Source organism: Lepidochelys kempii, chromosome 6, assembly GCF_965140265.1.
Source record: "Lepidochelys kempii isolate rLepKem1 chromosome 6, rLepKem1.hap2, whole genome shotgun sequence".
Classification (NCBI taxonomy): Eukaryota; Metazoa; Chordata; order Testudines; family Cheloniidae; genus Lepidochelys; species Lepidochelys kempii.
Genome location: NC_133261.1, coordinates 132,078,884 through 132,150,692, shown reverse-complemented (window position 1 = coordinate 132,150,692; position 71,809 = coordinate 132,078,884). Strand labels below are relative to the sequence as shown.

The window sequence follows — 71,809 nt, the reverse complement described above, 5'->3', positions numbered from 1 at the left end:
ATCTGGGCCCAGGCACTAACAGAGGGACAAGATGGAGACTGACTCAAGCAGTCATGGAAGTTGGGGCTACAGGAATGGGTCATAAGGAGAGATTTGAATGATACTGTGACAGTGACTGTCAAAAAAATATAAAGAGAAGGGTAACCACCTTTCTGTATACAGTGCTATAAAATCCCTCCTGGCCAGAGGCAACATCCTGTTACCTGTAAAGGGTTAAGAAGCTCAGCTAACCTGGCTGGCACCTGACCCAAAGGACCAATAAGGATACAAGATACTTTCAAATCTTGGGGGGGAGTGCGAAGGGGGAAGCGTTTTGTTTGTGCTCTTTGTTTACCCGTTGGTTCTCTCTTGGGACTGAGAGAGGTCAGACAGAAATCCGTCTTCTCCAACCCATCCTGATCCAAGTCTCCAATATTGCAACCAGTATAGGTAAGCCAGGCAAGGCGGATTAGTTTAACTTTTGTTTTATGTGAATTTTCCCTGTGCTAAGAGGGAGGTTTATTCCTGTTTTCTGTAACTTCAAGGTTTTGCCCAGAAGGGGATCCTCTGTGTTTTTTAATCTGATTACCCTGTAAAGAATTTTCCATCCTGATTTTACAGAGGTGGTTCTTTTACCTTTTCTTTAATTAAAATTATTCTTTTAAGAACCTGATTGATTTTTCATTGTTCTTAAGATCCAAGGGTTGGGGTCTGTGTTCACCTGTACAAATTGGTGAGGATCATCATCAAGCCTTCCCCAGGAAAGGGGGTGTAGGGCTTGGGGGGATATTTTGGGGGAAGACGTCTCCAAGTGGGCTCTTTCCCTGTTCTTTGTTTAAAACGCTTGGTGGTGGCAGCATAGGGTTCAAGGACAAGGCAAAGTTTGTACCTTGGGGAAGTTTTTAACCTAAGCTGGTAATAAGCAGCTTAGGGGGTCTTTCATGTGGGGCCCCACATCTGTACCCTAGAGTTCAGAGTGGGGAAGGGACCCTGACAGTGATTTTAATCAATCAATAATTCATATTGGACACAGAGAAGAGGGAACGGTAGGAGATTCCTGGGTCTTTAAATTCAGATGCAAGTTGGACATCCAGCAAGGACAACTAATATGCAAAGAGCTGAAGATCCCAGAAGGAGCGAGATGCTTTCTTGGAAATGCAATGTAAAATGGATAGAGGAATAAAACCAGGAACCCAAACCTGTTTACGTAAAGGCAACAAATACAACAGCGGATGATGGAGAGAGATTGTAATATCCCCATCTGCAGAGTCAGCTGGGTTGACACCTTTCTGTGTGAGGGAGGTAATAATGAGCCAGGCACATCTAAGTAACCTGAAGTGTGTAACTGTGCTGAGGGTCAGGTAAGCAGGGAAGACGGCTACTCGCAGACCAGAGGCTGGATCTCTCACATGCTGCCTCATCCGGGGTCCCAAGTAGAACAGGCCACACTGAGGGAGAAGGAAACACCTCCTAGAAGTGTCCAATTTCCCTTCTTTTCCTTGCAGTTTGTCTCCACGCTGCTGGCAGCCATGGTCAGCGATGGATGCAGCCGATCCGGCGTCAATAACCATTTCGCTACAAAGGTGGAGAGGTGCAGACAGCGTTCAGCACCATTTCTCTAATCTCGCTTGGGGGGGTTGGGACCTGCTTGGAAGAGCTTTTCCTGAGTAGGTTTGAGATCAGTGGCCAGTTAGCACTACCACGTTGCTCCTCTGATCCTGAAACACACTTCATACGACTCCTACCGTTACTCACTGCATTCACCCCAGGTGGAAGCCCTCTGGTTACTCATGTGAGGAGTAGTGTAGACATGGAATGCTTTTGGATGCACATGCATCCTCTTTCATTCAGGAAAGAAGATGCAAGCCACGGGGGCTCACCAGCTATAGCACTAACTGATGCAAGAGTCAAAGGAGTCCGTTATAAAAACCTGTTCATCTGTACAAAGTGAGTCACCCCCACCCACACAAACACCGCCAAATGCAGGGTCCCAGTGATGAGAGGCTGGAGAGCTAATCACAAGGCTGTCAGGAAGGAGCTGTGATTCACATGGAGAGGTGGGGATATCTAGTTCATTAAAGTACATTCTACAGTTAACGAAGAGAAGGCAGAAAGCAAAACCTCGTTCTAATCTGCTCCCCACAGTGGAAGGTTTCTACAGTGAGAGATAGATTGTGCATTAATACCCTTAATTCGATCCGAAACCCATTACGGTGCCAGCCCCACTACAAAGCCTGACATTTCTCAACAAGCAGATGACATCTCCCATTACAAAAATCAAATATAAACCATCATCTAGCATTTCTAAACCCATCAGGTAACAACAGCGCATGAACCCAGCGCAAAATAAAACCAAGCCAGTCTCAACCGCTTCACCCGACTAAGCAGCCCTGGCTATATGCACCCCCTGGTGAATCCTGAGAAGCCCCCGCTTCTGCCATGGCCATCGTTCGGGCTGACGCAGTGGGGACTGAATCAAGGAACTCTGGAGCTAAAACATGAGTCTCCACAGCTTGAACTCCAGAGCCACGCTCTCCAGCTGGTCCTGCGACATAAAGCAACAGTGGCTTGGACACAGAGATGGACCCACACCACACCCTGACTGATGGGGTACATTTCGCTACTGCCTCCTTACACCAGGGCCTAATCCAGCTCCCACTGACTGCAAGGGCCCAAGTGAAGACAGTGTCTCTGTAGCAAGGCGGAGCACTCACCGGCATGGCGCCTCCTGCTTGTTGGTCTGGGAATTAGCTCTTCCAGCTTCAAAGCACCTCCTGCTGGCTAGCGTCTCCCTTGCTGCCGCCTGCTTCTCCCTTTTCTCCACCACACTTTAGTTCAGGCCCCACGTCCCTCCCGGCCCGTGGTGCCCCTTTGCTCGGGCACTGCCCCCTGGCGGTACCCCACACTCAGGGGTCCTCCCCTCACTAGGGAACCCCAATTCCCTGAAGCCCACCTTGCCTCGGTGACCAACTGCCAGTCTTCATCTAGCCCCTTTTCTCAGGGGCAAACTGCAGTCTGCCATGGCCGCTCATCGTTGGCAAGGGGGTTTGGACCCGCTGCCTTTTCCTGGCCTGGCTGCACCGCTGCAGCCTCAGTACCCCCATAGGCCCTTTTAGCCTGAGGATTCGCCTGGCCAGAGTTCCCCATCACTGCTCTGTTTGAGATACCCTTCTCTAGCCAAGTCCTTCCCACTCCACCCCTGAAGTGAGACACCCCTGCCTAGCTCCCAGCCCTTTTATCAGGGCCAGTTGGACCCTAATTGGGTGTGGCTACACCTGTGGCTGCCAACCCAATCAGCCCCCCTCGGCTGCTTTGAGCCCCAGCCCTCTCCAAGGGCCGGCTTTTAACCCTTTCCGAGCCAGAGTGGGGTGACTGCCCCGCTACAGGCTCCACACCAAGATCACGGCAGACACAAGACCACAGCCTCACAGGGATGCTCTCTGCTTGGAAAGGGCTTTCCTAAGCTCTGATCCTGCAATGAGCTCCCTATGGAGAGGTCTCTGAACCCACATGGAGCCCCACTGATCTTACTGGGGTTTGGTGTAGGCATAGGACTTTCATTGCAGGGTCGGGGCCTCAGGCCCTACACAGGCAAAGTCCCAATGAAGCCAAGAAGAGTTTGCCCAAAAGAGGACTTCAGGAGGGCTCCATTATTATTTGTTTCTCCCTTTCATTCAACACAAGCAAAGAACCTTTATTCCTCCACTGGCCCCAGAATGCAGAACCTCAGGGTTTGGTTTTTTTAAACCTCTGGTGTATTAGTTACCCATACCACACATTAATGAATGATCCATCCTGGACCAGAGCAGTGCAAGGCAGGAGCCCTATTAAGTTTGGCAACAAAAGAGACCCTTTAAAGCCATAACAATTGTTACATCTAAACTATTATCCTTTAACATTGTTCGTGTGGTATTATCCAAAGGCCACAGCCAGGCTGGCCCCATTGTGCAAGGTGCTGCTTAATTGCCCCATTGATCACACAGGAGTTGATTTTTTTGAAGTGAAAATCCCAGTAAAAGAAATAACTGAAATCAAAAGTACGTACATAAACAACTGACTGCAAAGTCCCATCCCGCAAGTGACCCACCTCACACAGTGTCATGATAAGCAGAACACGCAGAGGACAACATTGGGAAGGATACGAAACACCAGCTGACCATAATTATGATGGATGGATGGAGTTTGTGGGTGTGCATGCATGCACATCAATATACGTACACACACACACAACCATAAAGACGGGCAAAAGCAGGGCTGGATATTTAGCCCTGATCCTGCATCACAGCCATGCAGGTGAACCCTTGAAGACCATTGGCCAATGTCAAAAGACAGGATACTGGGCTAGATGGACCTTTGTTCTGACCCAGTCTGGCTGGTCTTATGTTCGTGGGACTCTGCGTGGGCACAAGATCATCTCAGAGTCATAGAACTCCACGCCAGAAGGAACCACCGGATCATCTGATCTGGTCTCCTGTGTGTCACAGGCCAGCTGCACCACCCAGCACCTGCACATTCAACCCAGCAACTGAAATTAGATCAAGATCTCTCAGCTTTCCAGAGATCTAACTGTTATGTGCCACAGGCACAAGAAACCTCAAGAGCAGGGGGCTGTTTGCTTCTTGATTGCCATTTAATCTGGGACAGGTGCTGTAGGATGAATAATTCTAACCCTGACTCATCTCTGCTCTTGTTGAGCCATTTTTCCTCCTTTGGAGGACATGCAGAGGGACATCAGTGGCAGAGTTCTGCAAGGAAAGTGCTCTGGTCTTTGTCAGCACAGTAGAAGGCTGGTGTTTTACCAAGGTGCAGCTTGCAAACAATTCTTCGCACGTTGCTTTATTTCCCAGCCTAGTGAAGCAACGTGAAGGAGAAGCAGGTTTTCAATAAAGACAGCGCTTTGCATCTAAAAAAGAGAAAGCTACCAAAAGCCCGAAGGACTGACACACAGGCAAGCTGTTCCATGCATTGAACAGCAGTGGCTCCAGAACTGGTCCCCCGGGATCCTGCGCCAACTGCTTCCTAGGCTGCGTACACGCCATTAATCATTACTAATTGCTTTACTACCACCACTTGCTAACCCCCCTTCTGTTGTTTTCTTATTGATCTCCTGGGAGAGGGAGGCTTTGTATATTGTAGGGGACTACTGAGAGCAATTTGCAAAAAGACCTGTCAGAGCAAAGGGAACCAGTGAGGGAGCAGAGCGGTTAATACGCGTCTGCCGACAGGTGTCAGTGTGGCTTTGCCTTCTGTTCTGCTCCGTGTCACTACTTCTTCTTCTAGGCTGGGCACATTTTGGGAATGCCTCACTCCTCAGAGGAATGCAGAATTAATGCCCATACTCTCCCCTAACCTCCCCCTCCCTAACTGAACATCCTCTCCCCTCCTCCACTGCTGGAATTTTGTACTGCACACTAATGCCTGAGAGGCCATTTTTGCTCTAACTTAGCCCTGGCTGTCAAAAGGCCATCACAGCAGAGAGCTACAGAGCATGGTGCAAATCCTACCTGTCCCGGGGTGCTCCACTCACGCTTCTCTGGCGCCTCCTCCTGGTCAAGCTGGGGATTAGTTCTCAAGGTCAACACCCCCCCTTCCATGGTTTGCAGGTCGTCCCCTCATCTCTCTCTCAGGTCTGTAGCTCCTCACTCATCCAGGAGCTGTAGTGTCCTCTTCTTGACTCAGCCCTCCGCCCAGGTCACTCAGCATCCCCCATTTCGGGGTACAGTCCTCAGTTCTCTCTCACTACCACAGGCGGTCTTCCTGTTCACTGCCCCGCTGGTCTATGCCATGCCCTTGGTGGCTGGTTGGGGAACCCAGGCCTGCCCTCTTCTTCAGGTTCCAGTCCAGGGACCCTGAAACCCAGCAGTTCTGCGATTTCCCCTCCCAGCACTCACTGCACTGACCCTGAACTGCTTCCTACCACTCCTGGTTCCCTGCCTCACTCTGGGTGTACTAGCTCCAAACCCTCCTCCCTCTTCCCAGGGAGTGACTGTCATATCCCAGCAGCAGCCTCTGTCTGGTGCCAGCTTCCTGGTGTTAAAGGCCCTGCCCATTCCTGCCCAGCTGAACCTGCTTGCAGTCCATTCCCTGCTCCCTGGCCCCCATACCAGGTGCAGCCTGTGGAGTTAATAGGCCTACCTGGCCACCTTAACCCTTTCCAGTCCAGGGTGGGGTGGACACCCCATCGCACTACCCCAGAAGTAGATTGCCCCATGCTCATGCATGTGACTGACCCCGTGACCCATAGGGGAGACCGGGACATGCTGACAGGAGAGCAAAGGGACGGAGGGCATGGGGGAGGGGAGAAGGGAAGGAACTGGTCAATTCCCCACCCTAACCACAGGACGCTCCTGCTCGGAAATAACCCCCTGCCCAGAGCAGGACCAATCCCAACTAAATCATCCCAGCCAAGGCTTTGTCAAGCCTGACCTTAAAAACTTCTAAGGAAGGGGATTCCACCACCTCCCTAGGTAACCCATTCCACTGTTTCACCACCCTCCTAGTGAAAAAGTTTTTCCTAATATCCAACCTAAATCTCCCCCACTGCAACTTGAAATAGAAAAGGGTAGGCAGGCTGTGGCCACCAGAGAGAAGAGGATCGGGAGGAATTCCACTCAGCTAGAAGTTTCCAATTGATACAATTGAAGTTTCCAGCTTGTCTAAGGGAATGGAGAGATGTAAGGGACACGCCTGTGGAAGGCGGCATGGCCCAACCTGTAGAAAAAGAAGCCTTGCCCACAAAGAGTTCTCCAAGCTCCCAAGGCAGACAGACAATCCCTGCATGGGTTCAATACTCAGAAGAATCAAAAGACCATTCTGCAATGGACAGCAGACAACAGGACAGTGTGCTGTCTTCCCAGAACGAAGACACAAGACATCACTCTAAAATTGTATAGGCTTCTGAGATCGATGGGCAAGAATTCAATGGTAATGGTTCATATCCACACTACCGACACTGTACCGTGGGATGTCTTGCAGATAGTAGATGACTTCAGGGAACTCAGAAGCATGCTGAAGAAGCATAATGTCCGAGCGATCCTCTCTGAGATTCCTTGTGCCCCAAAAGTGAACGAATACATAAGGCAGAAGACTCCAGAAGTGAATCACTGGTTAGGTAAGTGGCGGAGGGTTTTGGTTTTGTGGAACATTGGTCCACCTTTTGTGAAGAGAGGGCGGCTGCAAAGTTTGGATGGCTTCCACTGCAGTAGAAAGGGAACCAATCTCTTCAGGGAAAGAATGGCTAAAATAGTCAGAAGGGCATTGAACTAATAAAAGGGAGGGTAAAAAGAGAGAAGATCTGAGCACTATGCACAAAAATCAAGCTGCTGAGAACAGAATTAATCAAGGAACCAGAGGACATGAAGAGAAGTAATTCTTGAATTTCCTCTACACCAGTGCTAGCAACCTGGATAACAAACAAGAGGAAATGGAATTGCTCATTTATGAGTATAAATTGGTTCTAGTTGTTATTATTGAAACCTGGTGGAATTATTCATACAATTGGTATGTTACAGTCAATGGTTATAAACTATTTAGGAAGAATGGAGTGGGCTAGACGGCAGGGGGAGGGGCATTCTATGTAAAAAACAGCATTACCTGTTTCTGAGTCAGTAACTCAGAAGAAAATGATCTGGAATGCTTATGGATCACTGTCCTAATAGATAAAGCACAAGATGGGATATTCATTGGTGTCTACTACAGACCACCAAATCACTGAGGGAATAGGATGAGCAGCTCCTTACATACCTATTTATAATGGTAGGCAAGAAATCTAGATGATCATGGGGGACTGCAGTTTGGAAGATGCTGGAGGCCTCATGCTGCCAACATCCTTGGAATTTCTAATTATTATAGATAACAATTTCCTAACTCAGAAAGTGTGGCAATCAACATGAGGGAATTCTCTATTAAACTCATCTTGGCAGTTAAAGAGGAACTGGTCACAGAATTAAAAATTAATGGTAGCTTAGGTACAAGGGAACATAACTTGATCCCATTTGTAATATGTAAACAGCATAAGATCCAGTCCAGTCTTCTTAGTGTATGTGCAACATGCCTTAGACCAAATGTGGTCTGCTGGTTGGATCATTAGCTTCCCTGGCTCGGGCTGGGTACTCACAGGGAGTGTGACATGAATGCTGATCCATGCCCACCTCCAGTCCAGATTTTATATATCACACACACACACACTTGGTGCTTTAAAAGTGCCAATTTCACAAAGCTGAAAGCAATTAAGAGCCAGATCAGCTGGGAGGAAGAATTTTATTAGAAAAATTTAAATGATGACTTGGAGTTATTGAAGAACATTTTACTAGCTCTCCAAAGATGTGTAATGTATATAAAGTGACAGGGTTTCTATGTAACTTTGGAGCTGTGATTTACCTGTATCTACACACACACCAACCCCCTCATGTCAACGCAGTGTAGCATTGTAGTATGCCAAGTAAAGATACCTGAGTGACAAAGTCTGGAGTCAAACTGAGTTCTGGGAAGCTGAGTGGAAAAGGTCTCAGAGGGAATCCCAACAATAAAGAATTAAAGAAGGAAAATGTAATGAATGCCAAACAACACGGGTTTATGGAAAATAGATTCTGCCAAACTATCTTGATATCTTTTTTTTTTTATGAGATATCAAGTTTGGTTGATAAAGGTAATAGCATTTATGTAATATACTTGGACTTCTATAATGCATTTGACTTAGTACTGCACAACATTTTGGTTGAAAAACTAGAAAAATATAAGATAAACAGGGCCCACAAAGAATGGATTGAAAGCTCACTAACTGATATGTCTCAAAATGTAAGTTTACATGGAAAAATCATCATTGAACGGGTGTGTTTCTAGTGGGGTCCCTCAGGAATTGGTTCTTGGCCCCATGCTATTTAAACATTTTTATCAGTGACCTGGAAGAAAACCTAAAATCATCACTGATAAAGTTTGCAGATGACACAAAAATTGGGACAGTGATAAATAATGAAGAGGACAGGACACTGATACAGACCATTATGGATAGCCTGGTAAATTGGGCAGAAAGCAAAAATATGAATTTTAACAGGGCTAAACATAAATGTATTCATCTAGGAATAAAGAATGTAGGCCATATTTCCAGGATGGGGGACTCTATCCTGGGAAGGAGTGACCCTGAAAGAGATTTGGAGGTTGTGGTAGATAATCAGCTGAACATGAACTGCTAGTGTGACTGTAGCGAGGAGGTGTAACCTCCCTCAGAGACAGACTAGGAGGGACCACAACCTGCCCCCTGGGTTGTAGGGCCAGGGAAGCCACACCCTCCCCACTGGAAGCTGAGGGGTGGGACAGGAAGTGGAAGTATAAAAGGCGAGCCCTGCAGCTCAGTTGGGCAGAAAGAGGTATAACACAATCCAATGGCTGAAACTTGAAGCTAGACAAATTCAGACTAGAAATAAGGCATAAGTTTTTAACAGTGAGAATAATTAACCATCAGAACAATTTACCAAGAGTTGTGGTGGATTTTCCATCACTGTTGATTTTTAAATCAAGACTGGATGTTTTTCTAAAAGTTCTATGTTGCAAAATATGCAGAGTTGGACAGCTAAGCCTGACTCTTATTAGACAGAAGGAAAAAGGGGAAGCGAGATAGGAAAGAGAGGAAGTAAGGTAGGGAAAGAAAGGGACATCCTGGGCGTGGGGGAAGAGACGAAGTCTCACATCCCAGAGAGTGTTCAGGATTCAGCCGAAGCTGGTGGAGGCATTGATGTCAGTCATCTGGCTCCCTCTCTCTGCCCCAGTTTATTCAGGACATCTTTCGGAATTAGGATAAAGAAGGTCTGGGTTCCAGGGAGACAATGGGGATAGCAGCCATGATGGTGAAAAGCTTGCACCAGTAGCCAATTTTAAAGGAGGACTTTAGGAGAAGGACCATAAAAGGCAGTGGTGGGTGAAATAGCCCATTCCTTCATCATTGTGTCCACCAATTAGGCCTAATTTCTAACACACCAATTTCAGTTCATTGATTCTCAGCAGGGGTGAAAGTAACTTAAAGGATTTACCGGTAGGCCAGAGTCCTGAGCAGGGGGCGTGGCCTCAACTGGAAGGGGCGTGGCCTCGACTGGAAGAGGTGGGCCTTTAAATCCCTGGGCCCTTTAAATCAAGATTTAAAGGGCCCGGGGCTCTGACTGCAGTAGCGGGGGCTGGGAACCCGAGCCCTTTAAATCACCACCAGAGCTACCAGCTGCAAAGGTGGCTGGGAGCCCTGGTGCTCAGGGGTGATTTAAAGGGCCTGGGGCTCTGGCAGCCACTAACACAGCAGAACCCTGGACCTTTTAAATCACCACCGGCGCCCCCAGCTGCTGCTGCTACCCCGGGGCTCCAGCAGTGGGGATCTGGCGGAGATTTAAAGGGCCCAGGGCTCCACTGAGGGAGTGGCGGCTGGGACCCCCGAGCCCTTAAAATCACCTCCCGAGCCCCGGAGCTCCCGGCCACCTCTGCTACCCAGGGGTTCCGGCAGCGGGGTTCTGGCGGCAATTTAAAGAGCCCAGGGCTCCAGCCACTGCTGGGAGCCCCAGGCCCTTTAAATCACCTGCCTGGGGAAGCTGGTCTGGTACGGTGCACCAACTCTTGCCGGTACGCTGTGCCGGCCCATACCGGATTACTTTCACCTCTGATTCTCAGTCTCACACTGTTCTTGTTTACCAGGCATGGTCGTAACACAGTCCTTGAATTATATCAGTAGGTCTCCCCTTTCGTACCTTTTCCCATCAACATGATAGGTTATTGTAACATTTTATAAACTTTTGCTCACTCCTTACAATGAAACTCACAGTCAGGGTAAATTTATAAGCCCAATTACCACAACAGGCTAAATACAATAAAGATTGTGAGGTGCCTAGTAACGACCTGAGATAGATAGAAAGCTATTACTATTTTATTTTTGTGTTGCAAAAGCACAAAGGGTCAGGGCCCAGTACAGACAGACAATAAGAAGGTCCCATTCCTGCCCTCTCCTTCTGACTGTAGGCTAACTCATCGAAACTAACACATGGCCAGTTTCTCTGCAGGTGGCAGTTCAGGAGGAAGTCAAATAAGCTATTGAGACCAATGCAAATGGGAACAGAATATTCTGTCTCAGGCAGAGCTGTAGAGAGGATTTTTGGGTGGATGGGGAAAAATCTGAAACTGAGCCCCCCTCCACCCCCACTACCCTGCTAAAAAATTATCAATGGGGGGAGGCCCTGAGGTGGGGATGGGAGCGTGACCCTGCCCTGCACTCATGCTGCAGTGGGGGCTTCTGTCCCACAAGGATGGGCCTGGCTCTCTGCTCCGGGTATTGTGACCTGATGCCTGGCCAACCTGATTGCCTTCTATGATGAGATAACTGGCTCTGTGGATATGGAGGAAGCAGTGGATGTGATATATTTTGACTTTAGCAAAGCTTTTTATACGGTCTCCCACAGTATTCTTGCCAGAAAGTTAAAGAAGTATGGGCTGGATGAATGGACTATAGGGTGGCTAGAAAGCTGGCTAGATCGTCGGGCTTAAAGGGTAGTGATCAACGGCTCAATGTCTAGTTGGCAGCCAGTATCAAGTGGAGTGCCCCAGAAGTTGGGTCTGGGGGTGGTTTTGTTCAACATCTTTATTAATGATCTGGATGATGGGATTAATTGCACCCGCAGCAAGTTCGCAGGTGACACTAAACTGAGGGGAGAGGTAGATACACTGGAGGGTAGGGATCGGGTCCAGAGTGACCTAAACAAATTGGAGGATTGAGCCAAAAGAAATCTGATGAGGTTCAACAAGGACGAGTGCAGAGTCCTGCACTTAGGACGGAAGAATCCCCTGCACTGTTGCAGGCTGGGGACCTACTGGCTAAGTGGCAGTTCTACAGAAAAGGACCTAGGGGTGACAGTGGACGAGAAGCCTGATATGAGTCAGCAGTGTGCCTTGTTGCCAAGAAGACCAACGGCATATTGGGCTGTATTAGTAGGGGCATTGCCAGCAGATCGAGGGACGTGATCGTTCCCCTCTATTCGACATTGGTGAGGCCTCATCTGGAGTACTGTGTCCAGTTTTGGGCCCCACACTACAAGAAGGATGTGGAAAAATTGGAAAGCGTCCAGTGGAGGGCAACAAAAATGATTAGGTGACTGGAACACATGACTTATGAGGAGAGGCTGAGGGAACTGGGATTGTTTAGTCTGCAGAAGAGAAGAATGAGGGGGGATTTGATAGCTGCTTTCAACTACCTGAAAGGGGGTTCCAACGGGGATGGAGCTAGGCTGTTCTGAGTGATGGCAGATGACAGAACGAGGAGTAATGGTCTCAAGTTGCAGTGGGGCAGATCTAGGCTGGATACTAGGAAAAACTTTTTCACTAGGAGGGTGGTGAAGCACTGGAATGGGTTATCTAGGGAGGTGGTGGAATCTCCATCCTTAGAGGTTTTTAAGGCCTGGCTCGACAAAGCCCTGGCTGGGATAATTTAGTTGGTGTTGGTCCTGCTTTGAGCAGGGGCTTGGACTAGGAGACCTCCTGAGGTCTCTTGCAACCCTAATATTCTATGGTGCGCTGGGTCACAGCACCAATTATGACAGGAGTGGCCAGGCCAAATGTGAATGAGTGGCATTACGACCGGGCACGCAGGACTGCAGCACCACTCAGGTTCGGCCTGGCAGCCCTCCATCAGAAGGATGCTGGTCAAACCTGAGTGGTGCTGTGACCCCACACACCAGACCGCAACATCCCTCAGTTTGGGGCCCTCTCAAATAGGGACAAATGGCCCCTTTTGTCTGCCCCTTCTGAGCAGCTCTGGTCCCAGGGAGCACGGCCCTGAGGACTTTTCTGCAGTGCAGGATCACAGGTGCCTGCAGCATAGCAGTGGATTCCCTAATCCTTCTGTGGCTGTGTAGAAAAACAGAATGAACAGGGGTGAGTAAACAAAGCTCTTCAGCTGATACTTCTGCCTTAAAAATCTGCACATTGATGGACATAAATAACAGGGCTCAAGAGATGGAGCTTCTACCAGGATGACAAATAAGCTAAGACAGTTGTAGCTATTATCTCCTTCAGACCAAGGGCAGGAGATATGCCTTTTTGGGGGGGACTATCAGATATTAAATTAATATTGTACTTGCTCTTTGCCAAGAGGTCCTGTAGCTTATAAAGAGTTACTGGTGTCATTGCCTGTGGGACCATTTTTCAGGCAAGTTGATTATTGTCAATAATCAACTTGCCTGAAAAATGGTCCCACAGGCAATGACACCAGTAACTCTTTATAAGTAATTTTGTGTGACGTAGATCACTATAAAAATTGCAGTGATCTCTGGACAAGGTTTCGTTTGGATTTAGCAGGGGGGGAAACCATGCATTGTTGGCAACATTCATCCCTCTAACTTAATTGAAATCTCAAATGGGCAGCGATGAATTTGGTCCAGTGTGACAGTTATATTGGCTCACATTCTTTCACCCAACTAATAAAAATGTTTTTTTTTAAGAAAATAGGAATAGAATCTATGTTCCCACAGCCTGGCAGGCAGTGAAACCCAATTGAGAAGGGCAGACATGGCCCCACAGTATGCCAACATTTTTATGGCTGATTTAGAACAACGCTTCCTCAGCTCTCGTCCCCTAAAGCCCCTACTCTACTTGCGCTATATTGATGACATCTTCATCATCTGGACCCATGGAAAAGAAGCCCTTGAGGAATTCCACCATGATTTCAACAATTTCCATCCCACCACCAACCTCAGCCTGGTCCAGTCCACACAAGAGATCCACTTCCTGGACACTACAGTGCTAATAAACAATGGCCACATAAACACCACCCTATACCGTAAACCTACTGACCGCTATTCCTACCTGCATGCCTCCAGCTTTCACCCTGACCACACCACACGATCCATCGTCTACAGCCAAGCTCTGCGATACAACCGCATTTGCTCCAACCCCTCAGACAGAGACAAACACCTACAAGATCTCTGTCAAGCTTTCTTACAACTACAATACCCACCTGCAGAAGTAAAGAAACAGATTGATAGAGCCAGAAGAGTTCCCAGAAGTTACCTACTACAGGACAGGCCTAACAAAGAAAATAACAGAACGCCACTAGCCGTCACCTTCAGCCCCCAACTAAAACCCCTCCAACGCATTATTAAGGATCTACAACCTATCCTAAAGGATGACCCAACACTCTCACAAGTCTTGGGAGACAGGCCAGTCCTTGCCTACAGACAGCCCCGCAACCTGAAGCAAATACTCACCAACAACCACATACCACACAACAGAACCACTAACCCAGGAACTTATCCTTGCAACAAAACCCGTTGCCAATTGTGCCCACATATCTATTCAGGGGACACCATCACAGGGCCTAATAACATCAGCCACACTATCAGAGGCTCGTTCACCTGCACATCCACCAATGTGATCTATGCCATCATGTGCCAGCAATGCCCCTCTGCCATGTACATTGGTCAAACTGGACAGTCTCTACGTAAAAGAATAAATGGACACAAATCAGATGTCAAGAATTATAACATTCATAAACCAGTCGGAGAACACTTCAATCTCTCTGGTCACGCAATCACAGACATGAAGGTCGCTATCTTAAAACAAAAAAACTTCAAATCCAGACTCCAGCGAGAAACTGCTGAATTGGAATTCATTTGCAAATTGGATACTATTAATTTAGGCTTAAATAGAGACTGGGAGTGGCTAAGTCATTATGCAAGGTAGCCTGTTTCCTCTTGTTTTTTCCTACCCCCCCCCCCAGATGTTCTGGTTTAACTTGGATTTAAACCTGGAGAATGGTCAGTTTAGATGAGCTATTACCAGCAGGAGAGTGAGTTTGTGTGTGTATGGGGGTGGGGGGGATGTGAGAGAACCTTGATCTATGCAGGAAATAGCCCGACTTGATTATGTAAAGAGTTGTCACTTTGGATGGGCTAGCACCAGCAGGAGAGTGAATTTGTGTGGGGGGGTGGAGGGTGAGAAAACCTGGATTTGTGCTGGAAATGTCCCACCTGTTGATCACTTTAGATAAGCTATTACCAGCAGGACAGTGGGGTGGGAGGAGGTATTGTTTCATGATTTCTGTGTGTATATAAAGTCTGCTGCAGTTTCCACGGTAAACATCTGATGAAGTGAGCTGTAGCTCACGAAAGCTCATGCTCAAATAAATTGGTTAGTCTCTAAGGTGCCACAAGTACTCCTTTTCTTTTTGCGAATACAGACTAACACGGCTGTTCCTCTGAAACCATACATATTTACTGGCTAGTTAGCCATCAGTTTCATTTCAGCTGCCCTTAAATGGAACAATACTGACATCCAGTGACAAGATAAAAACCTGCGGTTAACCTGTTCCCTACAACATTTCAGAAGATCTCTCCAGACCTTGTTGCTTGTAAAAGATATCAGCAAGATAATACAATGAATTCTCATTAGAAATGTAATATTTGATTACCTTAAAAGTTATATTTAGAGCACAGCAACATTTCTTTCTTAAGGGAAATACTGACAATTTTAAAGTCAAAACCCAATGAAGGAAAACAAATAATATATTTAAGATATTCAGCACTGACCACCTCACCCCTGGATTTCATGTAGGATTTCCACTTCAGTAGTGCCTTTCATCCAAGAATCTCTAGGCAGTTTGCAAATAAGGCCATAATCCTTGCCACAGTTCCCAGGCTAACTGCACCTCTGACCCCTCCTGCTCTCACCGAGCATGCCCCCACTCAGGTTTCAGGCCACCAGCTAATACCTCACTCCAAGTGGAATCACAATATTCTCCCACTCTCAGACTTGTCCTAAGGTTGCAGTCCCTTGTGATCTAAGAGATCTGGTTTTCGACCGGAGCGCCTGGTTGAAAAGGAACCCTGGCAGCCCTGGTCAGCCCCACTGACCAGGACATTTAAAGTCTGGTCGGCGGTGCAGCAGAGCTAAGGCTCATCCCGGCTCCCGGAAGCTGCTGGCATCTCCCTGGGGCCCCTAGGTGAAGAGGCTGCCATGGGAGCTCCGCGCGCTGCCCCACCCCAAGCACCAGCTCCGCAGCTCCCATTGGCTGGGAACCGCAGCAACCTAAGAGTCGCAGGGACATGCCACCACTTTCGGGAGCCGCATGGAGCCAGGGCAGGCAGGGGGCCTGCCTTAGCCCCGCTGTGCCACCGACCGGGAGCCGCCTGAGGTAAGCACCAGCCAGCCCGTCATTTCATTAATAGAAAATTATATGCACAAACCCTGTTATCTCAAATGGAGGGTCCCAAAAACATCACTGGTCTAGATAAAACAATAAAACAAGTTCATTAACTACAGAAAGATAGATTTAAAGTGATTACAGGTAACAAGGCCTAAAAGTCAGAATTGGTTACAAGGAAATAAAAGGTAAAACACAAACTAATCCCTAACTTAACAAGCAAAGTGAACTTAAAGCCAAAGGATTTCTCTCACCACATGCTCACAGCAATCTGGCTGGATGCCTTCAGCCAGGATCCCTCCGCCAGGTCAGTGATGTTTCTTTTGTCTTTCAAACATTGTTGATGCCGTGAGTAGAGATGACGGGGGAGAGGTGACTTGGGGCCTCTGTTCCTCATTTTTATATCTTTTCCTCCTCTTTGAGAATCATCTCCAGCGGGGGCTCAGGTGACAGGCGATATTTTACTAGGACAATAATGATTAGAAAATTATGAGTTTTCAAATGATACCTCACAAGGCATACTTGGTACATGATTTATCACACTTTTGTAGAAAGGATGAACATGAGGGGACAGATTGTCACAGTCCCATCGCAGTCTGTTCTCACCAGGCACTGCACCTGACCTCAACCTTTTCTCCCTTGACAGAGATTTAACTGTTTATAACCCTTTGATCTATCAGTTTACTGTGTAACTTCTACCTGAACAACCTATTGGGCTGCAAAGTGCTGCCCTCCTCTGATGTTTATTGGGAGGTTTGCTTATCTAGAATTATTGGGGTGCTTCCCTGCTTGTTTTTCCAACAGATCCCTGTCAAGTAAGATCAGTACATTCTTTCAGGAAATTCTTCTAACCAAACACAGCTACGTTGTAACTTTACTTCACTGGCCAGGTTACACACAGTATTTATACCATTACTAATCTCCGTATCCTTGGATTCTTACAGAGCAGCTCCATGTCCATCACAATCCTATCATCAGATCAGTCACCTGGCCAGAGACCCACTGAAGTCAAAGAGGTCTGCCTGCATGGCTCCAACTGCAGGATCAGGTCCATAATGAACTAAACCTCATAATACCACTTCTTATCTACTTCACAGGGATCTTATTCCCCTTGTACAGCTTGGGAAAATGAGACATTAACAGCCTGCTTCTTCATTGCCTTGACCCAATGTCACTGTTTCTATCTGCGCAAACATAGTACAAAATGCTCCACAGTCTGAAATCTTCTCCTACTAACACTGGGAGCAGCCTTTGACACCAACTTTGTATGGGTGTAAATGACTTCACAAGGTACAGGGCAGTGGATGTTCAAGGTGAAGCTAGGGGACTTGCCCAAGATCCCACAAGAAGTCTGTAGCAGAACTGAAAATATTTCCCAAGCCACCTGGTTCCTAGCCCTGTGTGTAAGAACCATCCTTCCTTTGACTTTACACATCTGATATTTGTAAATCCAAGTGTGTAGGATTTTATACAAAAGACAATTTGTAACCAATGAATCAATGCTTTCACTTTAATGCTGGCGGACTTAAACACAACCGTGTTGGAGGTGAGGGGAGACAAACACTTCCAAATAAGCTAATACACTTAGGGAAATTATTTTCCCAGGGCAATGCACATTTTGAAAAATATCTTCAGATCATTATTTGGAGAAATATGTCCATCTGTTCAACCTGGGGCTATGCGGTACGGTATGTTTTCAGCACTGGGTACATGCTCTTACCAAGCTCTCCCAGCTGCAACAACATGAGCAGATTCTTGCCTCTAAAAGTAAATACACATTTCAGTGCAGCCAGTGGCTAGCTGTGCTACTGCCTTTCCACAGGGGATAATGGCAGTGCACGAAGCTCTGGCATGGAAAGGGGTACAGAGCATTCATTATTCCTTTTTCTCTCAGTAAAAAATTTTAAATCTGGGAAACTACTGAATTAGTGTCACAAGATGTGACCATCCCATCCTGGTCTCAGGAGGACAAGACTCATGCATAAATCCTTCCAGAATTAAAAGAAAGAAGTATTTCCATTGTCAGTAGCTCCCGATTTGGACCAATGTGAAACACGCAATCCATTTAGTAAGCCACACAGGTTTCAAGATACATTTATTGTGCAGCCTAAGGTTTCAGTAAGGAACTCAAGTTGTCCTGAAGCTGAATTATCCTGGAAGTGGTGTTCACATTTTAAACTAATACATTTTGTTCTCAGTGTTTTCAAGTTTACCCTTTGAAAGCTGCAAACTTTCAAAACTCAAAGAATAAAAAATTAATCGGCCACTTCTGTTCTTGCCAGATACTTGAAGTCCCTGGCCCTGCACACTCCTGCTACCCAGAGAAAGCATTTTAAGCCCCAACCTCCTCCACATTTCTACCCTCCTCAGCTTGCACAGGACTTCTCCAGGAAGCGGGGCAGAAATAACAGACGCAAGCCTCCCCATCCGCTGCCTTTTGAGGGTGCACCCAGGGGCAACACACCAGTCTCATCACCGGATCCTTCTCCCTGTTTTCTAAACTGTCTAAACTGTCTGTCCCACTTCTATTGTGGGTGGGCCCAGATAATCTCAGACCGCTGGGTTCTCCACACAGTACATGTGGGATATTCTCTCCAATTCTGCTCCTCCCATCCCCCTTCCCTGTCCCTCTTCAGTGATCCTTCTCACAAGCAACTTCTCATGCAGGAGGTACAGTACTCCCAGTATTTCCTAATTCCCAAAACCAAAGGGGGAGTCAGACCCATTCTCGACCTGCAAGGCCTCAACAGAGTCATAAAGAAACTGAAGTTCAGCAGGATCTCTTTGGCCACCATAATCCTCTTCCTGGATCTGGGGGACTGGTACACCGCCCTCAACTTGAAGGACGCGTACTTCCACACATTGATAGTCCCGTCCCACAGACGGTTTCTCAGGTTCATAGTGAATCACAACCATTGCCAGTTTACAGTCCTTCCCTTTGGCTTGTCAATGGCCCCTCAGGTGTTCACCAAGTGCATGACAGTCATGGCCGCCTTCCTAAGCAGACGGCAGGTGCAGGAATTCCCGCATCTCGACAACTGGCTTGTCAAGAGCCGCTCCAGGGCTCAGGGAGCGGCACACGTACATCTGATACAAGCAACTTTCGATACTCTGGGGCTATTGCTGAATGTGCCCAAATCCACCCTATCCCCACCCAGAAGGTAGTTTATAGGGGCAATGCTCAGCTTCACCCAGGCCAGGACGTTTCTACCAGAGTCGCACTTTCAAACCATGTGCTCCATCATAGAAGACTTTCAACGTTTCCCCACCACGATGGCACAGAGCTGCTTGAAGCTGCTGAGTCACATGGCCACTTGCACATACGTAGTCCAGTATGCATTGGACTGGATCAATGCACCATAAAGTGGGTAGAAAGTTGGCTAGATTGTTGGGCTCAAAGGGTAATGATCAATGGCTCCATGTCTAGATGGCAGCCGGTATCAAGTGGAGTGCCCCAAGGGTCGGTCCTGGGGCCGGTTTTGTTCAATATCTTCATAAATGATCTGGAGGATGGTGTGGATTGCACTCTCAGCAAATTTGCGGATGATACTAAACTAGGAGGAGTGGTAGATACGGTGGCAGGTAGGGATAGGATACAGAGGGACCTAGACAAATTGGAGGATTGGGCCAAAAGAAATCTGATGAGGTTCAATAAGGATAAGTGCAGGGTCCTGCACTTAGGACGGAAGAATCCCATGCACCGCTACAGACTAGGGACCGAATGGCTAGGCAGCAGTTCTGCGGAAAAGGACCTAGGGGTGACAGTGGACGAGAAGCTTGATATGAGTCAACAGTGTGCCCTTGTTGCCAAGAAGGCCAATAGCATTTTGGGATGTATAAGTATGGGCATAGCCAGCAGATCGAGGGACGTGATCGTCCCCCTCTATTCAACATTGGTGAGGCCTCATCTGGAGTACTGTGTCCAGTTTTGGGCCCCACACTACAAGAAGGATGTGGAGAAATTGGAGAGAGTCCAGCGAAGGGCAACAAAAATGATTAGGGGTCTGGAACACATGACTTATGAGGAGAGGCTGAGGGAACTGGGATTGTTTAGTCTGCAAAAGAGAAGAATGAGGGAGTATTTGATAGCTGCTTTCAACTACCTGAGAGGTGGTTCCAAAGAGGATGGTTCTAGACTATTCTGAGTGGTAGAAGATGACAGGACAAGGAGTAATGGTTTCAAGTTGCAGTGGGGGAGGTTTAGGTTGGATATTAGGAAAAACTTTTTCACTAGGAGGGTGGTAAAACATTGGAATGCGTTACCTAGGGAGGTGGTAGAATCTCCTTCCTTAGAAGTTTTTAAGGTCAGGCTTGACAAAACCCTGGCTGGGATGATTTAATTGGGGATTGGTCCTGCTTTGAGCAGGGGGTTGGACTAGATGACCTCCTGAGGTCCCTTCCAACCCTGATATTCTATGATTCTATGATTCTATGCAAGGCTGTGGCTCAGAGCCGCTCAGGCCTGGCTAGCCTCAGTATACTGCCCAAGCAGAGACAGCTTGAGCAACGTAGTCTCACTTCCTCCTCAGGTTATCCCTCCGGTGATGGCTCAATCCTCAGGCAGTTTGTTTCTCCAGACCGCAACCATTGATGTCGCTTGTCATAGACACTTCAGTGTTGGGGTGGGGTGCGCATCTAGAGGACTTCAGGACGTCAGGCCTCTAGTCCCAAGCAGAACTCTTGCTCCATATCAATGTCAGAGAGTTGAGAGCAGTTCGCTTAGCCAGTCAAACCTTCCAATCCTACCAGGAGGACAGGTGTGTATCAGTCATGATGGACAATACAACAGTGATGTTTTATATAAACAGACAGGGTGGAGCACGCTCCTCTCCCCTGTGCCAGGAAGCCCAGGAAGCAGAGACGGGCTTCATCTTACGAAGAGAGGGAAGAGCACCTTTGCCAGCAGGCTGGCTAACCTAGTGAGGAAGGCTTTAAACTAGGTTCACCGGGGGAAGGAGACCAAAGCCCTGAGGTAAGTGGGAAAGCGGGATACCGGGAGGAAGCACAGGCAGGAATGTCTGTGAGGGGAGGGCTCCTGCCTCATACTGAGAATGAGGGGCGATCAGCAGGTTATCTCAAGTGCTTATATACAAATGCACAAAGCCTTGGAAACAAGCAGGGAGAACTGGAGGTCCTGGTGATGTCAAGGAACTATGACGTGATTGGAATAACAGAGACTTGGTGGGATAACTCACATGACTGGAGTACTGTCATGGATGGTTATAAACTGTTCAGGAAGGACAGGCAGGGCAGAAAAGGTGGGGGAGTAGCACTGTATGTAAGGGAGCAGTATGACTGCTCAGAGCTCCGGTACGAAACTGTAGTAAAACCTGAGTGTCTCTGGATTAAGTTTAGAAGTGTGTGCAACAAGAGTGATGTAGTGGTGGGAGTCTGCTATAGACCACCGGACCAGGGGGATGAGGTAGATGAGGCTTTCTTCTGGCAGCTCACGGAAGCTACTAGATTGCATGCCCTGATTCTCATGGGTGACTTTAATCTTCCTGATATCTGCTGGGAGAGCAATACAGCAGTGCATAGACAATCCAGGAAGTTTTTGGAAAGCGTAGGGGACAATTTCCTGGTGCAAGTGCTAGATGAGCCAACTAGGGGGGGGCGTTTTTCTTGACCTGCTGCTCACAAACCGGGTAGAATTAGTGGGGGAAGCAAAAGTGGATGGGAATCTGGGAGGCAGTGACCATGAGTTGGTTGAGTTCAGGATCCTGAGGCAGGGAAGAAAGGTAAGCAGCAGAATACGGACCCTGGACTTCAGGAAAGCAGACTTCGACTCCCTCAGGGAACGGATGGCCAGGATCCCCTGGGGGACTAACTTGAAGGGGAAAGGAGTCCAGGAGAGCTGGCTGTATTTCAAGGAATCCCTGTTGAGGTTACAGGGACAAACCATCCCAATGAGTCGAAAGAATAGTAAATATGGCAGGCGACCAGCTTGGCTTAATGGTGAAATCCTAGTGGATCTTAAACATAAAAAAGAAGCTTACAAGAAGTGGAAGGTTGGACATATGATCAGGGAAGAGTATAAAAATATTGCTCAGGCATGTAGGAATGAAATCAGGAGGGCCAAATCGCACCTGGAGCTGCAGCTAGCGAGAGATGTCAAGAGTAACAAGAAGGGTTTTTTCAGGTATGTTGGCAACAAGAAGAAAGCCAAGGAAAGTGTGGGCCCCTTACTGAATGAGGGAGGCAACCTAGTGACAGAGATTGTGGAAAAAGCTAATGTACTCAATGTTTTTTTGGCCTCTGTTTTCACGAACAAGGTCAGCTCCCAGACTGCTGCGCTGGGCATCACAAAATGGGGAAGAGATGGCCAGCCCTCTGTGGAGATAGAGGTGATTAGGGACTATTTAGAAAAGCTGGATGTGCACAAGTCCATGGGGCCGGACGAGTTGCATCCGAGAGTGCTGAAGGAATTGGCGGCTGTGATTGCAGAGCCATTGGCCATTATCTTTGAAAACTCGTGGCGAACCAGGGAAGTCCCGGATGACTGGAAAAAGGCTAATGTAGTGCCAATCTTTAAAAAAGGGAAGAAGGAGGATCCTGGGAACTACAGGCCAGTCAGCCTCACCTCAGTCCCTGGAAAAATCATGGAGCAGGTCCTCAAAGAATCAATCCTGAAGCACTTGCATGAGAGGAAAGTGATCAGGAACAGCCAGCATGGATTCACCAAGGGAAGGTCATGCCTGACTAATCTAATCGCCTTTTATGATGAGATTACTGGTTCTGTGGATGAAGGGAAAGCAGTGGATGTATTGTTTCTTGACTTTAGCAAAGCTTTTGACACGGTCTCCCACAGTATTCTTGTCAGCAAGTTAAGGAAGTATGGGCTGGATGGATGCACTATAAGGTGGGTAGAAAGCTGGCTAGATTGTCGGGCTCAACAGGTAGTGATCAATGGCTCCATGTCTAGTTGGCAGCCGGTATCAAGTGGAGTGCCCCAAGGGTCGGTCCTGGGGCCGGTTTTGTTCAATATCTTCATAAATGATCTGGAGGATGGTGTGGATTGCACTCTCAGCAAATTTGCGGATGATACTAAACTGGGAGGAGTGGTAGATACGCGGAGGGCAGGGATAGGATACAGAAGGACCTAGACAAATTGGAGGATTGGGCCAAAAGAAATCTGATGAGGTTCAATAAGGATAAGTGCAGGGTCCTGCACTTAGGATGGAAGAATCCAATGCACCACTACAGACTAGGGACCGAATGGCTAGGCAGCAGTTCTGCGGAAAAGGACCTAGGGGTGACAGTGGACGAGAAGCTTGATATGAGTCAGCAGTGTGCCCTTGTTGCCAAGAAGGCCAATGGCATTTTGGGATGTATAAGTAGGGGCATAGCGAGCAGATCGAGGGACGTGATCGTCCCCCTCTATTCAACATTGGTGAGGCCTCATCTGGAGTACTGTGTCCAGTTTTGGGCCCCACACTACAAGAAGGATGTGGATAAATTGGAGAGGGTCCAGTGAAGGGCAACAAAAATGATTAGGGGTCTGGAACACATGACTTATGAGGAGAGGCTGAGGGAGCTGGGATTGTTTAGCCTGCAGAAGAGAAGAATGAGGGGGGATTTGATAGCTGCTTTCAACTACCTGAAAGGGGGTTCCAAAGAGGATGGCTCTAGACTGTTCTCAATGGTAGCAGATGACAGAACGAGGAGTAATGGTCTCAAGTTGCAGTGGGGGAGGTTTAGATTGGATATTAGGAAAAACTTTTTCATTAAGAGGGTGGTGAAACACTGGAATGCGTTACCTAGGGAGGTGGTAGAATCTCCTTCCTTAGAGGTTTTTAAGGTCAGGCTTGACAAAGCCCTGGCTGGGATGATTTAACTGGGAATTGGTCCTGCTTCGAGCAGGGGGTTGGACTAGATGACCTTCAGGGGTCCCTTCCAACCCTGATATTCTGTGATTCTATAGTAAACCGATGCAGGCTATCTGCACTGACCCTACCTGCAGTAATATACAAAGTAAACATTGGGACTGTTAGAACCCTAAGTGTACACACTTTATTTTTATTTAAAATTACTAAGATGCCTCCAGACGGCTTGGTGTGTCTGGGGTATGTTTGTGTGCGTGTGTGTGTGTGCACGTGTGGTCTAGAATCCAAGGCAAAGCTGGACCCAGCTGTCTCCTGTAATTACATTTCAAAGGCTCAAGCTGGGATTTTGAGTTTTGGCTTGAGTTTAAAAAGTGTTAGCAATTAAATATTCACAAGTGAAGCTAACATGCCATTAAAATAAGGAGGAGACATTCACACTTCGGTTTGGTGCTATTTTTCAACTGCAGAATCAAAAAGACAGCAGGACTTTAATGTATACATCAAAGGTGAAGGTCCTGGAAAAACTCACGTGTGCTTATACGTGCAAGTAGTCTCCTTGTGAAGCTAGGTTAAGCATGAGTTTGTCTTTGTATGATCAGGGCCTTAGTTCATAAACAAAGGAACTGAAAAGCTTTTTATTCTCAACAAAAAGTATAGATTTTTGGAGACTCTATATCAGTGAGAGAAGACATCTACCATCTGTTTGAGGGATTGATTCAACCGGAAATCTTGTTCCTTTGAAAGGAGTGTCAAGCATTGCCCCGCCCCTGAGCCCTCTGGCCAATGGTTTTGGTTTTACCATCACCTTCTCCTACCTTTTACACATTCTTCTCTCCCCTGGTGCCAAGCTGCACACACACAAACTAGGGAAAGTGAATAATGATTAGATAGGGGAAGCGGTGGAACTGACTATACACAGAGATAACACATGCACAGTAACCAAACTGAAAATAGGGAGGAATAGATGTTTTTTCCCTCAAACTTTTCAGCTGTATAATTGTGTTACTTGTAAGCTTACAATAGTAGGTAAAATGTTGGCAAGAAGGGTGAGTTTTACATTGCCAGCATCCCTTCGAAGGGCTCTCCTGGCAACCCACAGGAACAAGCCATTGTAACATATGGCACCTCGGATGATGAGCAAATCACAGTATTGGGATTTGACTGTAAGGATGTGGGGACCAGAAGCCGGGCCTGTAGAGCCTGGGATGGCAGATGCTCCCACAATGCCCCCAGGAGGCCATGCAGCACCATACCTAGGGAGCACGGTGGCAAACAGGCGCAGAAGGAAGTATCACCCAAGGGAGCCAGAGTGACAGTACCCCGCCGACCTCTCATTGGCTAACCACCCTATTTAACCCTGGAGGGTGCCCCAGGAAGTTGTTTCAGCAGCAACACAGATATTAGGCCAGCTGTGACTCCAGACCTCACCTTGTCTCCAGATCTCTGGCCTCCGATCCCAGCCAGAGTCTGACCCTGATTCTTGCTTCTGATCTCCGGTCGGAGGCGCTGGCTTCCTCCTTTCGCCAGGGGTGCTCAACCGCCACTCAGCCCCGAGCCCCACCCCCACTGCACCCCTTCCCCCAACGCCCCACCCCCGCCCTGCCTCTTCCCGCCCAGTTCTGCGCCCTCCCCCAAGCGCGCCCCATCCCGCTCCTGCCCCTCCCCCCCAGCACCTCCTGCATGCCACGCAACAGCTGACTGTGCCGGGCAGGAGGCGTTGGGGGGAGGGGCAGGAGTTGATTGGCAGAGCCACTGGCAGGTGGGAGGTGCTGGGGGGGCAGGGGAGCTTGGCTGCCGGTGGGTGCTAACAACCCTAACTTTTTTCTGTGGGTGCTCCAGCCCTGGAGCACCCATGGAGTCTGCGCCTATGTTTGCAGTCTCTGGATCCAATGTGGCTCTGACCCTGATTCTTCCTTCCTAATTCCAGTCTGGTAGTACCTCTGATCTCCCGTCTCTGACTCTGACTCTGACTCTTGCTTATTGATCTAGTGATTCCTCCAATCCCTGCTCACTGACTACTATCCCTGATGGGCAAACTCCAGCCCAGCTGTGACCACTAGGCCGGACCACCTACATCCTGGTCCCTTACATTGTTTGGCCCACATGGGGATTCAGAAGACATGCATATCTGGAGATGATCCACAGACCAGCAGGGAGGACAGTTCCACAAAGACGAGGGTTACCACATCTGTGGGCTTCCCACAACTCTGGATAATTTTTCTAAACCGTCCATGGGGTCTCTTTTTCCTTTAAACGTCAAAGATACAGTAACTAACACTTCATTGGTTTTATAGCTAAGGTGGTGCTTAGAACTGCCTCTCCTTGTAACTCAAGAAGATTAAAAATACCTGTTAAATATTGCAGAAGTACTCCTTGAGCCCATTCAGGATCATGACCCCATTGTGCGCTGGATGTGACCATACAAAGACATAGTCCCTGTCCCAGACAGCTCACAATGTAGGATGTCAGTGCAATCTAGGATGATTGGGGAGGGGGGATATACACAGTTGTTGGATAAGTATGCACCATTAACCCCTTAGAGACTTAATTCATGGGCCCATACTTCCCTAAGGTAGGCCTGGGCTTCAGGACAGTAAGGGCTAGTAGCCAAAATCTAAGTAGCCAACCTTCTCCCCAGGGCAGTATGTCCCAATGGCCAGAGTCAATAGGTCTGTCCCAGGTCTCAGGACAGTAAGTCCTAGTGGCCAAAGTCTAGGTAACAGTCTTCAGCAGCCCAATTCCCTTCCCTGACCATCAGCAGTGTTCACGGTGAGTTGGATAAGGTAGGGGGACCAAAGCCCACCCTGGTCCACTTGGTCCTGATGCAGGGCCCTAGGGTACGGATACCTTGCTGCTCAGTCTCAGTCACCTGTCCTTACTGCCTCATTCCCTGGGTCACTTCCTACCCCTTGTTCCAACATGGAGGTTTCCTCAGCACCCATTGCCTCATCTCCATCAGCCTTGGCTGGTGGCTGGGGTTCTGTTGGGCTCCTAACCTGGCTGGCTTCAGAGTCTGGGAGTTCTGGCACTTTCCCAGCAGGATCCTGCAATGCACATCTGCTCTCATCAGCTGCCAGCCCAGACTGAGCTGAGCTGCTCCCTCTTATATGGTGGTCCCAGCTGGACTATGCCCAGCAGGGGTGAGGGGGCATGGTTTCCTCAACCCAGAGTATGGGATTAACCCCCTCCAGCCCAGTGCGTGGTAGGTACACCCCATCATAATATACATTTGCATTTTTTAAAAAATAATTTTAAATAGGTAAAGAAAGTGTCATCTTTCCCCATCTGCCCTTTACTCTAGCCCTCAGTAATTGGCTGATTTCATAGATTTATACATTTTTAAGGCCAGAACGGCCCATTAGATCATCTAGCCTGACCATTAAATCTCACCCACTTACCCCTGCATTGAACCCAGTAACTTGTGTTTGTCTAAAGTACATCTTCCAAAAAGGTATCCAGTCTTAACCTGCAGACATCAAGAGATGGTGAATCCACCACTTTGCTAGGTAATATTTTCCAATGACTAATCACCCACACGTTAAAAATGTGTGCCATATTCCTAATTTCAGTTTGTCTGGTTTGAGCTTCCAGCAACCAGCTCTTGTTCTGCATTTCTCAAGCAGGTTAAAGAGCCCTGTCACACCCAGTATTTTCTCCATATTCTTTTTGATAAGTTAAAGCTTTAAATCTCTCACTGTAAGGAATTAGCTCCAGTTCTTTGTCTGTGAAGCAGACAGAAAGTGCTTCTCAGTCTATGCTACTTGAGAATTTGTCAGTTGTCCCAGAGTTGGTTCTGGATACAACTAAAGCCCAGCATGGAAATGTTCCTAAGTTTGTGTGTGCTAGGGAGAATGACATTGTAACTAGGTTGCATCCAGTTAGTGTCATAACAAGATTCCCAGAGTCCTGGCAATTCTGCGGCTGCTATTTTGCTTGTTGCTGGTGTATTGCTGGGTAAAGATATGACAACCTTGTCTGATCAGGTCTCTATCCTAGCCAGGGCACAAGAAGAACATGAAGGTGATTTAAACTGTGTTACCCACTAACAGTGAAAACTTATAACAAGGAGGAAATGATTCCTAAGCCTGTTGAGCCTGGTAACCTGCATTTTGCCAATGAAGAAAGTTGCAAAGGGAAAGAGAGTGCCTTTAACCTTTTATGTAGTGAGTTTATCACCGGTTTTGGGTTGTTTGCCCCGTTTCTCAGCGTTTTGTCCTGAGTTTGACATTCTCAGTTGTGACCCACTGAGGCACGGTTACAGTCGCTTAATCCTTTTCAGCATCGCTGCTCCCCAGGATACAGTCCCCGTTCTGTAGGGATGACCTGCTTTCCTTATTGCTGGATGTAAGTAACCCGGGTTAATGGGTCTGACGAAAAGGGGAGCCACGCTTGTTCCTGGGTAAATGAGAGATGGGGAATACTGTGGTGTGCTCACCTTGCCAAAGGTGTTGAGCCTTGTGATTGGGCAAACCCTAGGGGATGAAAAGCAGACTAAGCCAACCACAGGTAAGAAACAAAACCAGAATCAGGTTGTTTGGGGGCATTATTTGGGGGGTAAAAAAACATGGGTTTACAACACAGGGGTAAATGATTTGCAAATTCACACAAGTTCTGCAAAGCCAGAAATCTTCCCACTCCATGAGGTTTGCTCATCTCTACTGAGCAAAGGGATACAGGGGGAAACATCAGGTATTTACTGAGGTGTGACAATTGTCTGCATTTCTAATGATGATTTTTTTTCTTTTTTTAAAAAAGTTAATTTATTAAATTGAAACAAACTTGGTCATTGGGAAATTGAGGTATAGGCTGATTTAGCTCCCAGCATCTCCCCATTTAGGTGCCTCAGTGGGAGCGGAGCTCTTTTGAAACTCTGGCCACTTGTTTAGAGGCCTAAAAGGGAGTTATCAGTGCTCAGCTTCTTTGAAGAGTTTATTAATGTTTGGGCACTTTAACAACTGCCCCCTCTGAATCAGCCCACTCGGGGTTCCATAGGATCTTGGCCTAATCTCAGATAGGCCATTTGCTTTCAGGGGAGCAAACCCTGCTACCCCTTAACTCTCTCTCACTGTCCCCAAACCCCATCCTTATGGCTGGAGTTCTCCCCTACTTTCTTAGGCAGAGCAGCTGGCTCCATTTTAGGGGCTGTCATGATCAGGGAGTCCTGAGGGAATATCAGGGGTTTAAGCTGAGGCGCGGGGTTTCCTCCTGTGGAGGGGATTCTCTTTACTCTGAGACTTCGAGATTTTCAGAAAGCCTTTGCCCTTAGATTTCCAGAAAGCCTTTGATAAGGTCCCTTACCAAAGGCTCTTATGTAAATTAAGTTGTCATGGAATAAGCAGGAAGATCCTTTCATGGATTGAGAACTGGTTAAAAGACAGGGAACAAAGGGTAGGAATAAATGGTAAATTTTCAGAATAGAGAGGGGTAACTAGTGGTGTTCCCCATGGGTCAGTCCTAGGACCAATCCTATTCAACTTATTCATAAATGATCTGGAGAAAGGGGTAAACAGTGAGGTGGCAAAGTTTGCAGATGATATTAAACTGCTCAAGAAAGTTAAGGCCAAAGCAGACTGTAAAGAACTTCAAAAAGATCTCACAAAACTCAGTGATTGGACAACAAAATGGCAAATGAAATTTAATGTGAATAAATGTAAAGTAATGCACATTGGAAAAAATAACCCCAACTATACATACAATATGATGGGGGCTAATTTAGCTACGACTAATCAGGAGAAAGATCTTGGAGTCATCGTAGATAGTTCTCTGAAGACGTCCACACAGTGTGCAGCGGCAGTCAAAAAAGCAAACAGGATGTTAGGAATCATTAAACAAGGGATAGAGAATAAGACAGAGAATATCTTATTGCCCTTATATAAATCCATGGTATGCCCACCTCTTGAATACTGAGTACAGATGTGGTCCCCTCATCTCAAAAAAGATATACTGACATTAGAAAAGGTTCAGAAAAAGGCAACCAAAATGATTCGGGGTTTGGAACGGGTCCCATATGAGGAGAGATTAAAGAGACTAGGACTTTTCAGCTTGGAAAAGAGGAGACTAAGGGGGGAGATGATAGAGGTCTATAAAATCATGAGTGGTGTGGAGAAAGTGAATAAGGAAAAGTTATTTAATGTTCCCATAATATAAGAACCAGGGGCCACCAAATGAAATTAATGGGCAGCAGGTTTAAAACAAATAAAAGGAAGTTCTTCTTCACTCAGCGCACAGTCAACCTGTGGAACTCCTTGCCTGAGGAGGTTGTGAACGCTAGGACTATAACAAGGTTTAAAAGAGAACTGGATAAATTAATGGAGGCTAAGTCCATTAATGGCTATTTGCCAGGATGGGCAAGGAATGGTGTCCCTAGCCCCTGTTTGTCAGAGGGTGGAGATGGATGGCAAGAGAGAGATCACTGATCATTACCTGTTAGGTTCACTCCCTCTGGGGCACCTGGCATTGGCCACTGTCGGTGGACAGGATACTGGGCTGGATGGACCTTTGGTCTGACCCAGGATGGCCATTCTAATGTTCTTATGAGACACTGGAGCCAGCTCTGAACTGAATTCAGACTTAGGGCTCTGCTCCATGTGATTTTCAGGAAGGGTAAATCACGTGTTTGTTAGCTGGTGCCTATGCTCTGTAATGACCATTGGGGAATGTACACACCCCCAGACAATCAATTAATTTCCCAACTGGCAGAGTGTCCAAGCATGAGCCAGTATCACAGTTATCTACCCCCAGATTTACTAGATGACTCTCAGGTTCTCTGCCCACTGGACAATCCCAATATATATCCTTTCCTCTCGGCATTTCTTCTATTGCTGTGTTATTGTCCTCCATCAGATATCATACTCTTTCCCCTGGCTAAAGGAAAGCAAGGCTAAGATGGGTATCAAATGCACAGGGGAGGATTCAGAAAAAACTAGGGTAGGAAACAAAAGTGACATTAATAAAAGTTTTCAGTAGTTTCCATTAGTCAAACCTTTTCATGTTTAATATTCTACAGCAGCGTTGTACGCCATCATAATGTTTCCTCCATAATTCCCTGTCAGGTTATATAAAGAAATTTGCTTTGCATGGCTACGCTGGTTTTGTCAGGACACACGAAGTCCCCTGAGAGGAGCTAACTTTATTCAGTGATTTTTATAGTACTGGAAACAATATGAAGGAACAACAATGTACACAAGACAAAAGGCAGGCAAGGAGACCAGACCGTGGGATAGAGGATTAAAACAAAAATGACCTGGTACTGTCCCAACTGTCTGCCTTAGAACTGCAGTACAGTCAGTCAAAACACACAGCTAAGATTGTATTCCAGGCAGGTAATTCCTACAGGCATAAATGGGAATTACACATGTAACTCTCCTGAGCCTCTGATAAGGGAGGAGACAACTGTGTGAAGGAAAGCTTGACATACTTTTCCCAGTTGTGCAAAAACATTTCATTAGTGCCAACTCTTGCAATTGTATCCCAAGTCTCTTGGTGCTTTTCTTCAAGTCCCAGCTCTTGGAGCCATAGATTATGTGAAAATCTCAGCTTCCACTTCTGAAAAAGTTTCTAGCCTTCACGGTTACAAAGCAAAGCCTGAAAATGTGACCCCCAAAAGCTAAAACACTACAGGGCAAAGAACCACAGAGTTGTGATTTTTAAAAAACTCATGATATTTAAGCCAATTTCATGACTGTTGGGGGCATGACACATGGTTTTTGAACTTCTGGGGTTGACAGTACTGCCATTTCCAGCATGCCCTTTTAAACTGTGCTTTCCAGATTGACTCACCAAGGCAGCCCCTGCTGATCTAGGGCCCCAGTTTGCGTTGATCTCCACACAAGTGCAGGGGGTTGCCCATGTGGGGCTCACTGTGGGACCAGGCTCCAGTATCTAGTGCTATTATGACAGCCTTTTAAATATTTGTGGATATCAGAATTACCTGGTTCATTATACTTTTCCACATAACACCCCTGCTGCTCCAACACCCCCCACCCTTAACTATCCCAGATCGAATGTAGTTGTAGGCTTTCATAGGTCTAAGGCAAATGGCACATGCAAAAACATCTACTAAAAAAACCCCAACCCCAGCTCAGCCTATAAAGGTGTGGGGCCTGATTGTAGCCAGCAGTACGCCATCCCTCCTCCTGGCTCCCAGCATTGGGCCATGCCAAAGGTGGGAGGGGATGTGGCCAGAGTGTGCTGTGTTTCAGCAATATCCACATCTAGTGGGTGACCCCGCGGGGCTGCTGCTGTCAGGTGTAGTTTACAGCAGCCCTGAGGTCACTCTAAATTAGGGTGGGGGGAAACGTATCCACGTGTCCCCAGCTCCCCATGGGATCAGTGACCTACAGTTGACTTCTTTGCAGCTCTCCTTTCACCCGCTGCTGTGCCCAGGAGAGGACTGTCCTCCCTCCCTTCCTCGGCTCTTTGAGCCAAGACCCATGCATAGCTCAGTGCTCGGTCATAATTCCCACGAAGGGAGAATTCTGACTGTGTGAGGATGCAGGACTAGGCCCAGTGTAGGCATGCTACAAGAAAAGTCATGCCACAGCCCCAGTTTTGTTACCGATCCCTCACCAACCTCTGCACCAGAGGACACCCCTGTGCTTTTCTCACAGAGCCACCCACGGAAGCATATAGCTGCACCATACACAGGGTCAGAACACGGGCTTTAGAAAGCGGGATGAGCTTTTCTAGCCACACGTGGGATTGCTGCAGCTGCACGAAGAGCTGTGATTGGGGGCAGTAGCCATCTCTGGGCCGAGGACACTTTTTAGCTTAAAGAGGCTGGTGGAAATTTTTTTAAACTCCAGCTACTTAGAAAGAAAAGGCTTTGGGGCTATATGAAAGCAGATGTAAATTCTGAATGCGCTTTGTGATAATGATGAAAGCAACCCCAAAGAGTGTGTGGGGTGAGCGAGACAGCTCAAAGGACTCTGTCCATTTGTTCATCTCCTGTAAGGACCCAAAATAGTTTTGATTTCTGATCATTCCTTAGACGCCCCTGAGCTCAATAGCACTAAACTCCATTTTAGGGCATGCAGAACCCAGAGTAGAAAACACTTAGCTTGGGCATTTTCCAGTAATTTAACAGAGACCCCCAAACAAAATAGTCACAGAGCGAACTTTTACACAGTAACATTTTAAGCAAGAGTTCAGGCTTGCTTGCTGCTCAGTCACCGCGTTTAGATTGTCATCGGCTTGATTTCAATTCCCTCCACCTTTTGCTAATTTTAGATTGTAATCACCATTCCTTACGGCGCCCAACCCTGCAGACACTATCTTAGTCTCTAAGGTGCCACAAGTACTCCTTTTCTTTTATCAGGAGTAGCGCTTACTACACTGAGTAGTTCCATTGGCTGCACTACACCCAGTAGTGAGTGTTTACAGGATCAGGTCAGACACCCTTTGGCGCTTTTCATTCTGCAGTTTTTAACCTGGGTTTTATAACAAGTTAAAGCCACCCTCACTTTCACGACACAGTTTGGTTTGTATCCACACTTGTCAAATTGTGCATGAGCAGCACAGACAGATACACACAGAGCAGCATTAGGACTAGCAGTATATGGGGCAATGCCTTCTAAGATGCCCAACCACAAAGGGACTAGGAAGAGGACACCGTGCAAATAAGCTCCGCAATCAGAGAACCTGAGCTGAAGCCCATGGAACTCAATGGAAAGATTTGCAGTGACTTCAGCTGGGCTTTGGATCAGGTCTATAGGTACAACACTCTGTCTACACTGCAAAAAAAGGAGCAAGCTGAACCACTAACAGGATGACAACCAGGTGATTGCCTATGCTGGTGGCCAGGGTCAAACATTGTTAGGTAGCCAGGGTTACTGACTGAGCTTTAACCATGTTGTGTGTAGCCAGGCCAGTAACTGGTTACAAACTTAGCTAACAGTTACAGTGAAGACAGGGTCATAGACACCAATGGAATGCTGAATAAAGCCCTCACATTCTTTTGGCCATATTATGGTCTAGTCATTTCTTAGTCCAGCCTTGAGTGCAGGGGACTGCCTAGATGATGTCTCGAGGTCTCTTCGAGTCTGACACTTCTACAATTCTATGGAGGTTGTTTAGTTGGAAAAGTTCTGTTTTACAAGAACTGATTTCTTTGCATTTCTTCTACACCTCCGGGAGAGCAGTTCATGCGTTTAGGCTGGGATCCCGTCCTTACCTACCACACCCTTAGTCCCTGGGAGTTTTAAAGTTGTCTTCAGTGGTCCTAAGACTGGTACTGGCACCCAACTACAGAACTTTCTCATTTCAAGAACTACTTTTTTGCACTGCTGAACACCCTGGACATTTAAAGCTTTGGCTCATGAACAAGATCAAGTTGTGCCCCTTGTTTCTGCAGTGTTACTGTGTAATTTCAGGGATGATGGGTACTAAGGTCATTCACTCCCTCAGCAGCATCCAAAACCAAATGCTTTGTCGCAGAACGATGGGAAGAGAAAAGGAAAAGAAACATATATGGCTTTGTGACTAAAACTTTTAGAAATGCAACAGCACTTGTGTGGGGTCATTTTAGGGAAAGAGCCTGTTGCCTTTTGCTGCCCTCTTGAGGTCAAGCCACAAGCCACAGATGCAAGGGAGCCTGCTCGAACCACGTAGTAAATAATATATTTAGTAAATATCTTCCACTCAAGCCCATCTCTAAGCACCCTCCTCCCCCAAAAAATCAACCCCTCTTTGGAACAATATAGTGGCAATTGCTTCAATGACCAGCTGATTTATTCAGATTAGCGGTTGTTAAGATGCTCTTCAATTGTAGGGAGTAGCAGAGCTGTTAAAGAAATAGACATTCAGCAGGAGTACATATCCTCTATATAGCACATCAGATTTCCAAAGTCTTTCTACAATTATTAACTGATATCTTATCTATTTCATAAACCAAAACGTACACTTTGGCTTTGTCTATGCTCCCAAGTTTTGTCGACAAAGGGCAGTTTTTGCTGACAAAACAGTGGATGCGTACACACTGCGATGCGACTTTTGGCGGCCAAAATGCCCTGTTTTGGCCACAAAATAAAACCACCCCGAGGAGAGACATAAGGCACTTTGCGCAAAATTTTTGTTGACAAAGTGCCAGTGTAGACACCACACTTGATTTTATCGTTTTAATTGGCCTCCAGGAGGTGTCCCACAATGCCCATCCTGACCGCTCTGGTCAGCAGTTTGAACTCCACTGCCCTACAGCCAGGTGAACCACCATCCACCCCTCCCCCTTAGAAGCCCCAGGAATTTTTAAAATTCCATTTCCTGTTTGCTCAGCATGGAAAGGTCTCATCTCATCTTCCCAGGTGACCATGGCAGGTTATCGCAGCAAACACTTTCCCACTTGGACCACTGCAGAGCTGCTGGATCTGCTCAGGATATGGGGAGAGGAAGCTGTGCAGTCCCAACAGTGCTTGAGACGTAGGAATTGGGATACCGATGGGCAGATTTCTCAAGGCTTGTGCAAAAAGGGCTGTGATCAAGACACGCTGCAGTGCAGAGTGAGGATAAAGGAGCTGAGGCAGGCGTACCATAAGGCGAGGGAGGCAAACCATCGCTCTGGTGCTACACCTATGACCTGCCAGTTCTATAAGAAGCTGGACGCTATCCTCGGTGGTGACCCCACCTCCACTGCCAAGAACCCTGTGGATACTTCGGTGGGCCTGGAGGTGGTGGAAAGAGGACCCAGAGGATGAAGTCATTGATGAAGAGGTGGAGTTAGATGAGGATGTGCTGCTCCTGGCAAAGTCGCCCGGTAGGGCAGGCACCCAGGAACTGTTCACCACTCCGGAATTGTCTAGCTTGGCTCTGCAATTGCTCTCTGGCGAGCAAGAAGCAGGAGAGGAGATGCCTGGTAAATGGCTGTAGCCTATGTAGTGCGGAGGTGGGTTCAGGGTATAGAAATGTACATGACTGGCTGTGTTTCTGTGTGCTGGACATTTCCCTGTGTAGCTAATCAGTACAGGGTGTTGATTCGTGCCAAGATCTCATGGGAATCCTCCAGAGAGATCTCCAAGAAAGTTTCCTGGAGGTACTCACAATCCTCTGCCGAAGGTTCCTTGGCAGAGCTGCTTTGGTCCTTCCCCCATTATAGGAAACTTTCCAGCGCCATTCGGCAATCACTTGTGCAGGGACAAAAGCGGCACCCGGGCAAGCAGCACAGGGAGCAGGGCAGAAGCCACAAGCATTTAGTAGATGCAGCCTCGCTTCTCTGCTTACCCTCAGCACTGAGATGTCTGCTAGAATGACCCCTGTCTGTGGAAAAGTGTGGGATAATTTTAGAATTTCTTCCCTAGTCAGCTGCACCACAACCCTTGTGCTCTTTTCCCCATGTAGAGTATCCTCTTCCCCCCAGCCAAGGCTTACCATACATTGGGTGGTTTGCAGAGATGTGTGCTTGCCAAGGGTCAGTGCGAAAGTGATTGTCGTGTTGCAAAAGGTGTGTTTTACTGAAATGTTTCAGTGCTGTGCATGAATTTAACAATCATGTTTCTGTGCATTGTTCCTTTTGCTTCAGCAGATTGGGCCTTGAGGAACACCCCACACACACCGGCCGAGTGTCTCCGCCAGGTAAGAAAGCACCCAAGACAGAGCAAAGAAGACATGTTCCGGGAGGTCCTGCACTGCTCCAATGCAGAGAAAAGGGCACACAAGGAGTGGAGGGAAGCCGAAAGCAGGACAAAAAAGAAAATCAGGAGTTTAAGGACGCTACTGAGCGGATGATTAAAGTCATGGAGGAGAAAATGCAGGTGCTGAAGTCCTTAATAATGCTGCAGACTGAGCAAATGTGTGCCCGCCCTCCCCTGCAGCACATTCAAAACTCTTTTCCATTCCCCCCCACCCCAATCCGCCCACACAGTCCTTTCCACTTGCTGGGACTTCTGGAGTTTGCCTTCACTCCACCCCCCTGGGATAACTTTCAAAATGATAGCTGGACCTATGCACAGCTCTGAAAGTCTGCCCTTCCCTGGTACCTCCTTTCCCACCAACTATTTTTGTATATGTTTGTGTTGTTTCTTGTGCAATAAAAGCAAAGCTTTCGAATGGTAACTCATCTTTATTTGTTTCCTACAAACTGAGATAGCAGGCACGACCAATACATGCACAGGGAGTGTAACCATGTTCTCACTGGAATGTAAGGCCCCAAAAGTCACCATTGCTTCCTAGGAAAACTACATGAAATGTAACATTGCAGCACCAATCACAGAGATATACATTACCAGTTCTCATTTTCAAAGTGTTGTCTCAAAGCCTCCCTGATTCGAATTACCCCCTTCTGGGCCCCTCTGACAGCCCTGGTATCTGGCTGTCCAAAATCAGCAGTCAAGCCGTCTGCCTCAGCACTCCACCGCTGAGCAAACCTTTCACCCTAAACTTCACAGAGATTATGCAATGTACAACATGTGGTTATGACCATGGGAATAATATCCTTATTGAGGTCTAACCTGCCATAAAGGCATCACCAGAGCACCTTTAATCTGCCAAAGGCATATTCCACTGTCATCTGGCACCTACTCAGCCTGTTGTTGAACCGCTCCTTACTGCTGTCCAGGTTTCCCATATAAGGTTTCATGAGCCACAGCTGGAAGGGGTAATCCGGGTCTCCCAGGATCACTATGGGCATTTCAACATCCCCCATTATAATCTTCTAGTCTGGAAAGAAAGTCCCTGCCTGTAGTTTTCTATACAGGCTGGTGTTCCTGAAGATGCATGAGTCATGCATCTTCCCGGACCACCCCATGTTGATGTCAGTGAAATGCCCATGGTGATCCACAAGTGCCTGCAACACCATGGAGAAGTACCCCTTCTTATTGATGTACTCGGTTGCAAAGTGCTCTGGTGCCAAAATAGGAATATGTGTGCCATCTATCACCCCTCCAGTTAGGGAAACCCATTTCTGCAAAGCTGCCCACTATTTCACACACGTTTTCCAGAATCATGGTCCTTTGTAGCAGGATGCAGTCAACTGCTACGCACACTTGCTGTAACACAGCCTCACCAGTCGACTTCCCAACTCCAAATTGATTCACAGCCAACCAGTAGCAGTCTGGAGTCGCCAGCTTCCACACAGCAATTGCCACATGCTTCTCTACTGATAGGGCAGCTATCACTCTGGTGTCTTTGCGCCACAGTACTGGGGCGAGCTCCGCACACAGCTCCAGGAAGGTGGCTTTCTGCATCTGAAAGTTCTGTAGCCACTGCTCATCACCCCACACTTGCATTATGATATGATCCCATCATTCAGTGCTTGTTTCCTGAGCCCAGAAGCGATGGTCCACCCTCTGCAGCTGCTCTGTGAATGCCAAAAGCAATCTAAAGTTGCTCCTATCCACATCACACAGCATGTCAGGCAACTGGGAATCTTCTTCAGTTAGGAACTTTGCAATTAACTGCACTGCCATCCATGATGTCTTCATGACAGTTATCAGAGCATAGGAGAGCAGGGCGGGATCCATCCTTTCTCACAAAGATGCCGTGGTGCACAGCAAACAAGGCCCTTGAAAAATGCTGAGAAAGAAAGCCGGAAGCCCATGGACTGCTGGAACAGAAAGCAATGCATCATGGGACATTGAGCCCAGTCCCAAGATGTGCTGCGATCGGCTCCACCTTCCCACAAGACCTAGTGGCAGAACATGTTGAGGTGGACTGTGGGATAGGTACCCAAGTGTGGATGCGCTCTGCTGACAGGGGGAGTGAGTGTGAACACACAATACCAATTTTTATTGTAACACTTTTTGATGTCGACATAACTCTTGTCAACAAAACTCTATAGCATAGACAAGGCCTAAGCCTCTCCAATTAAGATAAATGAAAAAGATTGGGATTGTTACCTTTGAGAGGAGCTGAATGAAAATGGACATAATAAAAGAATATAAAAATACTGAATGGTATAGGGAAGATAGAGCAGGAGCTTCTGTTCTTCCAGTCTCATAACACAAGAACAAGGTTCAATGGAATAAAAAAGTGGGACATTCAAAACCAATCAAAGGAAATACTCTTTCAGAGAACATGCAATGAAACTGCGGAACTCACTGCCACAGGAAGTCATTGAGGCCAAGAATGTAACAAGATTCAAAACAGGATTGGACATTTATATGGATAACAAGAATATCCAGTGCTAAAATTAACGACGATAACAATTTTGGAAGGGATATTAAATCTCATGTATCAGGGCTTAAACCAGTCTCTAAATATTAGAGACCAGGACCTAGTGTGTTGGGCAGATTAGCCCACATCTGCTTATTGTGGGGTTCTTACACCATCCTCTGCAGTATCTGGTGCTGGCCTCTCTTGCAGGCAGGATTTGGAGCAAGGTGGAGCTTGGGTTTGATGCAGTTTGGCAATTCCTACGTAGTGTGTAGGCAGTGCGGTCCCAGGAGGAAAAAGCCAACAGTACAATAGAGAAGCTGCCTTTCTGTACATCTGAACGAGTGTCTTCTCTGAATAACTGTGCTAACGAGATTGGTCCAGTTTGTGTCAAGTAACAAGCTGAATCAAAATCCTTCAGAATCAGGATTTTCAATGGGAGGTACCACACTGGGGGGAGGAGGGGAACAACGTGGGACCTGCCTCACTGAGAGACTGTCTCTCTCCCAGGGCTGGCAATCCAAGGCCCTCGGCACACCCTCATGCCATGTCCATGAGCCCTGCAACCATGGCTCTACTCCCCTTCAGAGTTGTAAGAGCCACCCTCACAAATGCTGTCTGCGGTGCTGGTGGGGGCTACCACTCCTCTTTGGACTAGCTGCGGCCTCCAGCCTCCCCAGTTCACCACCCCTCTCCCTCAGGCAGGCTGTTGTGGTGACGGGAGCCATGATGGGTGGTGGCAGCAAGGGTTTCCCTCACACAGAGCCCAAGAGCCGTGGGTTTCAGAGCTGATCTCTCAGAACGATGAATGGGCCAGGTCACAATATGATCTATGATTTCAGACTGCCTGCAGACTCAGGTAGATATTACACTCAGTTCATGTTTTCAAGCTTATCTTCACAACCGTAGGCTGGAAACAAGGCAGAGAAGCTGATGGCATCAAATGCCTCCAGTAGCTGGGGACCTAGGGAGGCACAGACCTATCGTGCCTGAGCCTTAATCCAGCCCTGCTGTCTACCCGTGTCATACTGCCACAACTGCAAGGCTGGAGGCACTGTATAAACAAAGAGACTGCTGGCAGGGAGTTCTCTGTGGGGGTCCCTTGACTTTGGAATTTTCTTCCCTCTTGGTCCAAAGTGCCCCAAATCTGTTGTCCTGTAGGTCTCACTACAAAGTCCATCGATTCTCCCAGCCCTTTAGAGAGAAAGTAAGATGGGGAAGGTGGGAAGTGCTGAAAGAGGACTGGGGCTGGAGGGTTATATTTTGCCTGGATAATATCACAAGGCTTGGGAGAGGGTTTAGCTGGAGCAGATGAACCTGCAATAATACCTTATGGGGACGTTTTAGTCATTTTAGTTTTGACTATTGTCCTAGATCTATGGGAGTTGTTCCTTTCTCCCTTTTCTGTGTAAATCAAGATATATAAATAAATAAATAAACATTAAACCCATCGAGCCTCGCTTTGGGGAGATTTAGACTGAGAAGCCGACGTAACGAGCGTCGCGTGGAGCGGGCGCGGCAAGGCAAGTGTGAGCGTATCATCAAGCAGGCCAAAAAGAAAGAGATTTAAGAGCAACTAGCAAAAGACACAAAAACTAGCAGCCCATTTTTTTTCAGTACCTCAGAAGCAGGAAGCTGCCAAACAATCAGGGGGGGCCCTGGAGAATCCAGGGGCTAAAGGAGCACGCACAGAAGACAGGGCTATTGCAGAGGAGATAAATGGATTCTTTGCTTTGGTCTTCCCTGCAGAGGATGGAGGGAGATTCCCTCGCCTGAGCTCTTTAGGTGACAAATCTGAGGAACTGTCCCAGATTGAGGTGTCATTAGAGGAGGTTTTGGAACCAATTGATTAATTAAACAGCAATACGTCACCAGGACCAGATGGGATTCACCCAAGAGTTCTGAAGGACTCAGATATGATTTTGCAGAACTGCTAACTGTGGTATGTAACCGATCACTTAAACCAGCCTCTGTCCCAGATGATTGGAGGATAACTAATGTAATGCCAATTTTTCAAAAAGGCTCCAGAGGCGATCCCGGCAATTGCAGGCCAGTAAAGGGAAATCATGCCTCACCAATCCATTAGAATTCTCTGAGGGGATCAACAAACATGTGGACGGGGTGATTCAGTAGATATAGTGCACTTGGACTTTCAGAAAGCCTTTGACAAGGTCCCTCAACAGAGGCTCTTAAGTAGGCAAAGATGTCATGGCATAAAAGGGAAGGTCCTCTTCTGAATCAGTAACGGGTTAAAAGACAGGAAACAAAGGGTAGGAATAAATGGTCACTTTTCAGAATGGAGAAAGGTAAATAGAGATGTCCCCAGAGGTCTGTACTGGGACCAGTACTGTTCAGTATACTCATACATGATCTGGAAAAAGGGGTAAACAGTGAGGTGGCAAAGTTTGCAGATGATAGAAATTACTCAAGATAGTTAAGTCCAAAGAAGACAGAAGAGTTACAAAGGGATCTCACTAAACTGCATGACTAGGCAATAACATGGCAGATGAAATTCAGTGTTGATGAATGCAAAGAAATGCACATTGGCAAACATAATCCCAACTATACATATAAAATGATGGGGTCTGAATTAGCTGTTATCACTCAAGAGAGAGATCTTGGAGTCATTGTGGATAGTTCTCTGAAAACATCCACTCAATGTGCAGCGGCAGTCAAAAAAGCAAACAGAATGTTGGGAACCCTTAGGAAAGGGATAGATAATAATACAGAAAATATCAGAATGCCAATGTAAATCGACGGTCCACCCACACCTTGAATACTGCGTGCAGTTCTGATCACCCCATCTTAAAAACAATATATTTGAATCGGAAAAGATACAGAGAAGGGCAAAAAAATTATTGGGGGTATGGAACAGCTTCCATATGAGGCGAGATTAAAAAGACTGGAACTGTTCAACTTTGAAAAGAGACAACTAAGGGGGGAGATGACCACAATCTATACAGTCATGAATGGTGTGGAGAAAATGAATAAGGAAGTGTTATTTACCACTTCACATAGCACAAGAACCAGGGGGTTGCCCAATGAAATTAACAGGCAGCAGGTTTAAAAGAAACAAAAGGAAGAACTTCTTCATACAACGCACAGTCAACCTGTGGAACTGATTGTGGGGGGATGTTGGGAAGGCAAAAAGTATAACAGGGTTCAAAAAGAATTAGATAAAATTCATGGAGGATAGGTCCATCAATGGCTATTAGCCAAGATGGTCAGGGATGCAACCCCATGCTCTGGGTATCCCTAAGGCTCTGATGCTGGGACTATACAACAGGGAGATAGATCACTCGAAAATTGTCTCGTCTGTTCATTGCCTCTGAAGCACCTAGCACTGGCCACTGTTGGAAGACAGGATACTGGGCTGGATGGACCATTGATCTGACCCAAAGTGGTCATTCTTCTGTTCTTATATACAGAGAGTAACAACTGCCTGCAGGAGGGGATGGAAAAGTTATGCAAATTGCAGCCAGTAGCATGGGGGGGTGTGGCTCAGTGGGTGTGAAAGGCCTTTGGGTGTTAGCTTTGCTTGCTGACAGGCTTTTATTTTTATGCTTGGTGTGCCCTGGGCAATCCCAAAACACACACATCTTTCCCCGTCAATGGGAGCATGAAAAAGGATATTTAAAAGGCCCTTTGAGCTAGGAAGGGAAACTTGTTCTTTTGGAGGAGGAGAAAGAAGAGGCTGATGACCAGTGTTCTGTGCAAAGCATAGAGGGCCGTATGTCTTGGATTGTGTGGTTACAATTTTCTCCACTAGCTGCTGTAAATGCTGAACTGTATTTTATAAACAATATGGCCGGTGAAGTGGGGAGGTGGTAATTCCCCTGGACGCTCTCCTCAGGCTAGGTCTGGCACTCCCTGGGAGAGAGATGCAGCGAGGACTCGGGACCTCACCTACCTGGGCAATGTGAACTTTGATTTTTCCACCCATGGGGTGAGATTCTGGGCGCAGCACAGAATTTGCAGCCCAAAGGGAAGGTGGGTAAAAGGAGCTTTATGCCACCTTTGCGCTCTCCCAACTCCAGCCCCAGCATAATTCAGGTAGCTCAGGGATTATGGCAGTCTCTCTTTGCTACCCCATGGCTGGTGATGCCTCTGAGAATTCCCATAGTATCAAGGGCCCAGTCTTTCCTTCTTCCTGAGGGTTGTAGGGTTTCATGTTCGTATGTTTGCCCTATGAGATGCCCAGGGAATTCTCCCCTGCCAAACTTTAGGACATTTATGGCCCCCATGGTCTGCCACAAAAGCACACAAAGGTCATAGCAGGGATTAAAATCCCATCCCATGGTCTTTGGGGAAATGTAGCTTTAGTAACTGGCTGGCTATTCTGATGCAGGGATTGCTATTTGTGGGTAGGTACATTAAAGGATGTGATTTATTATGGTAATTATTTTATTAAACAGTTTGCAGTACATAGGAGGTTAATGGGTTTTTTTGTACTTTTTTTTTAAGTGGAGAGGAAGTTTTCACTTTTTCAATGCCTCTTTCTCACCAGAGCGAAGTGGTTTCATAAGATCTCAGTGAGTAAAGGCTAAGTATGTATTTTGGGACTTTTCCTTTGCCATGGCAGTGCGCTCATTATCAAGATCCACTTCAAGAGGAACTTGCTTCTGACTGACAAGGTAGGCAAGCTATCTGAGAGGTATCTGCTACAATCCACGTAACTCAATGAATGATTGGGCAACCGACTTGCAAGTCCGATGAAGTGAGCTGTAGCTCACGAAAGCTTATGCTCAAATAAATTTGTTCGTCTCTAAGGTGCCACAAGTCCTCCTTTTCTTTTTGTGAATACAGACTAACACAGCTGCTGCTCTGCAACTTGTAAGTGTTATTTGAGAGGTTCTTACCACAAAAAGAAAAGGAGGACTTGTGGCACCTTAGAGACTAACCAATATATTTGAGCATAAGCTTTCATGAGCTACAGCTCAGTTCATCGGATGCATCCGATGAAGTGAGCTGTAGCTCACGAAAGCTTATGCTCAAATAAATTGGTTAGTCTCTAAGGTGCCACAAGTACCCCTTTTCTTTTTGCGAATACAGACTAACACGGCTGCTACTCTGAAACCTGTTCTTACCACAGTGCAACCTTGCCTTTGTTGTGAATAGCAGCTTCATCAATTGATATCCAGGGCGGTTCCATTTCTAAGTGCCGACATGGTGCCAAATGTTCAGACAAACCACTCCCATGCCAAAGGTTTGTGTTTGTTTATCCACTCCAGCTTGTCCCATTAACCCATCAGACCCTCTGGGGCTGGGAAGGAAGAGAGCACACACAGCAGCAAAAGAACCCACATGCCACGCTACAGCATTCACATTCCCCATGCACATTCATGGTGCTGTAAAAATAATAATAAATCCTCTGCGCAGAATGTCACGTAGCATTTCAGACTGGCCCCCACAGCCTCTCCCTCGCTCCAGCAGCAGCCATAGGACAGAGAGCACGGGGTGAAGTCAGGATACAACAGCTCCACTCCTGAGTGGACCAGCTAAAAGCTGCCCAGATGCAACAGGTCCCACCAGTGTCCTCACCACCTCTCCACATGGCCTTAGCAGGAGGAGCTCCACCTCAACAGCGGGGGCAGCAGCACGAGGGGCAGATTTCTCCATCCCAACAGCTTTCCCATATGACTAGACCCCTCTCTGGATAGATGCCTGTACAGTCACTGCTTGGATGTTTCTTCTAATCTCCTCCCATCCCTCTCTTATTTCTACACTACCCCATCGGCCAGCCTCACCCTTCCTGCCCATTATGTTCCTCTTCACCCTTCAACCCTCATCCCCTCCATCCTTCACCCCCCCCTTCTTTTCTATCCCCTTGTCTTCCATCTCTCCCTAGCTCTATCCGCAGGATGCTGGGTGTCCTCTTCTGACCTGCTCGGTGTAGTGAGATGGGGCCCTGGAACATAAACCCTTGTATCAGAGGCCTGGTATGAGGCCTAAGGCCTGGGCTAAAGGAATGGTCAAGACTCTGCTGACATAAAGCAAAGTTAAGCTGTGAGCCAGAGGCAGGCCCTGCTCACAGAAGCTGGCAAGGAAAGGGCGGATGTTGCAAAAATACACCTACCTAAAAGATCCTGGACACTAGAGATACCAGAACACTCCGATACATGCACATTTCACACAGATAACCAAGGACAGGTGGCCCCACCCTAAAGACGGGGGCAAAAGGGTAACATGAGGGATAGAGTTGTTTTGTTCGAACCAACATGTACAAGGTGAGAGGCGGCACCTTACTGCGTAGAGGGGTTGTACCTTGCTACGTAGAGGAGTTGCACCTCAATACATCAGGAGTGATGGGTAACTTGTTTGTACCTGTGTATAAGAATGCGTCCCTGGGGCGGTGTCTTTGTCCGGCCTAGGGGGCAGTGGAAAGTCCCGCCACTGACGGAGTTGAGCAGGTTAACACCTAGAATTGATGCATTAACACATGGAGTTGCCCCAAAACAGTTAACTGCAGCAAAAAAGGGCACTCCCGCCATCCGTCTGGCATGCACACAAAAGCAACAGACACTGGGGGAACAAATTCAGGTTTTACAAGAGGAGGTAACTACCCGCACTCTCCTCTCAAAGCCAGGATAAAAACCAGGGGCGCGGTTCACAGCTATTTGGGTTCCCAACTACTTTGACCTACGGAACCACACTCTGCGCTCATATCTAAAAATAGAACCTTCTTTCTCAAATATTTTCACATACCGATTAAGTTTTTCCCTTTCTAGGCTTTCCCAGTTGGCTAAACTTGCTGCTGCTGCCTGTACTTTCAAATACCTTGACAGAGTTATTCCCTCTTGGCTCAGGTCTCGCTACCTTCCTAGGTTGCTCTTCACCCCCCCTTTACCCTGCCTCGCCTCACTTTGGCTCTTGCTCTCTCTCTCTCTGTGTTAAAAGTTATAGTTTTTACAGAAATCTCCAAAAGATAAAAGCAATTGAAAACAGAACAAAACAAGAAACAAAAAGAAAACAAGGTAAAAACTTTACTTTAAATAAATCCAGTAAATTCATTATTTTAACCCTTCAGGAATGCAACCAATTAAATTATTCCTAACTTTCTTGAAGATATGGTTGCCAAGCAACAGAAATGTACACTCTGCTTCTAATCCTAACCACTCACTAATATTTGGAACATGGGCTTTTCTTATTTCCATATAGCAGAGTTTAAAAATCATGTTAAATATAAAGTAATGCAAAATGCCTTGTTATCAAATTAATACAATACATGTGGCAAATATATTTTTATCAATGTATGTTAAAAGTTGTAAATAAGGTAATAACTTGTTTATTTAAATGTTTGACCCTTTTTATTTTTGTTTGCCTTTATATATATTCTATATATAGAATTCTGGCGCCATTTGTTTTTAATTGTAAGTTTGTCCTGTATGTCATGTGTGGTGTTCTGTGTTGTATGTTGTGTGTGTCACGTGACTATTTTTTATTATTTTTATTTTGTTGCAACAAAAATCAATTGTATACCCTTTTAAATAGATATAAATGGTACCACACTATTTTAATATTATGGTTGGGGGTATATATATTTCTGCCTCAACAAATAACGCAATGGCAAACAAAAAGAATTCTCTTTTATTAATCACGGGTTTGTTTTTTACGTTTTTTTATTTGTTATTCAAAGAAAAAATGTAAGGGGAAACCTCAACATTAAGGTAAAGATAATATTAACAAAATGTCAATTACTTGTTTGGGTTTTTATAAACTTGTTTCCACTTTTAAATAGAGTTATAAGAACGTGATAGCAAAAATGTTTAAAAATCACAATTTATGCATAAAGATAACCAAACAATTTCAACAGGTTTCCATGTTTTCCATAGATTTCCACCTTTGGCTCCCAAACACAACAAAGCATCATAAAAGTTTAATACCCTCAAAGTATTTGCATAGACCTGTATTTAAAATTTATTTTGGTTTAATTTGATAGGCTTTTCTTTTGTTATGTTATCTTAATGGGAAGCAGTGGTTGTTAAAGTTTGTGCTTCTAAACAGTTAACAAGAGTGAAATTGGCATTACAAGCAAATTAAATCTAAAAAGCTTGGTAAAAAGTCTGTTATTAACTCTTTTGCTAAAACAGAGTGCTCAGCAAGGCGAAGCAATATACCTTCTCATAGAAGAGTGTGAGCATCTATTTTAGCAGTTAAGCATTACATTTAGTATAAAATATTAGTAATGCACCTCAAATGAAAATGAATGTCTGTACAACAATTGCCAAAGTATAGCTTGTGTTATCAAAGACTCGGTCCCTGTTACATTGTAAAAAAAATAATTTAAACTTTGTAGTAAGTTTGGTTTACTGAAAACAAAAACAAAAAAGGAAAACAAACAAAAAACTTTGCTATGTTAACTAACAAACGTTGTTTAAGTTGCGTCCCACAGACCAAAGACACCAGAAAATATCACACCCTGAAGACACCAGAAAATATCAGTATACAGCGAAGAAAGCCCCAAGCATCAAGAAAAGAAAAATGAAGTGCTTTATAAATAAGAGACTGGTCAAATACACCTCTGTCTACCATATGTGGACAATTAAGTCAACAATCAGCTAAAAACCATTAGCGGGACCAGGATAAACTGTCATTTAATTTCAACTTGGTTACTGTGTAAAAACAACTGTCGTATCGCTGTGCTACTGTATTATCACTGTACTGTTGTATTATTGCTGTACAACATTTACAACGTGCACAACCTTGCTAAACTGTTTAACCAACACCCAGGTAAAAATGAACAAACGAACAGCAGCAAACAACATGAAGGCAGTTAAAAACAAACTGGTAAAGAAATTAAGTTACACAGTAACTACAAATTGGGTAAACAAATTCCCTGTTAGTACCAGTCATAATTTGGGTTACTGACACTGCATCCTAACTAAGGCACATGTTATTCAAAACAATCTTGTTCAGTGTCTGGATACCAGTCCTCCATCCTGACACAGCGATATTTGATAAATTGGTTACTGTCCATTCAGTAGGTTATCTGGAAGACAGCGTCCATAAGAAACAACTGGATCTATGTCAACTACTAGTTTCAGAGTAGCAGCCATTTTAGTCTGTATTTGCAAAAAGAAAAGGAGGACTTGTGGCACCTTCGAGACTAACCAATTTAGTTGAGCATAAGCTTTTGTGAGCTACAGCTCACTTCATCGGATGCATGCAGTGGAAAATACAGTGAGGAGATTTATATACACAGAGAACATGAAACAATGGGTGTTACCATACAGACTGTAAGGAGAGTGATCAGGTAAGGTGAGCTATTACCAGCAGGAGAGCAGGGGGCCGGGGCGGGGCGGGGGGGACCTTTTGTAGTGATAATCAAGGTGGGCCATTTCCAGCAGTTGACAAGAATGTCTGAGGAACAGTGGCGGGGTTGTCCCTGTTTTTCCCTCTCTCTTGGCAGTGAGAGGGTTTTGTATCCCTTCCCTTGTCTCATGTTTTGGGAGAGGGGATAAAATCTTAATTCTTCCATCTCTCAGAGCTGGGCAGCCTTGGGGACCTGAGGGCTGATACCGGAGAGAGGATGTGAGAGGTCCGCAGCGATGGAACTGGGAGTTTTGGCCATGTTTATTTTGGTGTATGTTGTTCCAGCCTGATGCCAGCAGTGAAATGGCTTTGGTTTATTCTCACGGGAAAAATGAATGGCTACAACTTCTCCTCCTCCTTAGGTTCTCTGTATAGGATTTTAGAGGAAATGTACATGCTGCAAGTGTAACGCAGACAGACCCCAGTCATCCGTGGGCCCTCTGGAGCTTAATGCCTGAGCCTCTACCGCATGAGCTAAAAGCCAACTGGCTGTTAGCCCAGGCTGTAGAGCAGACTCATTTTCTCCTGTAGCTGCCCAATTAGGGAAAGCTGGTTCTCAAGAGAATTCACCAACCAAAGCACAAAATATTCTTGTCTGCTCGTAATAAACATATTGCCTGGTCCCAATCACCTGCCCCGTGTCAGGATTCTGCAGATGACCAGGCCTCTCACATGCAGGGGTATTATGAGCAGGCTGCCACAGATTTACGGCCTGCCCTCTGAGACAGATGAGAATGCAAAAAATAAATGACAGGCTCCACACCCCTGGAGGGGGGATAATGATAATGATAAACACCCCTCTGGGAAACAGACACCCCTGTGATGCCCTGGCTTTTCAGCTCCTCCCATATTGGCATGCCCCACCCCCTCCTAAAGCCACGCCCCTCACCCTTTAGCCCCACCCACATCTCTCCAGCCCCCCCTCCCCACAGCCCCGCCCCTCACCCTTTAGCCCCGCCCACGTCTCTCCAGCCCCCCTCCCCACAGCCCCGCCCCTCACCCTTTAGCCCCGCCCACATCTCTCCAGCCCCCCCTCCCCACAGCCCCGCCCTCACCCTTTAGTCCCGCCCATGTCTCTCCAGCCCCCCTCCCCACAGCCCCCACCCTCACCCTTTAGTCCCGCCCACGACTCTCCAGCCCCCCTGTCACCACAGCCCCGCCCCTCACCCTTTAGCCCCGCCCACGTCTCTCCAGCCCCCCTCCCCACAGCCCCGCCCCTCACCCTTTAGCCCCACCCATGACTCTCCAGCCCCCCTCCCCACAGCCCCGCCCCCACCCTTTAGTCCCGCCCATGACTCTCCAGCCCCCCTCCCCACAGCCCCGCCCCCACCCTTTAGCCCCGCCCACATCTCTCCAGCCCCCCGTCCCCACAGCCCCGCCCCTCACCCTTTAGCCCCGCCCACGTCTCTCCAGCCCCCCTCCCCACAGCCCCGCCCCTCACCCTTTAGCCCCGCCCACGTCTCTCCAGCCCCCCTCCCCACAGCCCCGCCCCCACCCTTTAGCCCCGCCCACATCTCTCCAGCCCCCCCTCCCCACAGCCCCGCCCCTCACCCTTTAGCCCCGCCCACGTCTCTCCAGCCCCCCTCCCCACAGCCCCGCCCCTCACCCTTTAGCCCCGCCCACATCTCTCCAGCCCCCCCTCCCCACAGCCCCGCCTGGCCCCGCCCCGCCCCTCGGTCCCAGAGTCGGACCCCTCAACCAGCAGCCCCGCCCCGCCCCGCCCCGCCCCCCTCGCCCCGCCCCGCAGCCCGTTCCGGGCGGGGCCGGTGACGCCGGGAGGCGGGGCCCCTCCGTAATGACAAGCGGCGGCCGGGCCTGGCCGGGCCGTGGCGCGGCGCGCTCGGGCCGCGGGGTCGATGTGGCGGCCGGGGGGGCGCTCGGCGCGGCCGGCACAGGTACGGGCAGCGGCCTAGCCCCGCGGGGGGCAGGAGAATGTGGGGGGGCCTGCCGGGGGGCCGAGGGTCGAGGGGGGGGAGAGGTTGGATCTGGGGGGGCCCATGGGGATCTGTCGGGGGGCAGAGCGTCGGGGGGGAGAGGTTGGATCTGGGGGGGCCCATGGGGATCTGTCGGGGGGCAGAGCGTAGGGGGGGAGAGGTTGGATCTGGGGGGGCCCATGGGGACCTGCTGGGGGGCAGAGCGTCGGGGGGGGAGAGGTTGGATCTGGGGGGGGCCCATGGGGATCTGTCGGGGGGCAGAGCGTCGGGGGGGGGAGAGGTTGGATCTGGGGGGGCCCATGGGGACCTGCTGGGGGGCAGAGCGTCGGGGGGGGGAGAGGTTGGATCTGGGGGGGGCCATGGGGACCTGCTGGGGGGCAGAGGGTTGGGGGGGAGGTTGGATCTGGGGGGGGCCATGGGGACCTGCTGGGGGGCAGAGCGTCGGGGGGGGAGAGGTTGGATCTGGGGGGGTCCATGGGGACCTGCTGGGGGGCAGAGCGTCGGGGGGGGAGAGGTTGGATCTGGGGGGGGCCATGGGGACCTGCTGGGGGGCAGAGGGTTGGGGGGGAGGTTGGATCTGGGGGGGGCCCATGGGGACCTGCTGGGGGGCAGAGCGTCAGGGGGGAGAGGTTGGATCTGGGGGGGCCCATGGGGACCTGCCGGGGGGCAGAGCGTCGGGGGGGGAGAGGTTGGATCTGGGGGGGCCCATGGGGATCTGTCGGGGGGCAGAGCATCAGGGGGGAGAGGTTGGATCTGGGGGGGCCCATGGGGACCTGCTGGGGGGCAGAGCGTCGGGGGGGGGAGAGGTTGGATCTGGGGGGGCCCATGGGGACCTGCCGGGGGGCAGAGGGTCAGGGGGGGAGAGGTTGGATCTGGGGGGGGCCCATGGGGACCTGCCGGGGGGCAGAGCGTCGGGGGGGAGAGGTTGGATCTGGGGGGGGCCCATGGGGACCTGCTGGGGGGCAGAGCGTCGGGGGGGGAGAGGTTGGATCTGGGGGGGCCATGGGGACCTGCCGGGGGGCAGAGCGTCGAGGGGGGGGGAGAGGTTGGATCTGGGGGGGGCCATGGGGATCTGTCGGGGGGCAGAGCATCAGGGGGGAGAGGTTGGATCTGGGGGGGGCCATGGGGACCTGCTGGGGGGCAGAGGGTTGAGGGGGAGGTTGGATCTGGGGGGGCCCATGGGGACCTGCTGGGGGGCAGAGCGTCGGGGGGGGAGGTTGGATCGGGGGGGCCATGGGGTCCTGCTGGGGGGCAGAGGGTTGGGGGGGAGGTTGGATCTGGGGGGGCCCATGGGGATCTGTCGGGGGGCAGAGCGTCAGGGGGGAGAGGTTGGATCTGGGTGGGGCCCATGGGCACCTGCTGGGTGGCAGAGGGTTGGGGGGGGTTGGATCTATGGGGCCTGTGGGGGACTCATGGGGGGCTGGTCATGGGTGGGGCCTGTGGGGGACCCATGGGGGTGGAGGGGGGAGGTTGGATCTATGGGGCCTGTGGGGGAGCCATGGCAACTGAGGACCCATGGGGGTGCTGGTGGGTGGGATCTGCTGGGGAAGGTGGAGGGCCTGTGTGGTGGGGGAGGATCTGTGGGGGACCCATGGAGGTGGGGGGGGTGAGGATCAAGGAGGAGGAAGAGGACCAATGGGGGTTCTTGGGGGCTGGTGATGGGTGGGACCTCCTGGGGGAGCAGAGGGTCTGGGGTGGGGAGAGGAGGACCCAGGGGGCTGGTGCCGGGGGAGGGAATCTGTGGCGGGAGCAGAGGGTTGGTGGGGAGGAGAAGGAGGACCCATAGGGGTTGGGGGGGGTGCTGGTGGCACCTGGTGGGGTGCAGATGGCCTGTGTGGGGGACTCATGAGGGCTGTGTGGGGGACGATTGCTGGTGGTGGGTGGGGTTACCACAGGGGTTGTTGTGGGGAGAGTCTTGTGATCCTTCCCCCTGCGCTGCCTCCATTGGGCCAGGTGGCTGCTGCCCTGATGGACCCTCCCCTGTGCCTAATCCTCTCCCCAGGCCACCGCAAGAGGTGACCCAGCCCTGGCTCTGGGGCAGAGCCCAGGGCCATCCCATGGGCCCAGCTCTGCAGAGCTCCTCTCATTCGAGTCGCAGCCTGGCCTGGCAGTGCCCCACGAGTGGGAGGAGCGCTGGGTGTACACCTGTTGCCGAAGGGCACTGGTGGTGGGAGCTGGGCAAGGTGGAGGCAGGTGGGTTGCTTGCTCCCTCCTGGCATTGTTAGCACCCCTTGAGCAGCATGGTGCTTGTGCCCAAGTGAGGTGGTGGGCCCTGAGCAGAACCCCAGGGAGAGAGAGCAGCAGCTTCCCCTGCCCTTTGGGACCCAAAGAGCTAACGCTGCAGATTAGCTTCTGGCAGAAACAAGCAGTTGCTCCTGAGCAGTAGTGATAGGGGAGATGATGTGACACTTAGGAGTGTTTCTGTCACTGTGTCTGAGCTTTTGAACTGTCTCAAGTCCCTGTGTTCTCTCTGTTTTCTATCCCCAACCCCCCGTTTCTCCTTCATGTCTTTTGCTTTGTCATCTTTTGGCCTGTACTTTCTACCCTATTCAAGCTGTAATGGCAGAGAACGTAGGGTCTAAATAACCAAGTAAAGTTCATGGACTGAAGAGTAATGGACTTGTGCTGAGTTTCTTGGTTATAATTAACTGATGCCTTACTGTTTAAGTAGTCTGTAGTTTTAGTCCACATTCTTTTCCTACGCTGAAGCCAGAAATTATGATCTATATTTCTCTTGTCTTTATAGGGCCATAACTTGAAATAAAAGCCCAAAGAAAATGACTTTGCTAGAAACTGTATATGGTGGCATAGGGGCTCAACTTCTTCCCATATGAAAAATGGAGGTCTTTGAACACAGTCCACAGGACTAAAATGCTTTTGAGTTTGGAAGCCTTAAGTTTTAACTTGCAAGGAGCCACAAAAAGCCTTAGGTTTTACAGTAGTTATTGCCTAAATATTAACCATGAAACTTTTCTTCCCCAGAGAAAAAGCCTTATATCTGAATACTGATGTAGTATAGTAGAACCTCAGAGTTACGAACGGCAGAGTTACAAACTGACCAGTCAACTGCACACTTCATTTGGAAATGGAGGTATGCAATCGGGCAGCAGCAGAGACGAAAAGAAGCAAATACAGTATAATACTGTGTTTAAACGTAAACTAAAAAAATTAAGGGAAATCCGCTTTTTTCTGCACAGTAAAGTTTCAAAGCTGTACTAAGTCAATGTTCAATTGTAAACTTTTGAAGAAACAAACAATATTCAGAATTCTGAACAATGTCCATTCCTGAAGTGCTCATAACACTGAGGTTCTCCTGCAAATGCTAGTGCTTCCTAAAACTAGGGGGTCCTAAACACTTCTGCAGCACTAGAGTAACAAAACCCTAAACACAGCTCATTCTGGACTAATACTTTATCAATAATGTATTGTCATTTCACTGTGTAGAGCACTTAATGGTTCAGAATTCAAATGCAGCATTACCCTAGCATGTTGTAAAAATCAGACATTGGGCCAAAAAGACCCTTTCTGTAGTGGTTAAAACTGATATGTCACAGTATTCAGGGATTCCTTGATTTCAAGTTACTTTCAGCTTAACTAAGCTAAACTGAGTATAACTGCCTCACATTTCTCTATGGTAACTGTCCTCTAAAGTAACCTATATAGTCGGAAGAAAGAAAAGGAGTACTTGTGGCACCTTAGAGACTAACAAATTTATTTGAGCATAAGCTTTCGTGAGCTACAGCCCACTTCATCGGATGCATTCAGTGGAAAATACAGTGGGGAGATTTATATACACAGAGAACATGAAACTATGGGTGTTACCATACACACTAAATCTCCCCACTGTATTTTCCACTGAATACATCCGATGAAGTGGGCTGTAGCTCACGAGAGCTTATGCTCAAATAAATTTGTTAGTCTGTAACGTGCCACAAGTACTCCTTTTGTTTTTGCAAATACAGACTAACACGGCTGCTACTCTGAAACCTATATAGCTGGGTGACAAACAGTGGGCAGTGACTAACCACAGATTATATTCGCAAGAAAACACATCTTGTGCCAGCCAGTCAGCCCGCCTGGACTCTAGGGGAGATAACAGCATCCTTGATATGTGAGTGACTCATCCCTTCTTGCAGACTGAATCTCTCAAGGTACAGCTTAATGCCTCCAATGCCCACTCATGCTTTACTAAAGAAAGTCTTAGTGATTAATTTTAAAGACCAGTAATTAGCTGGGTCAAATGGGAAGAAACCTATATCTAAACTAGGAAATCTCAGAGCCATTTGATTCTTAGCAGGGGCTGTTCCTGACAGTTCATGGAAGCCTTGTATACTGGTAGCCCTTGAATTAAGTTCTGGTCCACTCACTGTATATTCTAAGTGTGTGCCTGTTCCAAAACTGAATGCTTTTGGTAAAATATAGTCATACTTTTTCTCTTAATTGCAGGATGAAGACACTGTTTGAGGAGATCAAAGCATCAATTAAAAATAATTATGATCCAGACCGCTCATTTTGGAGGCCTGTGCTCCCTTGGGGAGGGGTTTTTACTATCAAAGCTGGCCGTAAAGCTGTATCTTGCACACCACTTTATGTTGAAATAAATCTGAAAAATACTTGCACTATAGATGGATTCTTGATGTTGTTGTATGTCATTCTGCATGAAAATGAACACTTCCCCAAGGAACTCTCCCTTCATTTAGGTAGAGAGTTTGTCGACTACTTTCTTTACTTAATGGACACCTATAATTTTACAACGGTGAAGCTGCTTTGGATTTGGGACAAGATGGAGAAGCAACAGTACAAATCTGAAGTTCACAAAGCTTCACTGGAAATAGATTTATTTGGAAATGAGCATGATAACTTTACAAAGAATCTAGAAAGTCTCATGTCTACCATTCAAGAGAGCTACTGTTCAAATTCGAGGTGTCCAACTCGTATGCAGGAAGATCCACAGAGAACAATTAACATAAAGTAAGTTGCTGTACATACTGGCATGCAACTGTGATAAAATAAACTTCTTCAAAGGGGGCTGCAACTCACCTTTTTAAAAGATCTGTATTTGTCAAAGTGCTAGAATACAACTCTGGTTGTATGTAACTGTAACAAATGCGTACATCCTGTGTACTCAAATCATTCCTCTTAAGATCTTGCTGTAGGAGACTTAGAAATGAACCCTTCTGGCCTAGGGTTGGCTAACAGTGTGATTTTCTTTTTCTTTTTTTTTTAAAAAGAATATTGCATTAATTGCAGCAGAGCATGTCTCTAATATTCTACACGGCAGTGCTAAAGTTTTTAATTGATTTTGATGCTCACTGATTCAGTGGGAGTGCTGGCTTGGAGAGCTGTTCAACAAATACTGCTGGGTTGGGCTTTCTTCCCTCTCTGCTTGGAGCATGTGATATGAGAATTGCTCTCTTGCATTCATAGCTGTTGACTTATTGTGACTAAGAACTCTCCAGAGGTGCCTGTCATTCATGCGGGGTCCTCGCTACAGATTAACACTTGCAAAATAAATTACCTGCCTAAAATGGATTGGTTTTTCCACAGTAAAGAATAAATAGTTGTTTTGCCCTGTCCTAATACTAACCCTAGTAAATGTGTCCCCAGTGGCTTGGTGGAGTTGACCTTTGCAGTTATACCTAGAAATTAACAGAGGGAGGTTCAAATGGACAAAAGTTGCAGGGAGAGGGAGTCTCAAAGTTGAGCATCCTTAACAGAAAAATTTCTGTTGGCAGCTCCAGCTCTCAAACGGAGGGGCTCTAGCACCTCTGATTGGAACTGGGGCAATAGGTTGCTGGGGGAGAGCTACTTTCTCAGGCAGCAAGTTCCCAAACCACTGAGGATACTTCAGATGCTGGAGTAATGTGCTTTTGTGTTGAAACTCTAAATTACATTATTAAGCAAGTTGTTGCACTCTCCACTCTAGTTTCTTAGTGGTCTCAGCTTGTACCCAAGTCCAGAGTGTATTACACTAAAACACATACAAAGTCTGACAAGAGGGGGGCTAAGAAGTGAGTCTTGGAGAAGATGCAGGAAGGCCTTCATTTCTTAAATGAAATACATTAGGCCAAAACACACATCTCTGGGGTTATGAATTCTGTTGACCTGCTCAGAATGATCACTGAAAGAGCTAGAAATGTAGTTTTACTACCTGACTCTCAAATCTGTCTAGCAGAAACTTTGAGAGCTCTTGCTGCGTCAGTGGTACCAGTATGAATCATGATCAGTGATTCTTCACCCTCCTCTACTGGAATCCTGTCTACTTCTGCTATGAGGTTTTTATACTAGCAGCTGATGCAGATGCGTTAAAGTTACAACTGCAGCATATTGACCACATGGTAAGGCACAGGGCTCTCTGCTACAACTTCATAAGTTCTCTCTTGCAGATTGTGGTGTTGGCTTTCATGGGCTTGAAAGTCTGCTGGACTTAAATACTTCAGATTTTGAATTTTTACCCTTTCACTGCAGGCATTGTGCATCAATGAAAGCATTTTTCCAACTTGTAGTGTTCAGTTTCTTAGCTGGTCAGGTCAACCTTACTCTGCTTAATGGTGACCCAGATGCTCTGTAATTGTCCTGTGCTTGAATTACAGCGCTGTACCCTCAAGATGTTAATTTCGTACAACAATAAGTATAGCAATTAAGGCTTTGTTTCGACCATTCTTTGTCTGATTTAATAGTTGGATGAGAAATCACATTCCAAAACAGGTGCTCTAAACTTCTTTTAGAGGTAGAAGAGAAATTTGTCTAATCCCTCATGTCACGTATGAGCTTTTAAGGGCTGGGTCTGTGCTCCAAGGTAACAGCAGTTTTTAGATTTAATACCTTCCATACGAGAGACTTTCAAGGGCTTGCTGTTTTAACATTGACTCTTTAACAGGGGACTCTTAAAACATTAGTGCTGCAACCTAACAGACCACTACCTTCTAAATATACACTGCTTCTCCAGTGAGGCATGCCAGCTAATCAATGAAGCCTTTCTGAGTGGGTTTAAGGTGGTTTTCTCAGACTGGTTTAAAAACACAGAAATCCCTGTGCTCAATGGTTGTACTGTGAAAATGAATATGGTGCTGAACAGTATGTAGAAACACCTTTTGCGGTCTATATTTGAAATATGTGATGTATCAACCAAGCACCAGCCCTCCTGTCTATACTCTGTTCTGTATTTCATACATTTCTTCTGAGTAAGGTATTTGGACTACCTGACTCTACACAAACACCAGGGAGGAAGGGAAAGGAAGGTCTGATGGAAACTCTTGTGGGTGATCCTAAAGTACAGAATAGGACAGAGCCTTTTAGCTTTATTATGGAATACATGCCATGAACAAATGTATCGTAACATTGACAAGATGAGATCAGGTTTAGCTGACTGTTTGCAGAGCTGAAAGACTTGACTCTCAGTAGCAGAGGTCTCAATATGACAGTCATGTTCAGGAAAAGTTGGTTTAGAGTTTTAGACAAAATGTTTTCAATATTTGAGTTAAAGTAGCAGGGTTCTTGGACAAGAAACAGCCTTCAAAAGACTTTTTTCATGGGATGATGGATTTTTTTTGTACTGAGTTTAGGCATTACTCTTTATATATCATTGTAGTTAAATGATACTATGTAAGTACAGAATAAATCTGATCAAATGTCCCTAACTATTTCAGTCCTCCCCAAGAAATTCCTCATGGAGACTTGATTCAGCGGGCAGTAGATGAATTATTCTGTTCCAAGATAGAGCTGTGTGAACAGTATGGGTAAGTGCATAATAGATATTAAAGTGTGTATTTGCTATCCTAGAGGGTGCACTTGCTCACAGCTAAACAAAACCTTTTTCCTTGGATTGAAATGTTCTGTGCTTGGTCTCGGCCCAAAGATGACATTGGACCTCTCAAACGGCACACATTTTTCCATGGGTTCCTGCAGGGGGGCTGCCTTTCATAAACCCAGAACCAGCAGCTATATCCACACCTGCTGCTCCTGCCTACCAAACACGCTGATCTATCCCTGTACAATATAGGGGGCCGAACAGTCTGGAGGGGGGGTGAGGAGAAACAATGATGGTGTATTCAGAGTAACAGCTGTGTTAGTCTGTATTCGCAAAAAGAAAAGGAGTACTTGTGGCACCTTAGAGACTAACCAATTGATTTGAGCATAAGCTTTCGTGAGCTACAGATCACTTCATCAGATGTTGGCAAAGGAAAATCTGAGGTTCCAAATCTGAGAGGCTTGTGTGGAAGGGAAAAATCCAGGGGCAACATCTGGGGGAAATTTTTGGACTAAGTTGCGGGGAGGGAAGAGGTCAATGAGAGGGGTGAGATTGCAGAATGGGAAGAGCAAAACAGACAGTGGGGGATTGAGTCAGCAGAATGCTAGAGACATTGTCATATTTTTAAGGTCCGGCTTGACAAAGCCCTGGCTGGGATGATTTAGTTGGGGATTGGCCCTGCTTTGAGCAGGGGGTTGGACTAGATGACCTGCTGAGGTCCCTTCCAACCCTGATGTTCTATGATATTCTTACAACTTGGTTCGGGTAAATGGATCCAAGAGCCCAGGATGGTGTGGGTGGGATGTGGGCTAGGAAGAAGCATGCCAAGCCAGATTCACAATAGTGTTCTCTGAGTTGGTGTTATAGTGTACACTCACCACCAGAGTGCCTCCTTATAGCAAAACCAGACATCTCAGGCCAAACACTTGTCAGAATTATCTGGGTATATCTCAATCCTATCCCTGCCAGCAGGGAGGCCTCAAGCACTGGTGTCCCTTGGTTCCTTCTGGTCTCTGCCAGCAGCATGTAATAGGCTAGTTTCCTGTGGGTTGTAAGACTTGAGTCTAATTTCAGTGGTTGGGTTTAGTGTACAGGTGCTGAATGGTGCTGGAGGCCTGTGATATACAGAAGATCAGACTAGATGAGCTGGTGATTCCTTCTGGCCTTCAAGTCTATAATTCTGCCCCAGTTTCCCTCTGCTAGACCCATCGCCATCTAGCCACTTGTTGATTCTTTGTTATGACCTCAGCGCTCTGGCCAGGTTAATAGTAGTCCTTTCCCCTCCGAGTGTTAGTCATATACCTCAAGCAGCCCATTGCCCTAGATGAGGGGCGCACGGTCCCTGGCCTCTCTGAGCATGTTGAAAGCCTTACTAAATCATCTTGCTGGGTTTGAAGGGGAAGTGAGGTCTGTACACTCCTCAGGGTTCCAGGCCAGGGCCATGGCATGAAGTGGTTGGCACTGCTCTCACCCCCTCACTGTTTCTCTGGTCTATTTCCTACGGGGCCTCTGAGTCAGAGAGGGGGGTCTTCTCTTCTAGAGGATCTGGTTTCCTGAGCAGTTTGTCCCCAGTGTGTTTCTATAGGCGCCTGCTCTCAGTGGCTTCCCCATCTCTCTAGCAGCCACTGGGCTGGGTTTCAAACCATCCTTCTGGTTTCCCTCCTTAAGACAAGAGGTTCCCCCCTACCACCACCTTTTCCGGAGCTGGGGCTGTGTTTGACAGTCCCTCTGTCTGTCCCCTTAAAGCAGTCAGTATCTCCCTCCTTCAGAGAGGAGTCCCCTCAACTCTGCTTCTGGATCTGGGACTATGGTTCAGGTTGGTAATTTCTTCCCCGAAACAGGACATGACACAGCCGCCTCCCCCTGCCCTCCACACACATGTTCCTGGAGCTAGGGTTGTAACTTAGGCCAGCTGTAGAGCCTTAGGCACCTTCTTTCAGCTCACCCCTTATCCCCAGTTGGTCTCTAGGCTCCAATGGCTTAGCAGTCATGCCCTGCTGATGACTCCCTTGTTATGAAGGAAGAGGCAGCATGTAAACTGGCTCCCCTGCTAAAGGTCGTGCCCGTCGGCTGGGAGAGAGCAGAGCCTTGCCCTGCCCACTCTTCAAGGCTTCTGGGCCAGGCCTGTGATGAAACAATAATGGGGATTTCCTCCCAAACACTACTTATTACGGGACCATGTCCTCTCTTCCAGTATCTGAGGCCTTTGCACATCCAACATCCCAAAAATCTTAAGGACCATGATGTGATGGTGGGGAGCTGATCCCTCACACCACTACCTTTTAGGGGACAGATCACCCCAGCACAGGAGATACGTCACTGTAATGCTTGAGTCCCTTTGTAGACCCAGGCCATAGTCCTCCCTTGTCTTCCTCCACTGAGACACCTCCAATTTGGGGTAGTGTGTCTGCTGTGTATTTTGCATACATCACTGCTGACCAGTACCAGAGGGCCATTTAAAAATTCCAGCTGAAGGGGGTAACTAGCAACGGTGAAGGATCTGGGCCCCTGCTGCCCCAAGTGTCACCGTTGCATTTAACAGCAGTATCGCCTCAGATTACCAAAAAGAGATGCTCTGGACCCTTACAGTGGCATTTGCAAAGGTGCCTGAGAGTAAGGTGCCCAGCTCCTGCTGACTTTCAGTGAGATGTGGCACCTCATTCCCCCGGGCACCTGACAGTCCCTCCACCAAAGGACTGCTTGGTTCAAGCAGTAAGTTGGTAAGCAAAGAGTAAACTGGCTAGTGTCCTCTAAATTTACTGCGAATTATTGTTGCTCCTTGGCCTGAGCAGTTAGCCATTCTTCTGGACATAGCTGGGTTGTTTCTCTTAGGAGAGTGTGTTGACATGAGTTTGGTATCTTTGGTGCAGTCTTTGTTCCTGCTCTGCTCAGGAAAACAGGACTTTGGGTACATTCTTTATGAATAAACAGCCACCAATTTTCTTGCTCACTATTTCCAAGACTGCCTCTCCATCCAGTCTTGTGCCCAAAGGAGCTCTGCCTCTGTCCCCTCTGAGCCATGCTCACAACTATGTCAGAGGCAGAAAGCCAATCAGTCCCCTAGGAAACTCCTTGGGCTGTGTGAAGTGGCTGCTGATTGGCCTTTTATGTGTCCCGGTGCCTTGGGCAGCAGCTTCTGTTGGGTCCAGTTGTCATACTCCATAAAGGAGGTGAGTTGCTGCTTCTCTGTAGCCTGAATGAGGGATAGCCAGCACATCTATCAGCTTTCACAGGTCTGTGATTGCCTGTGGATCATATGCTCAAATAAATTTGTTAGTCTCTAAGGTGCCACAAGTCCTCCTGTTCTTTTTGCAGATACAGACTAACAGGTCTGCTACTCTGAAACCTGTGGATCAAAGACACACCGGATGACAGCCATTAACACCTTCCTGCATAATATAAACAAACCAAATTCTACTACAAGACAAAACCTGCCCTAATAAAGTGTAAACCTACAATCATGTCTGGATGTGAAATAAAAACTGTTTAATTGTACTGCATGCCAAGTGAAATAATTGCCATGTCTGCTTCTCTACTTGCAGATGTAATGGGCTAAGAGAGTTCACCCAGAGAGTTTTCTGCCATGGGGCACCGCCTTTTGTTGTTTTAAATATGCAGCAATGGAAGCCAGAAGAACTGGCATATGTACCATATCATTTGGATTTATCTGATCACAAGTAAGTATTTTAAAACTATATTTAATGAGGCAAACAACTTCTCTTCACTTCGTGTTCTCAAGAGGAGTCCAACAATCCTTTTGAATAATCTGTAAAGGAAAGGGTGTTTTTAGAGTCAATAGTCATGAAGCAGTATTGACGGTCATGCTCACTGTCCGTTTCTGCTAACTTCTTATTGTCAAAACCCTTTTAGAGCAGTTTTGTTTCAGAACCCACCTTCCTATTTTCTATTAATTATTGTAAATACATCTAACTGCAGATATTTCAAATGTATTATTACAGGACTTAGAGCCCTGTATACCAAAATGCTAGCTGAGACCCAGTTAAGCATCAGAGAACTTTGAATCCAAATTTTACTTCCTTAGCTTGCCTGACCAGGAGAAAGTGAAGGATGATGTGACTGTCATAGAGGAGCAAAGAAGGAAACTGTTTACCCATAAAAAGAACAGGGAGGACTTGTGGCACCTTAGAGACTAACCAATTTATTTGAGCATGAGCTTTCGTGAGCTACAGCTCACTTCATCTGATGCATACTGTGGAAAGTATAGAAGATCTTTTTATACACACACAGCATGGAAAACAAAAATGGGTGTTTACCACTACAAAAGGTTTTCTCTCCCCCCACCCCACTCTCCTGCTGGTAATAGCTTATCTAAAGTGACCACTCTCCTTACAATGTGTATGATAATCAAGGTGGGCCATTTCCAGCACAAATCCAGGGTTTAACAAGAACGTCTGAGGAACAGTGGGGGGGGAGGGGTAGGAAAAACAGGCTTTCAAGCCTATTTCCCCTTGTTTTTTCCTACCCATCCCCCCCCCACTGTTCCTCAGACGTTCTTGTTAAACCCTGGATTTGTGCTGGAAATGGCCCACCTTGATTATCATACACATTGTAAGGAGAGTGGTCACTTTAGATAAGCTATTACCAGCAGGAGAGTGGGGTGGGGGGAGAGAAAACCTTTTGTAGTGGTAAACACCCATTTTTGTTTTCCATGCTGTGTGTGTATAAAAAGATCTTCTATACTTTCCACAGTATGCATCAGATGAAGTGAGCTGTAGCTCACGAAAGCTCATGCTCAAATAAATTGGTTAGTCTCTAAGGTGCCACAAGTCCTCCTTTTTTTTGCGAATACAGACTAACATGGCTGTTACTCTGAAACCTGTTTACCCATAAGATTCACAACAGAGCCCCCACGTAAGCCCCATTTCCTACCTTCAGATGGTGGGGGGAGCCCAGAAGACAGGTGGGAGTAAGATGGGTTAGTAGCCAACACTATGGGGATAGACTGAGGGCCTCAGCCCCACCCCCACAAGGTACTGTGTTTCTGTAGTGGTGGAAGGGTGAGGAAGAGGCCTATTGTATACATAGTCAAAAGATGTGCTTTCACCCCTCCCTGATAAGCGCATCTTTCCTGGCAAGTGAGGAGACTAGAAGTAAACCAGCGGCAGATCCTGCTTCCCTTCCCAGAGGATTGTGAAGAGTGGTGGAGCTGTGGGCTGGGCCACCCCCCAAAGGCACTGTTGATACAGCAAGAGGGGTCTAGCTTTCCTCTTCTGACATTAAGTAGCTAAGGGGTGATCCATGCTCCCATCCCTCCCCAGAAGACTGCAAGAGTCAGCTGAACTGTGGGCTGCTGCTCCCCCCTCTTGCCCTCTGCACTCACTGGCAGTGCAGCAGTGGGAGACCTGCTGGGAAGCTAAGAAATCGAGTGAACATTGGACCCTGGAGGATCACAGAGCAGCAGCTCTGCCAATTAGAGCCTCATCCCCTTCCCTCTCTGTGGAAGTCCTAGCAAGTGGAGGGAGCAGCACTGGGCATAAGGATAACAATACCACTGAGGGGAGTGGAAGGAATAGGTGTTTTTTCCCCATCTCCTGCTTCTCCCCCACCCCCCATCTCTGATCCTAGGCAGTGGTGAAAGGAGCAGAGGGTGTTCTTCTCCCTGGCCTTGTATAAGGTTGGGTCAAGCTAGCCTGGAGGCAGCTACAGTTAGAGTGCAGCACAGAGGGGAACAGCAGCGGGCCTTGCAGTTTCTGTCTCAGACACTGGTGATGGATGGTCACTGGCCAAAAACTACCCAGAAGGGAGAACAGGGCAACATGCAAACGAAGGAATCGGAGGCCAAAGGAGAATCAGCGTCTATGGGGACAAGTACAACAGTGGCACAGATTAATTCCAGCTTAGCTGTGGTGCTGGAAATCCATGTCAGCAAGTTTTGAAAAAAAATTAACACAAACTTGACACTGTGGATAGTCAAACAAACCAGCAGCAGCCATTAGACATGGACTTAAGAATGATCAGCATTGAGGTGGACGTGCAAGATGGGTTTGTTACAGAGGTGTATTGAGGGGTAAACATGTTACAATATGTAGCATACCCTAACTGAGGAGGCTACTCCCTTCTTCAGTAACACTTGAATTATTGCAGTGGGTCAGAAGTCATGGGCAATTAAGTTTTGAGTGGAGGTCTCATCACATGATGATCTTTAATTAAAGGTTCATCTTCCCTTCCTAGAGACACCAGAACAATCCTGAAGGGTTGGTAACCCTGTGTGTAATAGTGGCATGCAACTAACTCTTCTCTTAACCCAGTGGGGGATAGATTGCCAAGTAGGCAATAAGATCCATTTAAAAACAATATCAAATAGCAGCATCACCAGGATCTAAAGAACAGGACCTGATGAATGTTTGGGGTTTTTACACCCTCGGGGACTTTACTTTTGCTTCAGAAATTGCTATAACATGCTAAATAGACAATGAAATCTTTAAACATTAATGAAGTTATTATAATCCTTAGTGTTATATCTCTTAACCATATTCTGTCTTTTTGTGAAAAGAAAGCACAACTCAGAAAGAAGCTGGAATTTTAGAAATTTATTGTTAAGACAAATATTTTGTGAATAAAATGCAAAACTGTTGATTATAATGAAGAAAAATCCCTTGTACGATACATCCCAGGGCGTACTTTAAAGCAGTAATAAGGGGACAGTTACTGGAAAAAGAGACACACAGGCAAAAACCAGGCTGGCTTATAGGAGCAAAGTGACAGTTTGCAGAAGCAACCTAACATGACTAATAGTGCAGCTTTATATCAAGAGCTTAAAAAAAACATAAAAATAGCTCTAGAAACATTGATAACAGAAAACCCCAGACAGCTCACCTGTGGGCCAAGGAAAGGTTCTCTGACTGGGGCACAAAGTCAGGCAGCTTGCTAGCCAGACTGATCTCTAATAGAAGACGTAGCACTAATTGCTGCGCGGTCATGGTCCTGCTGAGAGTTTCCCGTGTGCATAGCTGTCACAGCACCACCTACTCAGGCTGCTTGCTTGTGGGCTAGCCACTCCTCAATTTCCCCTCACTCAGGTGGGATCTCAAGACCCTCCCAGGCAGGTTTTACTGCCACACCCAAGTCTTTTTCTGGGCACAGTTTTATTCAAATATAAAAATATCAAAAACATCATAACTTCTTCTGCTGACCCTGGGCTACGGTGCCCGGAGGCTTTTCTTCCTTGTCTTTCTCGGTGCTGAAAAGAGAATACCCCCACACCACCCTACCTCTCCTCCCATCCTTATGCTTCAGGGCCTACTGCAGAAGCACATCTCCTCGCAACTGAGTTTTCTCAGCCTTGATTCCTTGTCGGCTGGATCTGATAATTGAACAGGGCTGGCTGGCTCCAGGCCCCAAAGAAGCGGGCCACCCTGTCACAGCACATCGTAAGCTTTCCCTGAGTTTTGGAGTAAGCATCACTTAAAGGCCACCTGGGACCAAAGCACTAACTTTTGTTGCCGGCCTGTATTAAAATGCCATGCTTAGTAGAGTCATAGGTGTTAGAGTGCCCCATTTCTATTAGCTCATTCATTCCTTCTTCCCTGCCAGTGCACAACTTCCCTCTGCCACATCGTTCAGCAGCAACACGCTCCAGATTGATTTTGAAAGTTATTTTAATGCTTTTTCTTATACTAATTTGGAGTGAAGGGGACAGAAGATAAGCCTTTTCTGAAGAAAGTTCAGACTAGCAATATGTTATCTTGCCACAGCCTGTCACCCTTGCTCCAGGAATTGCTCAGATGGACATCAGTCAACTAGGGCAAGAAAACAGCTCACTTAGAGGAGTCAAGGGCAATGCTGGCTCCTCTCTACAACGATTTATAAGACAACTAAATGCCTGCCATTGTAGTAACATTCTTCTTTAGCATTTACTTCCAGAAAGAGCATGTTTGTGATGATTACATCTTTGTTTGCCTTAATTTGCAGGTACTTATTGGAAGGTGCCACGTTGTTCAATAAAGAGGAGCATCATTATTCTGCAGCTTTCCAGATTGATGGGTATTGGATGCACTATGATGGCCTCAGAAATGTCAACTTAATTTTGTTAAATAAACCTCCAGAATTTCTTCTTTTGTCATCTCTAGTTTATATTAGAGCAGCAGAGAATAAATGGCATATCTAGACTATGGAGACAAAGTTAAATCACGTTCCCTTCTCTGCCACTAAAGCTGGCCCATCCCAAACGGAGGTCTATATTTTACGTATACTTGGTATCCAAGGAAGGAGTAGAACTACAGTAGTTCTGGTATTGTATCATCCAATGCTTACTCCAGGTAAAAATTTGAAATTGGAAACACTATGCAATTTTTTAAAACATTTGAGCTATTTTTATACAGGCAAATTTTTATGCTAAAATAAACAGGCAAAAAACCAAGAATGGCTGTATCCTTTGTTTCTTTATTAATATTTCAAAGTAGGTGATAGAAAAATCAGTCTTTCATTTACATGGATTACCTATCATAATGCACAAACAAGGCAGGTAGAATTAAGGTTGCTCAGACAGCCTTACTTGTGGCATTTCATGAGTGCTTGACTTCGTGGCCTAAAAACATTTTAACATAGGAAATACATTTTAAGTAAAGCTAAGTTTTTACAACAGAAATAAATATCAGTTATTGAATGCCAATCTACCTGTCGTCAGTAGCATCTGAGCCCTCTAGAGCAACACCCGTCACTCACTGAAAGGGTGGATTCTCTATGCATGAGTATCCCCACTTTACAGACAGCATGGCTGAGCAGTTAAATTTGGCAGATTATTTCTGAACCATAGTGTGGCTAAATGATTGAGTGGGATCTGCCATATGAGATCTGGATTCTCCTTCTGGTTTGTGTAACCTTTCAGGGGGGTAGGACTCTTGCTTAAAAAAAATAAACATTTTGAAAGGGTACTGAATTAACAACACATCAGCATGAGTGAGACTTGAACTGCTGGTTCCTTGCCCAGTGCACCATGTTATATGCCAAAAAGTGTGCTGATGTGGGGAGTGGGATCTATGTTACCTGGCTGTGCCTGGCCTGACTGGGGCTGGGGGAGTTGCACAAAAACAGGGCAGTGCAGATGCCAGGCTAACTCAATGGTCACTGTTTTCTGGCAGCATGCCACAAATGAGATGTTAGCAAAATACAGAGGACATGGGGATTTCGAAGCACAAATAACTTACCCAGTAAACAGCAGTTTGTGGCAAAAGGACTAGCTCTCTGACAAAATTTAAAGTCCTGTTGCAAGTCATGGAATTCTGGAAAAAAGGCCAGTAAATGACATAGTATAGCACTAAGGTTGAGAGACACTGTACATAAAACCTCAAGTTTTGCACGGTCTGCTTTGAATATGCTGATTAAGAAACTATATGAGAATTAAGTGGCCTTTGCAAAATTTTACCTATTCACTTCCACAGTGTCTAACTCAGACTCTGTACTTTGCTCTTTACTGGGAAGTCAGTAAAAGTAACAGCTAGATCATTTAAAAACCAAACAAATGTAAGCCTCCAAAACAGATTTTCAAGGTAGAGGCAGAATTATCAAACAACCAAACACTAAGAAATATGTTTTACCACAGGGAAAGGTTGCTGGTAGTCTCCTGATTCTCCAGGAGAGGGCAGCAGAAATCATTCTGAAGGTTCCTGGGTCTGGAACACTTATGTCAGATGACAGGTTTCAGAGTAACAGCCGTGTTAGTCTGTATTCGCAAAAAGAAAAGGAGGACTTGTGGCACCTTAGAGACTAACCAATTTATTTGAGCATGAGCTTTCGTGAGCTACAGCTCACTTCATCAGTGAGCTGTAGCTCACGAAAGCTCATGCTCAAATAAATTGGTTAGTCTCTAAGGTGCCACAAGTCCTCCTTTTCTTTATGTCAGATGATGGTTGCAAGAGTAGACTCCTCTGTCCTTAACTCTTTACGGTTGTAGTTAGCCATACTGTGTATCTGGGGCTAAGTTTTAAACTTGTACTGGTTTAATGGGACACTTTTAGTTACCTAAACTAATCTCCCTGCTCCCTGACCTTCTCACCTGTGCTCCACCTGAATTCTCTCTCTCATGCACTCACTCTCTCATCAATATAACTGGGACTATTTGTGCTGAAGGACCAAGGACACATGTTTCTTCCACAGTAGCTTTTCCAATAAAATATTTTGCAAAAACACAACCCATTCAAGAACGTCAAAGCCCCTTTAATGCATGTGCTGACCCTTCACCAAAAGAAAGCAGCTTGTATGGTGGCATTCTGTGTTCTACGCATGCAAAGGAAATAAGAGCAATGCCATTCATCAGCTTTTTGGCTCTGCCACATCCCTCGGGTTTGCAGTGGAATAAATGGCACAGCCAGAAAGCTGGTGACCCACCTCAGTCGAATACTGGCAGGCATGGTTTTACTCTGTACAGCTGAGCTTGGACCTTAGTTGAGGTCCCTAGTTGTTGCTGTAATACAAGTAACTACAGCAGAGCTACTCTCCTAAAAACTTTGCAAGGGCTACAAGACATCTGAGAATTTGGGATCCTGGAAGAAAAACTCTGAAATTGAAATGTGGCTTACATGAAAAACTGTACAGCGAGCGTACACAGAGTTTCCCATACTGCTGAGGTGAGGTTGGGTTGGGGCACAGTGTTCTCAAACATGCAGTGGTTGGAGCCTGAGACTGCTGAAAACTTTGTGCCCAGAGCTGACCTCTCTCAATCAGTCCTCCATATTCACAGCCTTGAGTGGGGTTAGAAAGTGACCACATTTCCTTTTCCAATTTAATTGTCACAAGGTCACTAGATACAAATGTCAAGACATGGAAGATGGAAAGGAAAGATGTTCTTGTTTAAATATGGCTGGGGCTCAAAAGATCTGGATTCAATTCCTAGATCTGCCACACACTCCCAGTGAGGTAGCAAAGTCTGCAGATGATACAAAATTACTCAAGATGGTTAAGTCCAAAGTTGACAGCAAAGAGTTACAAAGGGATCTCACAAAACTGGAGGACTGAGTAACAAAAAGGCAAATGAAATACAATGTTGATAAATGCAAAATAATACATACTGAAAAACATAATCCCAACTATACATACAAAATGATGGGGTCTAAATGAGCTGTAACCACTCAAGAAAGAGATCTGGGGTCACTGTGGATAGTTCTCTGAAAACATCCACTCAATGTGCAGCAGCAGTCAGAAAAGCGAACACAATGTTAAGAACCATTAGGAAAGGGATAGATAAGACAAGACAGAAAATATCATATTGCCACCATATAAATCCATGGTACCATCACACCTTGAATACTACATGCAATTCTGGTTGCACCATCTCAAAAAAGGTAGATTAGAATTGGAGTAAAGTACAGAGAAGGGCAAGAAAAATGATTGGGGGTATGGAACAGCTTCCATAGGAGGAGAGATTAATAAAACTGGGACTGTTCAGCTTAGAAAAGACGACGACTAAGGGGGGAGATTACAGAGGTCTATAAAATCATGACGGGTGTGGAGACAGTGAAGAGGGGAAGTGTTATTTACCCCTTCACATAACACAAGAATCAGGTCCTCACCCAGTGAAATTAAGAAGCAGCAGGTTTAAAACAAACATAAGGAAGTATTTCTTTACACAACATACAGTCAAGTTGTGAAACTCATTGCCAGGGGATGTTGTGAAGGCCAAAAGTATAACTGGGTTCAAAAAAGAATGTGATAAGTTCATGGAGGACAGGTCCATCAATGCCTATTAGCCAAGATGGTCAGGGGCACACCTCCATGGTCTGGGTCAGTGATGAGCTGCCAAAATCTTAATCGGTTCCCTATAAAAAGTTCTGATTTAAAGGGATGTGCCAAGAGGTGGAGGGGATGGGGGTGTAGTGGCAGGGAAAAGATTGCACAGAGGCAAAAGGGCCTTGTTGCAGGGGGTGCAGTGGCACAAGGGAGAAATGGCAGGAGGGGGTTGTTGCAAGGGGCTGGCAGGTAGAGGTGTGTATGTGCCCAGGGTAGTTGCAGGGGGGTGAAGGTGGCAGGGAGGGGTTTGCACAAGGGAGGAGTGGGCAGGAGGGAGATGGCAGGTGCGGGGGGGGTCCCAGAGGTTGATGCAGGGGTGAAGGTGACCGTGGCTAGCTGGGGGGGGGGTGCCGGGTGGAGGTTGCCCAGGGGCAAAAGTGGCAGGACAGGGTGGGTTGTTGGGGTAGGGGGTGCACAGGGGAGAAGGTAGCTGGTCAGTGGGTATTGGAGGGGGTGGCACTGGTAAGGGGGAGGGGTGCCCGGGTTGCTCCCACATACACCATTCCCCAGGCCAGGGACTGGACCTGCCCACCCCGTGGCGCTCCGCGGGCCCCTGCAGCTCCCTATGGCCCAGCCAGGTACCTTGCTGGCAGAGTAGACACCCAGCTTCTCCGCCCGAAGAGCAGAGCGCAGCTGCATCTTCTTCCCCATGCCGCGGGCCGAGCTGGGCTCCCCGCCGCCCCCGGGGCTCTCAGCAGCGGTGGTGGCAGCCAGCCCCCCCCCCCGTCCCCGACTCCCCCGGGGCTCTCAGCAGCGGTGGTGGCAGCCAGCCCCCCCCCCCGTCCCCGACTCCCCCGGGGCTCTCAGCAGCGGTGGTGGCAGCCAGCCCCCCCCCCCCGTCCCCGAGCCGGGCTCCCCGCCGCCCCCGGGGCTCTCAGCAGCGGTGGTGGCAGCCAGCCCCCCCCCCCGTCCCCGAGCCGGGCTCCCCGCCGCCCCCGGGGCTCTCAGCAGCGGTGGTGGCAGCCAGCCCCCCCCCCCGTCCCCGAGCCGGGCTCCCCGCCGCCCCCGGGGCTCTCAGCAGCGGTGGTGGCAGCCAGCCCCCCCCCCCCGTCCCCGAGCCGGGCTCCCCGCCGCCCCCGGGGCTCTCAGCAGCGGTGGTGGCAGCCAGCCCCCCCCCCCCGTCCCCGAGCCGGGCTCCCCGCCGCCCCCGGGGCTCTCAGGGGCAGCGCAGGCAGCCAATGCCACCCCCCCACCCGAGCCAGCCTCCCCGCCACCCCTGAGGCTCTCAGCAGTGGCAGCTGCCGCTGAGAGCCACAGGGATCCCGGCTCAGGGCGCGGGGAAGAAGGTGCAACTGCTAGTGCTAGACCCTCCCCTTCCCCGCTCCGCTGCCAGCTGCTCCCCTGGGGGAGGGACTGGCCGCGCCCCGGGCGGCTCCCCTGGGGGAGGGACTGGCCGCGCCCCGGGCGGCTCCCCTGGGGGAGGGACTGGCCGCGCAGAGGGTGGCTCCTCTGGAACCGGGAGGCAGAGAGCAGCGGCAGCCTTGTGCTCAGCTGTTCAAAAAATGTTTGGGGGGCAGGCTTTTTGGTGCCCCCAACCACTTGGCGGACTAGGCAGCCACCTAGGGGTTGCACTGGCTCTGCCCAGCAGACCCTCCAGAACTCCCACGCCTACCCGACCTCCCCACGTTCCCTATCCCCTGACCGTCCCCCCTCTGAACCTCCGCCCCCTCCAACTGCTCCCTGCCCGTTACCCAACCCCTCCTCCCAGCCCCCTTACCATGCTGCTCAGGGCAGTGTGTATGGATGCTGCGCCGCCCGCTGGAGCTCGCAGGCCCACCCCCTTATCATGCTGCTCAAAGCGGTCCAGAGCGCTGGTGCCATGGCATGCTGAGGCTCTGAGAGAGGGGGGAAGGTGGGGGAGAGGCTGGGGGAGCTCAGGGAGCTGTAACAATTTTTAACGACCGCCCAGCTCACCACTGGTCTGGGTGTCCCTAAACCTGTGACTGCAAGAAACTGCTACTGGATGACTGCAGATGTATCACTCAAAAATTTCCCTGTTCTGGTCATTCCCTCTGAAGCATCTGGC

The 71,809-nt window shown here is 47.6% G+C and overlaps 1 protein-coding gene across 4 annotated transcripts; it reads left to right on the top strand.

Moving 5' to 3' along the window:
• The first annotated feature begins 50,122 nt into the window (after positions 1–50,122).
• DORIP1 (dopamine receptor interacting protein 1) lies at positions 50,123–67,720 on the top strand. 4 transcript variants are annotated; one of them, XM_073350293.1, is made up of 7 exons: positions 50,123–50,249; positions 53,271–53,379; positions 54,251–54,399; positions 54,735–55,259; positions 57,938–58,027; positions 61,581–61,715; positions 65,971–67,720. In XM_073350293.1, coding segments are annotated over exons 3-7 (948 nt in total). In that variant the 5' UTR covers positions 50,123–50,249; positions 53,271–53,379; positions 54,251–54,397; the 3' UTR covers positions 66,167–67,720. The 4 variants fall into 4 exon arrangements, with proteins under 4 accessions (XP_073206394.1, XP_073206396.1, XP_073206397.1 ...); XM_073350295.1 differs by having other exon boundaries at positions 54,251–54,439; XM_073350296.1 differs by lacking the exon at positions 54,251–54,399.
• Positions 67,721–71,809: the final 4,089 nt, after the last annotated feature.

What these genes read in the sequence shown, in the direction of transcription:
- DORIP1 (XM_073350293.1), top strand. An exon ending in CAGAGAACAATTAACATAAA is followed by an intron (nt 55,260 to 57,937) that starts GTAAGTTGCTGT and finishes TAACTATTTCAG; the next exon opens with TCCTCCCCAAGAAATTCCTC. An exon ending in TTGGATTTATCTGATCACAA is followed by an intron (nt 61,716 to 65,970) that starts GTAAGTATTTTA and finishes CTTAATTTGCAG; the next exon opens with GTACTTATTGGAAGGTGCCA.